Source organism: Nicotiana attenuata, chromosome 8 (assembly GCF_001879085.1).
Source record: "Nicotiana attenuata strain UT chromosome 8, NIATTr2, whole genome shotgun sequence".
Classification (NCBI taxonomy): domain Eukaryota; kingdom Viridiplantae; phylum Streptophyta; class Magnoliopsida; order Solanales; family Solanaceae; genus Nicotiana; species Nicotiana attenuata.
The window spans coordinates 19,588,875-19,657,407 of NC_031996.1; the positions used below are offsets into that span (position 1 = coordinate 19,588,875).

At 38.9% G+C, this 68,533-nt stretch overlaps 1 protein-coding gene across 1 annotated transcript; it reads right to left on the reverse strand.

Annotated features, from left to right (window-relative positions):
* On the reverse strand, positions 28,409 to 45,689 carry LOC109231028 (endonuclease MutS2). Its single transcript, XM_019396553.1, has 20 exons — positions 45,292 to 45,689; positions 44,936 to 45,061; positions 44,623 to 44,790; positions 44,457 to 44,540; positions 44,250 to 44,300; positions 43,357 to 43,413; positions 43,084 to 43,166; positions 41,417 to 41,540; positions 41,279 to 41,338; positions 40,416 to 40,658; positions 39,248 to 39,331; positions 39,009 to 39,156; positions 37,251 to 37,378; positions 33,843 to 33,890; positions 33,571 to 33,701; positions 33,411 to 33,493; positions 32,379 to 32,482; positions 31,845 to 31,915; positions 29,463 to 29,761; positions 28,409 to 29,292 (listed from the first exon to the last, which is right to left on the reverse strand). The coding sequence occupies exons 1-20, from the start codon at positions 45,559 to 45,561 to the stop codon at positions 29,135 to 29,137; spliced, it is 2,520 nt and encodes an 839-aa protein (XP_019252098.1). The 5' UTR covers positions 45,562 to 45,689; the 3' UTR covers positions 28,409 to 29,134.

Sequence of the window (68,533 nt, forward strand, 5' to 3'; positions counted from 1 at the left end):
CAGCATAGGCAAAGCAGATCATTACCAACGATAATGGATATTTGATCCATGTAACATACATGAAATACAATATTTCTATTTGCAATGGTAATAAATAGTATTCCCTCCATTTCAATTTATGTGAACCTGTTTGACTGGGTACGAAGTTTAAGAAAAAATGAAGATTTTTGGAATTTGTGGTCTTAAGCAAGTCAAAAAGGAGTCCAGAGTATTTGTGTGGTTATAAAAGCTTCTCATTAAGGATAAAATTGTAAATTTAAACTAAACTGTTACCAAATTTAAAAAAGGATCATTATTTTTGGAACGGACCAAAAAGGAAATATGTATACACAGAGGGAGTACGCTAGAAAAGGCAGTGATAGAGATGATCACCACAAAGAGGGTAAAAAAGGAGAGAAGTATCATGTTGCCTGAAACACGCAGCCTTAATGTACCGGCGACACAGCAGGAGTTGCCTCGGAAAATTTCATTATTTTCCTCATTAGGTTTATTCTTCATAATTGACGAACAATTTCTGTCGAGCGGCGGATAAATTTTTTTACAAACAACCTAAATACCTGACGGGGTATTATAAGTACTAAAATGGCCTTGTTGTCACGAGCCCTTTATCGGTTCGATTCGTCATAGAAAAAAATGATGTGTCAAATATTTTTTGAGATGATTGACTGGAAAATGCACGATCTGCAGGTCGTGCTCTCTTGTGAATGGAACATTCATTTTATGCTGCTGCTGACGTCCAGTTATTTTTCGTACCTTTCTGTATCTTTGATTAATAATGCTGTGTTCTTTAATTTGCCCTTTTTATACCCTGAATTCGGATCTAGTATTAAAACTCTATCGGTTCAATAAGAATTTTTTATAATTAAACTCATTACATTTTTAAAGTTATGTATTATATTTACTATTTATTATATAATTTTAATAAATTTTACACATAAATTTATGATGTAGATCAAAAGTTATAAGTTTAATTAAACCCGTCACATTAATGCTACATACGCCCCTGCCTAAATGGGTGCGTGACGTTAAAACTTAAAAGAGGAATTTGTTAACGACTGACTGCTAATGTCATGTGTACCGTACGTCAATGACTCCATGAGAGACAAAATGAGGAAAAGCACGATGTTTACATTATTCATCAATAATGTAAATGAATAACGTCAATTGTCTGTCGTTATTCATCAATATTTTCTAATAGAATCGGACAAACTAGTTGATAATTACTACGAGTACCTTTTGTCAGACAAAAAAGTAGTCAAAATCTAACACCACCTATACGAGAAATATTAAACATTCTCGATAGTGGTGTGTAAAAACGAGAGCATTAGAAGACGAAAAAGTGAAGAATACTTACTCACACAAGGTGTTTACACCAAACTATATTAAGTTATTATAGTTAATTAATTTAATTAGATGAGCATGCATGTAATTTACCATGATTAAATGATCGAAGTCCATATGCAAGACACATGTCATATATCTATTGCTTTGATGTAAACACCCAGTACGAATAAGATTTTACCCCTCATTAGTCAACTAATTTTCTTTATTGACTAGTATTTGAGCTCAGAGAAGAGATTACTAGACACAGAATCCAAAAATGATCAGTTTCCCAATTGATCCATGTAAGTGGATGTGCAAAAACTAGAAGATTACTAAGATGAGACTGGTGTCTGCCAAACTTTACACAGTTGAGGAAACGGAGGAAAAAAGATATCTAACGATTAGGTCGAGTTTTATGTCGATGCTAAATTGTAGCAGCCAATAATCAATTAAGAGTGTGTTTGGATTGACTTATTTTAAGTGCTTATTGGTTTTTAAGCATTTTGTAAGTTTGTGTGGTGTTTGGCTATGATAAAAAATGCTTAAAAGCACTTACTTTTAGACATAAAAAGTATAAAATAAGCCAAAAGCCAAAAGCCAAAAGTTGGGTATTACCAACTTATGGCTTTTTGTAGCCTTCATTTTATATCAAAGTTAGAAGTTAGAGTGAGAACCTCCTCCTTCTCGCTAAAATCCCAAACCATGAACAACTCAAAAACCTCTAACTTAATCCCTCCTAAGCCCCCTGATATAATCCATCACAACCTACCACAAGATGTTTTGGAAAATCAAGCATCCTTTAAGGACAAATTGATGGAATCAAACCCAATGGATTTTGCTCCTACAATTGAATAAGAAGACATACTCCACACCACCAACTCAACGGATGAGAAGAGATTGTGCACAATCCAGTAGACAAAACAAATGGTATCATAGAAATTCCCCTTTCAACGAAAGATAGACAACGTATCTATGAACCGTGAAAATTTTCCATCATCATCAAATTAGTAGGAAAACGTATGCTGCATCATTATTTAAAAAAGAAAATTCAAGATCTATGGAATCCAACTGAAGACTTCTTTCTCATTGATCTTGGAGAAGACTATTATATTATCAAATTAAAGAAGAAGGAGAACATGGATAAAGCCATCCACTCATGTCCATGCTTTATAAATGGCCACTTCCTATCCATCTCCAGATGGAAACCAAACTTTGTGGCTAAAAATGAAAAATTAACCACCTCAGCTGTTTGGATTAGGTTTCCTCAATTACCAATAGAGTTTTATGATGGCAAAATCCTGGAAATAATTGGCAATGCAATAGGACGCCTACTAAAAATTGACATATATACATCAGCTACTCTTAGAGGTCGACATGCAAGAATTTGTATTGAAATTCCTCTGGAAATCCCAGTCCAACATAAGCAATATATTCATTATGAAGGGGAAGACTTTCTTTGCAAAAATTATGGTCGTTTTGGTCATACAATGAGGCAGTGCAGTTATATCAAGAAACAATGCACTGATCCTCCCCATGCAGGACAAGCTCATCAACCTATGGCTTCAAAGGAAGGGAAAGAAGAGGAATGGATCACTGTTTCATTCAACAAAAAGAAAAATCAAGGCAGAAAATTTCCTACTCAACCTTCGATCAATCAGGTTAAAGGCAGCCATGGTCCAGGTATTTCGGTTAAATTTTTCAATGCTAATACAGGTAAATACTTGGACACTCAACTGCTTCAGTATAAAACTAAAGATCATCATTCCCCTAATCAACACTAAAAGGTCACTGATCAACCTATCAATTGTAAGGAACAAAACAATTCTCCATCAAAAAACCACTACATAGACAATACGCAAATGGTTTTGCCAAAACCCACCATGGCTACTACTAATTTTCTTAGTAAAAATAATTTTACTCATTTAAATGATGACTTGGCATTAGAAAACATTGACACTTGTATGAGTGATTTACCCGTGGCTCCAAAGGATACTACACAAATAGATAATATCGATGCCATGCAAATTGGCCCTATCATGGACGGTTCTAAACCTCTCTCTAATCCTACCCCTCCTGCCCTAAACCCACCCCTTAATCAAAAATCTACCCAAAATATTTTGTTATCCAAATGATCTCCACAAGATCCTTCCCTAAGATATGGCAAGATTCCCCCCCCCCCCCTACGCATGTTGGCCAAATGGCAACGGTTGTAAAAGAGAGTAGCCAAATGGACACTCCCTTAGAAAACTTAAAAATAGCAATTAACTGTCCTATAAATCAAGACCTAGAGCAACCATAAGACATAAAATTGGAAGAAACAATCATTGGTTCTCCAACCAATCGGCAAACCCCTTCTTCTTTCCAAAATCCCACGCCTACTACCAGTGTATTAAATACTTCTTCCCCTACCCAAAATGCCAAGAGTTCCTTCAGCCCTAAGAAGAAGGAATCGCCTACAGACCTCTCAACATGGAAAATATTTTCCCCTCCATCCTCAAGAACAACCCCAGATAATTTACGCTCAACAACCCCAATCCCAGGACTACCAACCCACAAGTTGGATGGAACTAGGTCTCATGGGCCATGCAATATGGTTTATGGTCCCAATCAATGGCCAAGAGGCTATTGTGATCCTCCACAACACCCAATATCTAGCACAACTCATCACGGAGGGAATGAGGTTGGCCATGAACAATTATCTCAATCAAGTATGGCTCAACAACATTTTCACCCGATGGCTCCATCAATGAACCCTCAAATGGCTCAAGTAATGAGAGAAAAATGGAGCATGCCACCCCGGTTCAACCCCATAAACCCTCAAAATGCCCCGTTGGACCTTCCCTTCTTTCCAACAGAGATGTATACTCAACTCAACCCCATATTTCTCCCTTGGGACATCAACCAGGGGAACCAAGAGATGCCAGCCCCCCTCCACCCCCTCCAGTACCCCCACATCAACAACAAGTCGAACACATACCTGGTCCAGTGGAGGCAGAAATGGAGGAGGATGATGTCCCTCTAAACCTACACTTAGGTCCAACCCTAGAGCTCTCAAACCTAGACGGAATAAAAAAAATTCTCTTCACGGAGAGGCACGAGAAGAGGCATGTGCTCAGCTGCCCGTTGGCCCTTTACAAGTGGTTGATGGATATCCATCCTCCACACGACCCAACAGTGGGCAACAAGGCGATGATTCTAGTTCCTTCAATGAGAAGCAATCCTGTCCAAATAGGAGAGATAAGGGAGAACGGAGAGATGGTCAAACCTGAATCTAATTTAGCCATGAATCATCCTACTAATTTCATAATATGGAATATACGGGGAGGGAATAATGATAATTTCAGGAGAAACTTTAGGGAGATGCTTGACACACATAGGTCGTGTATGGTGACTTTGTTCGAAACAAGGATGGGTAACCATGCAGCCATGCTTAATGAGTTTAGGTTCACTGAGATGATTGAAGTTCCATCGGAGGGGCAGTCTGGTGGTATGGTAATGATGTGGAAGGATGACATAATCAACGTTCAAAATGTTGTTCGTAGGGGTCAAGATATCCATACAACCATAGAGGTAATTCCTATACGTAAACCTTGGCTTTTTACTTCCATATATGCTAGTACTTGTATTCACAATAGAAATATTATGTGGGATCACCTAGAAAGTATTAGCAATTCTTATAAAGGACCTTGGTTAATAGGCGGTGACTTTAATGACATTTTCGCCACTAGTGAGAAATTTGGTGGCAAACCTATTAAGGATAGTAGAGCTCGATACATATAGTCCAAAATCAACAAGTGTAACATGGTCGATCTAGGCTTCAAAGGAAGCAAATATACTTGGACTAATAATAGACATAACAAGAAGGGTCTTATTTTAGAAAGACTTGATAAAGTCTTCGGAGATGAGGAATGGATTGAACTCTTTCCCAAAAGCTCTATTATACACTTGCCTAGAACCCACTCCGACCACAATCCTATCCTAATAGAATTAATTCCAAGGAATAGGTCTTCCCATAAGGTTCCATTTAGACTAGAAACCTTTTGGTGTGAACATCCGGAGTTTCAAACAATTGTTAAAAATAATTGGAATGGTAGTGATTACTTTAAAGCTAGCCTCAATTTTGTAGATAAGTTAAAACCTTGGAAAGATAGTACCTTTGTTAATATCATGGGAAGGAAGAGAAAATTATTAGCTAGAATCCAAGGCATCCAAACTTGTAATAGCTATGCTACCAGCTCTTTCCTTAGGAATTTTGAATTAGATCTTCAAAATGAGTTCAATGACATTCTAAAAATAGAGGAAGATTACTGGAAACTTAGGTCTAGGATTATGTGGCTTAATGACAGAGACTCCAATACCAAATTCTTCCATGACTCAGCCACCAATAGGAAAAGAAGAAACAAAATTAATTACTTCAAGGATGAGGCAGGTGATTGGATAAATGATCATAGCCAAATTATGTCTCATGTTCAAAATTATTTTACCTCTACATTTACTTCTTCTCACTCTCATTCTATCTGGGCTAACCCCCTAAATCCCCAATCCAGATGTAGTAAGATTAACCTAGACAATTTGGATACCCCCCTTCTAGACAATGAAATTAAAAGAGCTGTTTTCTCGTTCAAACCTTTTAAATCCCCTGGTCCAGACGGTTTGCACCCCTTCTTTTTTCAAAAATATTGGAATCACATAGGGCAATCAGTTAGCAATCTTTGTCATGATATTTTTAACAACCAGGAAATCCCTCCGGAAATTAATAAAACTTTTCTCTGCCTCATTCTCAAAATCCATAATGCCAACAACATTAAAAAAAATTAGACCTATTGGCTTATGCAACACTATCTACAAACTAATCACCAAGATTCTAGCCAACCGTCTTAAACTTTTCCTGGATCAATTGATCAGTACATATCAGGCTAGCTTCATGAAGAACAGAAGAGCGTCTGATCATGCTATCATCATCCAGGAAATGATTTCTAAGTTTAACAAGCTGAAAGGCAAGCAGGGCCATATGATTCTTAAAATCGACTTAGAAAAGGCTTTTGATCGTTTGGAATGGTCTTTTGTTCGCCATACCCTGGATTACTTTAATTTCCCTCCAAAATTTTCCAAATTATTACTGAGTTGCATTTCAACCAGTAAAATAGCAATCCTAGTCAACGGATCTGTTACGAATTACTTCCAACCAAGTAGAGGTATTAGACAAGGAGACCCCATCTCCCCCTATATCTTCATCCTCTGCCTAGAAATACTCACTAGATATATAGAACATCATGTGGACATCAAGAATTTGGACCCTATATCCCTAGGTTATAGATGTCCAAAATCTCCCACTTATTATTTGCTGATGACCTTACACTAATGGCTAGAGCTAATGCCAAATCTTGTCAAGCTATTAAAAATGGCCTTGACCAGTTTTGTTCTCTATCAGGTGAATGTATCAACACTACAAATTCAAAATTACTTTTCTCCAAAAATTACAACCATTCTCTTATCACAGGCATCACCACTATGTTAGGAATTAAGAGAAGTAACAGTTTTGGCTCATACCTAGGTTTCCCTATCTTACACCATAGCCCAAAACCTAGGGACTATCAATTCCTAATTGATAAGATGAGAACTAAACTTGCCTCATGGAAAATGAAATTCTTTAGTTTGGCAGGAAGAACTACCTTTGCTGCATCATGCCTTAACTCCATACCAAACCACTACATGCAATACACCCTCCTCCCCAGGAAAACCCTAAAAGAGCTTGATAAAGTCCAAAGGGACTTCATATAGGGTAGCACAAGAGAGAAAAGGAAAATTCACATGGTGAACTGGCCTACCATATGCCAACCCAAACCATATGGTGGCTTATGCATCCACAATGCTCTTAACAAAAATCTATGCACTCTAGCTAGCTTGAGTTGGAGACTTCTCACAAATGCTTTAATTCCTTGGGCAAAGCTTATCATCTCTTACTACTGTAATAGTTCCTCTATGAATAGATCCTCCTTCATTTGAAAAAGCATTTGCAAAGGGTGGGAAATCTGCTCCAAGGGCATCATATGGTCCCCCCACTTTCAATACAATCTTAACCTATAGGAGACCAATTGGATCCCAAATTATGGCAATCTAAGGAATCATGTAATAGGCCCCCCTTCCGCCAAAGATATTTCAACAAAAATTAGAGATATCTTTGATGGTTCCAATTGGAATTTAGACTGCTTAACCCTCTCATTTCCTCCGGACTTACTAGCTAATATCACTAAAATAAAAGTCTGTCTTAAGGGTCCCCCAATTGACTTACCTATTTGGTCTCTCACCACTATGGGGGTTTTTACTACCAAATCTTGTTATACGCTTCTGGAATCTCCTAATAATACTAACTTAGACTTTGACTGGATTTGGAAATTGGACTGTCCCAATAAAATCAGATTCTTCCTATGGCAATGCCTTCACAATCGAATCCCTTGCAGAAAGTACCTTTCACAGATTGGACTAAACATTGACCCTAACTGTCCCATCTGTAAAAGTCCTTATGAAGAATCAATTGAGCATATCTTCCTAGAATGCAAAGCTGTCAACGGATTTTGGGCCGACCTCCAATGGCACCACCATACTAACCAAAATTGGAAACATTGGCTCATCCAAATAAAGGACCTCAACTTTCCTCTTAATCATGATTTCCTAAAATGGAACATTTACTTTCCCTTCATCATTTGGCACATTTGGGTTAATAGAAACAATAACAATCATAATAACACTACCAACCAGATCAGTGGTTCTCAAATCATGCAAAGAGCCATAGAATTTAAATTACTCACAGAAAAAATCTCTATTCACCCTCCCAAATTACCAATAAAAATCAATTGGTTCAGACTGCCTAGGGGTTGGTTCAAACTAAACGTTGATGCCAGTTTTCATAGCTATAACAAAAAATGTGGTTTAGGTGGAGTTTTCAGAAACGCAAATGGTAGCTGGGTAGTTGGCTTTACAAAAACAAACCATGCAAATGGCTAACTAGCAGCAGAATTGAAAGCTCTACGAGAGGGTCTAAGGACAGCAAAGGAGTGGAATCTCTTCCCACTCGAAATAGAGACAGACTGCTCAGAGGTAATCCAGGCCTTACAGGTAGGTAATAAATTATTTAATAAAACTGTTAATGATTGCAGGTCCTTAATGCACCAGCAGAGGGTTACTCTCCAGCACACTTTCAGGCAGGGGAATAGGATTGCTCACCAACTAGCAAAAAGGAGCCTAGAAATGGATAACCAAGTTTTTGGGGCAGCAGGAAGAAGTAATGCTCAGAAGACCAGTAAAAAAGTTTTTGTTGAACCACCAATTGATGTAATAGATTTTGTGAAAAGTGATTTCACTAGAAACTACTACCTATGAAAAGCTGTTATACAATGAAGCTTGCCAACTGTTAGCAAGCTTAGGGAACCAATGCGTCTTTCGTGACGCATCTTATGTTAATCATGTACTAGATGTTCCTTAGTTATTAATATATATATATATCTCCTGTTTGCTCAAAAAAAACTTATGGCTTTTGGCTTTTAGCTTAAAAGCTACTTTTTATAAGCCAATCCAAACACCCTCTAAGGCTGTTCGAGACTTCGAGTACTCTGTATGTACATACCATAACAAATCAGAAGACAAGTAAATAGAAAAAAAGGGAGCCCGCTATATGCGGGGTCCGAGGAAGGGCTGGACCACAAGGGTCTATCGTACACAGCCTTACCCTGCATTTCTACAAAATAAGTAAATAGAGATGCCAGTATATACTGATTTGTTTTTTACCTGAACTTTCTCTTAGGCTTTCTATACCTGACTTTGTCTGTCCAAAACGAACTACTATTAAAAAAATGAGTCCGGAACCGAAATGTGGTCTTTTTGGACTCAAAATACTTTTTTTTTGGTAATTAAAATTTTTATTAATCACCAAAAGTGAAGACATTACATAGCAGAGCTTAGCTACTCCCAGCTAGCTGAAGTTCTCATGAAAAACTACAAAGGGAAAGACTATTCTATCTTAGCATGTACTGAGCTACTATCATTGATCTATGCTAGAAATACAACTTTTGTATCAGTGTCTTTACATTCCCTGTGTCCCTAAAGTTACATATGCAGACTATCTCTCTTGCCAAGCTTGTGTGATCTCTGAATGTTTGTTGAAATATTCTCTGGTTCCTTTCTTTCCACAGTGCATGAGTATATTCAGCATACAACATCTTGAGAAGCTTTGTAGCAGCTGATTTGCCTCCTGTTTGTTTACAGATGACTTGTAGTTGTATCTCCCATGTTGCACCATCATTGTTCTGTATCTGTGCCCATTGTTTCAATCTGTACCACAGCCTTTTAGCATAGTCACATTCAGCAAACAAGTGATTCCTTGTCTCCAAGTTCGTATGGCATAGCACACATAAGTCATTTACTTTGAGGCCCCATTTCTTAAGCCTGTCTACAGTAAGTAATCTTCCTTGACATTGGAGCCACATTGTGATTATAGCCTTAGGTCTGGTAGCATTATTACACATTAGAGATCTCCAGGTAATTTTGGGCAATATTGGAATCAGTTGAAGGTATATCTGCCTAATGATGCTTTTCTTAGCCTCTAATGGCCTTTGTAGCTGCATTATGGTCTTCCTTTCTTCCAAAATTTTCCTTACCACCCAGCTTGCATTCATAGGGATTGGCATAGAGTATATGTTCTGCTCCTTGATGTACACTATATGGGTCCACTTAATCCACAACTTGTCTTTCTTGTGAGATAAGTCCCAGAAAGTTCTGGCAATGGCAGCAGTATTCCAGGTATGTAGGTTGCTTAGGTTAAGTCCACCCACTGTTTTAGGTAGACACACCTTATCCCAAGCAATGAGAGCCCTCTTTGTAATCTCATTCCCCCAGACCACATGTAGCTTCTACAATAAGCAACTATCAACTTGATCACTTTGGCTGGTAATGGAAATATTTATGCCCAATAGGATTGGATGCCAAACAACACAGTTTGTATTAATTGGACCCTTCCAGCATAAGACAACTTTTTTGCAGTCCATGAAGTAATCTTGGCTACAATTTTTGTAATGAGTGGTTGCCATTGTAACATATTCAGCTTCTTTGTGTCCAAAGGCACCCCTAGATATTTGAAAGGTAGTTGCCCTTGAGTATATCCCATATTTTGGCAGATTGTATCTATAGTCCCTCTCTCCATACCTCCACAATATATAGCACTTTTATTCAGGTTTGCTTGCAATCCTAAAGCTCTTGAGAAAGTTGTGAAACACTCCTATAATCTTTGAGTTGAGGATATGTCTCCTCTGGCAAACAACAGCAAGTCATCAGCATAGCTTAGGTGGGTGATATTTAATTTGCTACATCTAGGATGGTATTTGAAACTTTTATCTTGGTGTAGCTCATTAAGAAGTCTGCTCAAATATTCCATAGCTATGGCAAACAGGAAAAGGGAGATTGGGTCTCTTTGCCTAAGTCCTTTAGCAGCATTAAATGGTTCTAGGGATTCTCCATTCAAGAGGATGGTGTAGTTGACTGTTTTCACACAAGCCATTAGCCACTTGATAAACTTTCCTGGGAAATTCAAACCTTCAAGCACCTGTTCTAGGTACACCCATTCAACAGAGTCGTAGGCCTTTTGCAAATCAACTTTGATCATACACCTAGGAGAGATGTGCTTTCTGCCATATGATTTGACCAGCTCATGTGCAAGTATAATATTGTCCACAATCCTTCTACCTAGAATAAAACCTGACTGGGCTTCTGAGATGATATAGCTCATGACTTTTTGCATTTTCCCAGCAAGGATTTTTGCAATCAACTTGTACATCATTGTGCAACAAGCAATGGGTCGATAGTCCTTCACAGTGTTAGGATTTGCATTCTTTGGAATGAGGGTTAGAGTGGTGCAATTAATAGCTTTAAACATGGTTCCGGAGTCAAAGAACTCTCTAACAGCAGCACATACCTCAGGTTTAAAGATTGGCCAAGCTTTTTTTAAGAAGGTGGCATTGAACCCATCTATCCCTGGAGCCTTGTGATCCCCTATTGAACCAAGTGCTTCAGAGATTTCAGCATCAGTAACATTGGCACATAACTCAACTTGCTGGAAGTGGGACAGTTGGGGTCCCCTTTTCATCACCCTCATATTAACTCCAGGTAGAGAAATTGCAGCTGATTTCATCAATGCTTTGTAGAAGTCTTTGAACTCCTCCTTGATTGCTGTAGGGTCTTTCAGTTTCAAACCTGACAAAGAAGTGATCTCCAGGATCTGTTTCTGGTGTTGTTTTTCTTTCATCACAGCTGAAAAGTATCTTGTATTTGCATCCCCTAATTTGATCCATGTAGCTCTGGATTTTTGCTGCACCACACTTCCTTCAATCATAGACCATTTCTCCAATTGTTTTAAGCATAGTTTTTCTTGTTCTGCCAAAGTGTCAGAGTATCCATGTTGCATTTGTTTTTGAGGATCTATCAACTCCATTCTGGCCTTTGTAATTTTCTCAGTAATCCCTTTAAACTCTTCATTGTTAAGTTTCTTGAACACTGCTGTCTCACTTCTTTTCCACCCATCAACAACTATCTGTTTAAAACTTCTATGTTCAGTCCAAACATTGAAGAATCTAAAGGGAATTTTCATGTTCTTATTTGTGGCTCTGAGAGGTATCATTACGGGTATATGATCAGAAATAAGTGGCTCTCCAAATTCTGCTGTCAAATGTCCATATTGCACCATCCATTCATCATTTGCTATAGCTCTGTCAATTCTACTACGAATTCTATCTGCACCTTATTGTTTATTTGTCCAGGTATAGTATTCTCCTCTCCAAGGTATTTCATTCAACAGGAGACTATTGCAGCAATTTGAGAAATCCTGCAACTCTGCCATAGTAATAGGTGAACCTTGTCTGTCTTGTGGGTATAGGACAGCATTGAAGTCCCCACACAATAGCCAAGGTTCATTACTCCTAGGAGCAATCCTTTGAATCCCATCCCAAAGATCTTTCCTCTGTTCGATTGTGCTATACCCATAGATGGCTGTAAGTAGGCATTTGATTCCATTCTGCAGTCCATTGACCTGACAGTGTATGAATTGTGCATCTTCTTGAACTAGCTGTATGTCATACCATTTGGGATCCCATGTGATCCATATTCTGCCATTCCTTGCTTCCTTATAGTTTGATATTCTTTCCCAGTTAGGAGTAACTCTACTAGCAACATGCAATGCCTTATTTTGTTTAACTCTTGTTTCTATGATAGTAGCTAACTTTATATAATTGCTTATGAGATACTGCTTTAGTTCCTTCTGCTTGTACCTCTTATTTATTCCCCTAATATTCCAGAAAAGCCAGGTCATTGAGTAAGCTTATTTCGCTCCAAATCGGAGGAAGCTTTGATATTTCTACTATTCCTCTTCAGTCAACCCTTGGAATCCATTTGTTGTTATAATGTCCACAGGGGCTTGGTAATGTTGTGGTACTGCTGCTTTTACACCTGAACTTGATCTTTTTGCTTTAACCTGTATCCAGCCTCCTTCAGTATTTGATTGAATCACAGCCTTTCCTTTGTTTTTTGGTTGCCTGATATCTTCATTTTGTTCACTCGATTATAGGGTCCTCTGTTATTGTTTAGGAACCCACATTGGAACTACTCTTGAATCTTTTGTACTTCTGATGTTGCACTGGATTCCCTAGTTATTTCTGCTTCACCAAATCATGACAATCTTCAAGCATTCAGAGCAAAATTCTGGTTTCCATTCAACTCAATTGGCTGTTTGAAAGTGCCTACCAGACGGATCTTTAACAGTTATTTCAGTAAAAGCTTCTTTGTCACATTTACCTCAATCAATACTCTAGCATATGATATTCTAGTTTGTTTGGTGGTACATTGATCAGCAAACAGGGGATTACCTAGTACTGGCCATCCTACTCAATGAGTTTATTCCCCAGCAGTTCATCGGAAGCTTAGGGAATTTCACCCATAGTGGAATCTCTGTTAGGAATTCAGCATTGAAGTCAAAATCCGGCGACCATTGCTTGAGAATCACAAGCTTGCTATTAATGGTATAAGGCCCTCCATACAGAATTTCCCTTAGATCATCTAGGTTGAGCAATTTGACGATGTAATAACACTTCATGCAAGTACAGATCTGGTTCAGCTACGTTATTCCAGTATTGGAAATATAACGATACATCTGATTGTAACCTGGTGTTTCTCAATTACATAAACAATTAGAGCCTTCTTCCTTTCTCCGTCTCATTTTCTACTCCTCTTTATCTAAAATTCACCACAAATTGACCATCCACTACTTCAGGAGCAATATATGATAAGGTCATACCAATTTTCGGCAAGATCTATTCCCCGCAAAGAGTTTCACCCAAGACGAACTAAGTTTCTCCTCTGCAATTGATTCAGTTCGGGGCTGATTAATCTCAATTGGGTCAGTGCATGTATTGGTCTCTCTATTGATCGTCTTCTCCCCAGAGTTACTTGAATTTCCTTGAGTAATTGAAGGATTAGCACTTAGTTCCAGCTTTTTCAACAAACCTGTATGAGCACTAATATTCCCCCCTTCTAGAGATTTGGTCGTGAAAGGTTGCCCAGTTGGAGTTGTAATTTGTTGAGTATTGCCGCATTCTATAGTATCAGCGATGGCTATAGCACTTACAGAGCTTTCGATTGTAACAAGCGGTGGGTTTTTGAATGGCCTACCTCTCTTCTTAGCCATGGCTGCCAAGGTCGGTGCAGGTTAGCTTAACCTACGCCGAGAGCATAGCTGAAAAGCTTCGTTCTTGATGATGAAAAGCTTCGATTTCAGAGCATAAAGATCGTCGTCTTCATCAAATCGAATTTTGTTCACTTTCAAAATGCTTTTTTAGGTGGAAAAAAACTTAGTTATCAAAATATGTAAAACGCGGTTATGAACAACGTTTTACCTAAATGGCCGTTTGGGACGTTAAGGTAAAACGCGGTTTTTTACTGCGTTTTATATAAACCGCGCTAATAAACCGCGCTTTACCTGGAAGCTGATAAGACAACTATATGAAGCACGGTTCATTAACGCGTTTTATATAAAACGCAGTAATAAACCGCGCTTTACATATATAAATAATCGTCCCCTTCCCTTTCCCCCACGTTTTGCACAGAATCCCTTCCCCCCATTGTTTAAAAAATTCCAGCGATCCCTCCTTCCATTAACGACCCAAAAAGCTTGCATGGACCCCACCTCTCCCGTAAAAAGTAGATATTGTTGGTCCTACATCTTAGTTAAGGCCTTCTCTCGTTGTGGTTGCTCGTTTCGGAGTCAATTTTTCAATTCTTCAACTTTCCGAAAACATAAATCGAGGTATTCCGATTTAGTTTATGTCGAAACTCGTATAAATAATGCATATTAGTTGTTTTGAATGTGTTCCATGTTGTTTTGTGTTTTTTTTTGCGATTAAATTGGTATGTTAGTTTTATCCGGACTAAGATATTAATGTTCTAAAAAAATATGTAAAAATTGCGAAATCGTTATTATTTGTTAATAAAAATNATTATTTATTTGCTTAAAGACTAGTAATATAGTGCTCTTTTAGGGTAGTAAAATATAATGTCTTTTAGGGTAGTAAAATGTAGTGCCTTTTAGCGTAGTATAATGTAGTGCCTTTTAGCGTAGTTTTCCTGTAGTTTAAGTATCTCTTATACTCAAAAATACGTCAAAATAAATGATAGATCAAACACAAACTCTGTCCAATTATAGTCAACATATAATTGGTGCTACTGGGCCGTAAATATCGGGCCTGGAACTCATATATGAATATTTAATAATTAAATATTATATAATTATAAAAATTAATTATTTAATTTACAAACAAACATGTAAAATTATAAAATTAACATGTAAAATAATAAAACTTACACATGGAAGAATTCGGGACAAATTGGTGCTACTGGGCTCCAAATATCGAGCCTTGAACCCATATGTGATTATTTATTTATAAACTAACATATAAAATTATAATAAAACTAACACATACAAGAATTCAGGATATCTTGGTGATACTGGGCCACAAATATCGAGCCTAGAACCCAAATATGAATATTTAATTATAAAAAATAATTATTTAATTTACAAACTAACATGTAAAATAATAAAACTAACACATAGAAGAATTCAGGATAAATTCGTGCTACAAGGCTCCAAATATCGAGCCTGGACCCATATGTGAATATTTATTTATAAAAATTTTTTTATTTAATTTACAAATTAACATATAAAATTATAAAACTAACACATAGAAGTATTCAGAATAAATTGGTGCTATTGGGCTCCTGTAACGACCCAATCGGTCGTTTTGAGCTTTTGCACTTTGCTCGTCAGTTCTTGGGCATGACTTGCCCCGTGCGATGTATTATGACTTATGTAAATCGTTGGTTTTGGTTTCAGGTTAATCAGAATGAATCTGGAAGAACAGTTCTCAGTTTGAAGCTTGAAATTTGAAAGGTTTGACCAAGTTTTGACTTGTTTGTATATGATCTCGAATAGGAAATTTTATGATTTGGTTAGCTCCGTTAGGTGATTTGGGACTTGGGAGCGTGATCGAAATGCATTTTGGAAGTCCGTGGAAGGTTTAGGCTTGAATTGGCGATAGTGAGATTTTGGCGTTTTCCGGTTGATAGGTGAGATTTTGATATAGGGGTCGGAATGGAATTCGGGAAGTTGCAATAGCTTCGTTGTATCATTTGTGACGTGTGTGCAAAATTTCAGGTCATTCGGACGTGGTTTGGTAGGTTTTTGATCAAAAGCGTATTTCGGAAGGTTTTAGAAAACTTAAGCTTGAATCCGATGTGTTTTAGTTGATTTGATGTTGTTTGAAGTGTTTTGATGATTGGAACAAGTTTGTATAAGGTATTGGGACATGTTGGAGCCTTTGGTTGAGGTCCCGGGGGCCTCCTGGTGATTTCGGATGGTTAACGGAGAGGTTGGAATTTTGTTGCAGCAGCTGATATTGTTGCTTCTGGTATTTTCGCATCTGCGGATTGGGGACCGCAGATGAGGCGCCGCAGATGCGGGTGATTTATCGCAGAAGCGAAAAAGGGCCAGACATGCAGAGACCGCAGAAGCGGTATGGTGACCGCATCTGCGATACCGCAGATGCGGAAGTTTAGTCGCAGAAGCGGTGTGGGCTGAGTAAGTGAATTCCGTAGAAGCGGAGCTTTAGACCGCAAATGCGGTACCGCAGAAGCGGATTTTTGACCGCAGATGCGGGTGTGCCTGGGCAGAATGTTTTAAAAGGGCTATTCCGCGATTTTGAGGCCAAGAACCTCCATTGTTGAGCGATTTTGAAGCTTGGGAGAGCTAATTGAAGAGGGAATTCAAGAAGATTTCTTGGAGGTAAGATTTTTGAACTCAAAAACTCGATTCTTGTGTGAATTTCACCTAATTAATCATGGAATTAAGCCTAAAATTGAGGAATTAGGGCTTGAATTTGGAGAGTGTAAATTTGGGATTTGAGGGGCCATTTGAGGTCCGATTTTGATGTTCTTGGTATGTATAGACTCGTGAGAGGACGAGGATTCCATTGATGTTAATTTTATCGGATTCCGAGACGTGGGCCCGGGGGCCGGGTTTGAGCAATTTCGGGATTTTGGTGTTAAATTGGATATTTTCAAGTGGGCTTCGTTCCCTTAGCATATTTTAATGATTATGTACTGATTGTGGCTAGATTTGGAGCATCCGGAGGTCGATTCGTGCGGGCAAAGGCATCGCGGGCTAGAGTTGGACCGGATCAAGGTGAGTAATGATTTTAAATGATGTTCTGAGGGTTTGAAACCCTGGATTACACATCGTAGTGCTATATTGAGGTGAGGCACACGCTTGATGACGGGCGTGGGGTCGTGCACTATTGGGGACTGTGACTTGGTCCATCCTGATTGATGATTTTGCCGCGTATTTGACTGAAATCTATTTGTTATCATCATTATTTGGGCTGAATGCCATATTTGGGCTTTGTGCCAACTATTTGAACCCTTCGGGGATTTTTGTTGATATTTCCTCACTGTTTTGACTTTATACTTGAATTCAGTCATGTTATTTTCCACTGTTTTCAAAACTCAGCCATGTTCACTCAGTTTTAATACTCAAATGATATTTAAATGATCTTTTGGGCTGAGAAACACTGTTTTACTGTTGCCCAAAAGGCTTATGTGATTTTTGACTGAGTAAAGCCGAGGGCCTGTGTTGTGAGAATATCTTTTTGGTCGGGCTGCACGCCGCAGCGGTGATACACTGATACTAATGTGAGGCCGAGGGCCTGAGATATGTACGCCACGAGGTGGCTTGATTGATATGAGGCCGAGGGCCTAGATTTGATGCCACGAGATGGCTTGTCATTGCGCTTGGGCCGAAAGGGGCCCCTCCAGGAGTCTGCACACCCCTAGTGAGCGCGGGTACCCATTGTGATGTGAGATATAGCCCGAGGGGCTGGTATTATTCTATGTGATTGCCCGAGGGGCTGATATTGTTCTATGTGATTGCCCGAGGGGCTGGTACTATTCCGAGATATTGCCCGATGGGCGGATTTGTTGACATTGTGCCCGAGGGGCGAACCTTATGTGCTTATCTTTCTTATTTGCCTGTCATTTACCTGTTTAATTGTGTATTTGTGCCCGAGGGGCGGATTTTTGTGCTTATCTGCACTAGTTGTTCTGCATTCATTTGCGTAACTGTTGAAAAAGCCATTTTCAAATAAGTTTAAACTGAGCTAAGATGTTTTTAAGGGATTTTACAGCTTTATTGCTTTCTACTGGCTTTGAAACTGCTTCTATACAACATGTTGATGCTCTTTTCGTGATTTCTTACCATTCAGACTTTAGTTATGATTATTACTCACTGAGTTGGCAGTACTCATTTTACTCCCTGCATCTTGTGTGCAGATTCAGGTATTTTCTGAGCTTGGTGGCAGTTGTCATTGGAGTTAGCAAGGTAGCTGCCTGGCGATCGCGGCTCCGCTCTCTCCCTCTTTATTCCTCCTTATGTATTATTGTGATTTTTCCGACCATTTCGGTCTCGATGTGATTAGACAATTGTAGTAGATGCTCATGACTAGTGACACCCCAATTTGGGCTGTGTTTGGGTTGTACTTCCGCATTGTTATGATATTATCCGCTGGTTAGTATTATTAAATCATGTTTTAGCTTGTTTTATTGTTGTTTAGTTGTTTAACTTAGAATTGGAAATGTGTCGGCTTGCCTTGTCTTCACGAGATGCGCCATCACGACCAGGTCTGGATTTAGGGTCGTGACAGCTCCAAATATCGAGCCTGGAACCCATATGTGAATATTTATTTATAAAAATTAATTATTTAATTTATAAACTAACATATAAAATTATAATAAAACTAACAGATACAAGAATTCAGGATATCTTGGTGTTACTTGGCCGCAAATATCGAGCGTGGAACCCATATGTGAATTTTTAATAATTAAATATTGTATAATTATAAAAATTAACAAATTAAGTAACACCTAACTACAAAGCAGATAAAGTTAAAATGAAAAGCTTTAGCTCAAACATATGAAATTGAGGAATAATATCTACTATTATATAAAAATATTAAGGTCTGTCATTCTCCCAACACAAGAAAGTAACTCCATACCGGAGTTAATAATACCAACAAAAATCTTCTTATCCTATCAAGAAAATAGAAAGAAATATTCAGGAAGAATAATTCCCCTATTCAATTAAAAGTAGGAACTAGAATAATTTCCAACATTGAATAACTAATGAAACTAAAGAAGAGAAACTTCTAAAAATGGAAAACAACTGTAATTATGAGCCTCCTCCTCTTCTCTTCCAAACAGCTCAAAAGGGTTATATTTATAGCTTTTCTTTCTCACAAGCCTTGTAAAGATAAACTTAAAATAAAAGATGTTCTTCGTTTCCTTTTTAGCATACGACACTTACGTTCCAATGAACCTATACTTTGGTAATTGTCTTCTTTTCCAACTTGGCAAGTTGGAAAGTCACGATCTTCAACGTGATATTACAAAGGTGGGAAGACTACCATGTGCACTTTAATTCCTTTCAACTTCTTTTTTTTAATTAATTTTTTTTCTTGATACAACACCATGTATCCTTTTTTTTTTGTAATTTTTAATTTGTACTTCTTGTGTGCACATGTCTCTTGACGTGGTAATTTGCTGCATTTTTCTTAAATTTCATATTTCCTGCAAAGAAACACAAGGATTAGCAATAAAATATGAAGATAATAATTTGTTTATTGTATGATATTTTTCTCTTATCACTGCATGACAGAGTTCTCCGTGCCCGTGTAGTCACACGCCTGCGGGAGACGGGTTTCTACAGGATTTTGGAGATCGGGCAGCTGCAACTCGATTGGTCTTTGGTCACGGCCCTGATAGAGCGGTGGCGACCGGAGACGCACACATTCCACCTGCCCATTGGCAAGGCCACCATCACACTGCAGGACGTGGAGGTTTTATATGGGCTGCCCGTTGATGGACACCCTGTTGCTCTGCCGCCCGGCATGAGAGAGATGACACGTGTGCAGTACCCAGACATGCTACAGTGGCTCACTGCTTTCCGGCCAGAGGATGAGAATGTATTGGCTGGGACCAGTCATTTTTCGTTGACGACTATTCGACAATGGTTGGAGGCATTGATCCTGAGATCGATGGCGATACACCGGATTATCATGTTGACCGGTATACGAGGTTGCTGCTACTCCTTATGTTTGGAGGGGTCTTGTTCCCGAACACTTCGAGGAACCTAGTCAGCTTGAGATTTCTTCATCATCTTGAGCTGCTAGATGATTTACCCCAGTACAGCTGGGGTGCTGCTGTTCTCGGCTACTTGTACAGGCAGATGTGCCGGGCGAGCATGGGCACCCAGCGTGACGTTGCTGGATTTTTGTCGCTACTACAGGTGACAACATATTTGAATACTCTATTCATTTTAGCATACCTAGTAAAAATATATCTTAAATTTTACGTCAAATTTTTATGTTAGGTTTGGGCCTGGGAGCGGTTCCTACAGTTGCATCCACCTCTACCACCATTAGATCCGGATGTACCACCTCCGTTGCTCCCTTTAGCTAGGAGGTGGATTCTCCGGCGGGGATATATGTGCGAGTACAAGGCTCGGCATAATCTCTCCTTATTCAGGGATATATTGGATTTGCAGGATGGCGCACATGTAAATGTATATCTAAAATTTTACTTGTCATAGCTTCAAACACAAGTTGCGTATACTGATGTTTTCTGTTCTTACTTAATAGTTCATCTGGATGCCATACAACGACGAGTTGATAGCTGGCTTGCCTTGTTATTGCTCGGCCAGCCGACTTATGTGGGGCTTTTCCGTCCCGTTGTTCTGCCTTGATAGTGTGGAGCATCATGCCACCGAGCGGGTACTTCGCCAGTTTGGCCGTCCGCACCTCGTACCGACGCCGCCCACCTGGGAGACCATACATTACCAGCGGGATGATCGTACCAGGATGGACGACACATTTGTGGCATGGCTACAGGAGCAGATATTTACTTGGGACCGGCAATCTGACCTGATTCCGCCCCCCTTCACCGAGTTGGCTGGATACTAAGCATGATTATATGGGTTGGTACAACGGCGTTACCCGACTTATCGTCGAGAATCCCATTCATCGAGCTAGCGGCCGGTACGTTCCATACCGGGAGGCACGAGGCACTGGTATGTTATTTGATATTCTTACTTATAACTGTGATCTAGCGTTCCGTAATTTATATTTTACATGTTGTGAAGGCTATTGGCCTACATTTAGTCCACCAGTTGGGACTGCAGATGCAGCAGCATGCAGGCGAGGGAGCGGTCACTTTGCACGAGTATGGCCGGCAGGTTACAGAGCTGGCCGCCCGGACACCGCATCGAGCCAGAGAGGACGAGCGCTTAGAGCACGTCCCTACTTATGTGGTGCCAGAGCACTACCATCATTGTAGGCCTGTCCCACGAGCTAAGAGACCACGAGGCAGGGGTGCCCCACGAGGTAGGGCTATCCCACGGGGTCGTGGAGGCCGGTGAGGAAGTGGTCCCTAGCAAGGGGCGTTGAGGCACCTGTTCAGGCACCTGTTGAGGATGTTGGAGCTGATTTGTCGAGTGACCTCCATCAGCCAGACGAGCATCCCAACAGCATGTCGTCGTACAGCCTTCAGCTGGCGTTCACTCCAGCAGCATCGCAGGTGACCCTGTCAGATCCATTATTAATCAAAGGCACGAGCATTACCGGAGATGATTGGGAGCAGATGTTTTCAGGCCCATCGACAGCTGCTGAGGATCAGCCGACCTGAGATGCGGATGGTGGGCTCCGACTGAGTTATGGCTCATCGTCGACGGGTGGTGTGGATCTTTCACAGGCGCAGGTATGTTTGTATTACTATTAAATTTAAATATGTTTTATCTCATTGATTCGCCATAAATAACTTTATAATATTCTTATTAAGGCTTCATCCCAGCCCGTCATGGAGGCCACTTTGTGCGATGCAGAGCAAGATGCGACGGATGCTTATATTCAGGAGCCCGACGAGACCATGGTAAGAAAATTTTTTGACTTAACACGTACATTACTAATATATATTTTCATATATGGAGCTGACTTATTCTTTTGTAGGTTGCTGATGGACCGACGACCCCTTCTACCGATCCTGCCAGCACTACTAACGATCATGCTGCAGCGCATCCTCTGATAAAGAGGCGACGTGATGAGGATGATCCTAATAGCGTAGCCGGGCAGGATGGTATGCGCCTCAGGCCAGCGGCTGCATTGAAGCACACAGGTTGTGGGACACATTAATTTTCTTTTTTTTTGTATTTTTTGTACGCTATGTAAATATTATATTATGTAAATAATAACAACAACTTTTTATGTTTACATAATATGCGCATTATGTTTTTATTTTCCCGTTTCTTCTTTATTTTAACAAAACAACACAAACACAAACATAAAAACTTAACGTAATTTAAATTCAGTACAACTAATGAAAACACATGACACGGGAAACATAAAGATAAACTACTACACTCAACACATATATGTCATTGTTTAGTCACCACCGCCTAGTATTCTCTGCTCCAACCACTTAAATTTCTCTTACAGCTTATTTTTTTTCTTCTTCCACCTCTTTGAGTTTCTCCTTCAACTCCACAATTTCTTGTTTATATTCTCGTTCATATTCCCACTGTTTTTTGGTCAAATCATGAAGATACTGCAAAGATCGTTTGAAGCATTCCTACTGATAGGGTTCATCAATCCATACCTCAAAATTACAAAAATTTCCGTTGTTGCCTCCAAACATGTTCAGACACATCCAGTATTTGCGCCCAACTTGACCATCATCCCAACAGTCTGCCATCATACAACGTTTGCCACATTGGTACATACATGCGGTCAGACATTTGTTAAAGCGAAAAAAAACCCTGCTTTTATGAAATTTTTTGCTATTTGTTATGATTAAGCGCAGAAAATAACTAGAATGCGCCCGTTATTTATAGGCAAGGCAACACACATAACGTAGTATTTAACCGCGCTATATATATTCCCACAAAACATATTTTATAACCGCGCTATACTTCGCGTGTTAAAGATTCTTTCTGATACAAAGTAACTTTTTTGCAGTCGGGCAGCTTTTCAGATCGACAAGACAACACACATAACGTAGTATTTAATCGCGCTATATATATTCACACAAAAAGTAGTATTTAACCGCGCTATGCTTCGCGTGTTAAAGATTCTTCCTGATACAAAATAGCTTTTTCGCAATTGGGTAGCTTTTCAGATCGACAAGACAACACACATAACGTAGTATTTAACCGTGCTATATATATTCATTTATTTATCAAACATCTTCCTCCTCTGACAGTGTAGTTTTCTAATAATTTTAGAGTGAAACTCGAACGTGAACGTAAAAATTTTCTGTTTTTTAATCTAATACTATTTTTGATTACATGAACGGGAGGGAGAAATTCATTAATTTACTCAACTGAAAAATATTAAATATCAATAAGATGTAACAACAATGGAAACATAATTTTATTTGATACATGTTGCAACATAAACAAGTACATACACTTATTACAAAAAATATTACGAAAACAAAATACTACGTGTATCGTTGATAGTTGAGCACAATAGATGAACTTGCACCAGGAGCTGGATTACCACCGCCATCCAAACCAGCTGAAGGACATTTACGACGGTCGTGTCCTGTTTGCGAGCATATGCCACATTTACGCGCATAAACGGTATCACCAACATCCATTTGGTTCCGTATACGTGTTCTCTTTTGCACTTGTAGCTTGCGCAAATAGTCCTTGTTACATAGCATTTTAAATGGTTCCGGCGGCCAATAATGCTCAGCACCCACTGGCTGCAACTGCCCACTATATGTGTTTAAGTATGCAGCAACACTGTATTGCCTATCAACATGGTTGGTTGCCCATAATCTTGTATGTTTAAAGCACTTCATGGCATGTGAGCACGGCATGTGGTAGATGGTCCATTTCCCACATGAACACAACCTGCTGGCTTCATTTATGGTGTGCAAATTATTCCCCCGGTGTTGACGGATAGCGGTGCGAACTTCAAAAACACCCCGATCGTGATCATATTGTAAATATGAATGCCAATTTGCTCGCCTCCTGTATTTCTCAAATCTTCTCATCGGTATTGGCATAAATTCAACACCCTTTTCCATCAATTCCGATGCAGCTTTATGCCTTTCAACAAACCTCTCCGCCATCTGTTTGAATGTCATCCGGACCATGGCAGTGACAAGCAATCCACGTGCAGACTTCAATAACCCGTTGAATGACTCCGACACATTTGTAGTCAGGGTTCCCCATCGTCTGCCACCATCAGCATGCAATGTCCACTTGTGAAGCTCATGTCGCATCAACCAATTATAGGCTCTTTCGTGTAACTACCGGATCGATTCCATGCGCCTCCTGAATTTGCACTGTTGGTGCTCAGTTGCAGCCATCCACATTAAATCATGCAAGTCCTTGTTGGGATATTTCTTCTGGAAATTGGCCTTGAAGTGCCTCACACAGTAACGGTGGTATGCATAGGGTTCCTGCTATTCAGGCAAATGCTGTACAGAACTTAAAACACCACCATGCCGATCAGATATTAGACAAATACCTGAACGTTGTTTGACAACGTGCTGATTCAAGTGGTTCAAAAATAGCGTCCACATCTCTTCGCTTTCATTGGCACAAATGGCAAAAGTTAGTGGAAATATTTGTCATTAGCATCTGCTGCAACGGCGATCAACAGCTTAATATGATACTTTCCATAGACATGAGTACCGTCTATGGAAATTACCGGACTACAATGCACAAAACCATCAATTGCTGGTTTAAATGTCCAGAACACGTATCTGAATATATATTCCGGTATTCCTGGACCCCGCTCATGCTTCCATTCAACAACAGTCCCGGGGTTAAAGTGTTTCAGTGCGGCCATGTACCTGGGTAGAGATGCAAATGACTTATCCCAGTCACCATAAATAATTTCAAAAGCACGTTTGTGCTCAAGATATGCCTTTCTTTTGGTAATAGTACACCCATATTCCTGGTGGACGGATGTAATACACTCTTTGATCTTGTACCTAATGGACACTTCTAAGTGCGGAATCAAGACGAGAAATCAAGTCAACATCCAAGTTGAAGTGATTTTCATTGTATGTGTCCATTTCACAAACGTGGGTGCTAATATATTTACCCACTTTTCACAACCCTGTTTCTTTCTTGCTCGCACGCAGCATCCAGTTACAACCCATAAAGTATCTACGGCATATAACCTTGTATACCTTCGGAGTTGACTCCCATACTATCATCTCACGACAATCTCTTACGCTGTACATTTTACAAGTCCTGGTAGGCGAGCTTTATCGGGAAAATACATGCCCTTTGCCGGCACCGTTGGTCTAGACTCATCCCACATTGCTGACCGTATTTCGTCAAGATCCCTTGTGAGGGCATCCACATACGACATACTTGGCAAATTATCAAGGTAGGGAATATGCCTTGAATGAAACGGCACGTGCGACTCGTACACTCTTGGTCTAACGGGAGGTGGAGGAGCATGCTCCCTTGTCAGCTCAGGTTCGACATTCGCTTCCTCCTCATCATCACCCTCGTCAGAGAAGGGTGTGTTATCTCCAAACTTATCGGCATTGTTGGCATAATCACTATTATCTTCCTAACTCTGCGCATCTGCCAAATCACGAGTAAATACGTCGTCTACGAGCAATTGAGTGAGGTCAGGACTATCAAGTTGCTCGTTTTCACTGTTCAAACAACAAAATGATAAGCTACTCAAATTGATAAATACTTTACGTATAGCTATATCACTTCACTTACAAGTCGTACTGTGTTGACATTCCATGATGGACATTTTCGTGTTGGTGATGACTCTCGGATGGATCACCGTGATCCAACACGCCAAAACTACGCATATTCCAACTGGGCGTGGGATCATAACTTGTAAAATTCATATCCGGACGGTACCCCATGTGGAATATATGAGTGTTAATACAAATTCAATTCAACAAAAAATAAACATCGTAACACAAAGGAAAATTAAAGTTTACCAGTCGTCTTGTGGATTATGTAAAGTAGGAGAGAAATTATTTCGTCGCTCCTCGTTCGCCCGCGAAGATAAGTTTAGATCCGGCCAAACTCTTTCGGCCGGAACCTGTTGGGCTAAAACTGCTCCAGAATAACCACCCGATGATTGAGGGTTATCCCTGCTTTCCGCATCCTCATTATTGCGAACGTCTTCAGCCTTGATGTACATTTCCAACAATTTTATCACAATAAATATTCATCCGGAGTCCCCAAAAAATCTTTCAGAGTTTCATCGCCTTTGATGTTAAACTCAGCATAACAAGTAACCCCTTGCAGAGTCACAGAATACGGATATCTTCCGGTTATTTTAAGATTCACCGAACGTTTGCTCAATCNAAGCTTGAGAATTTAACAACAAGAAAAATTTATCACGAAGTTAGAGTATTTCTGAATGATTTTTTCTCAAAACCCTTAACGCCTTTAAATAAGGCAATGCCCAATCCGGGGAGGGAGGTGGGGGGAGGGGGGGTCAAACTTTTAGAAGTAAAACGCAGTTTAAAAGGGCGTTTTACATATTTGAATTATTGTTATGTCAGTTAAGCGCAGAAGAGTTATTGGTGGGCCCACAAAACATGTAAAACGCGATTTGTTACTGCGTTTTATGTAAAAACGCGTTAATGAACCGCGCTTTACATAGCCGTCTTATCATCTTCCAGGTAAAGCGCGGTATTAAAACGCATTTTATGTAAAATGCAATGTTAAACCGCGTTTTACATATTTTGGTAACTAAATTTTTTTTCTGCCTAAAAAAGTATTTTGAGTCCAAAATACTTGCATTTCGGTTCCGGACTCATTAAAAAATAGGAGGCCTTAAAAGTGGGGGAGAAGTAGAATTTACAGCGGAGTACGTAGGGAGGACAGTTAATAAAGGCAGCTATTTCTGGTCACTCAGGACTGCGTGTTTACTTTTCATTTCCCCTGTTTTTTGTGTCTCTTTGTTCCTATTTCTATGTTCTCACTTCTCTGCTGCTGTGCTGCAATTTCCTGGTTTTCATGTTTTATTTTCTGGACGTCAGTTCTGATTTTGGATGGGTTGCAGCAACTGGTGACAACAACCAGCAGATTGTTTGACACAATGCATTTCTATCTTGCTGCCAGCAGGTTTATATACTGTTGACTTAGGTATCTTCATGTCAAATTGAATTAATCTGTATAATCCTATTATGGGCGGGCGTATTAGCTTGTAGTAGTCGTAGTATATGGAGCAGTTTAGATTCAATCCCAGTTGCATTGAACTGCTCGTGTACCTTGTAATCGCATCCTTCAGTAATATGCTTCAGTTATGTTCTGAACTTTCAAGAATTAAACTTGGGGCGAAGAATAAGACTGAATTCTTTAATACTTCCCAACGACTAATAGGGAATCAAACTTGGTCCATCTCTTCTGTATTCCAGTTAAGAACATCGTCTATGCAATCCAAGTTGCTGTTCTTTTATTTATGTGATGGGAGAAACTTGAATACAAAATGTATGCTCCAAGTCTCATATCATGGAAACGAGATGCAGGCATACACTTTCTGCCTTTTTTTAATTTGTTTTTGCTGGCACAACGGCACCCAAATAGTGATGCTCCTCATCAGGCATTTAGGCTAATGAGTAATTACCTAGTTGAAGTACCGACGGCACTGCATGTGAGGACTTCACACTCTTAGGGGACGTTTGGCAGGGTGCATAAGAATAATGCTGAATGGGATGTATTAGTAATGCTGGTATTAATTATGCTTGCATTAATTATGCTGGCATATTTCTTATCCATTGTTTGGTTTGATGTATTAAAGCATTGCACAATTTCTAAAAGAATTGCTTGTTTAAAAAAATGCCCCCAAAACTAGTCCATCACTAACTTTTTAAAAGAAATATGTTAGAGAAATATTTTTATATGAAAAAGTTTACAAAAAAATATTTGATTTGTCTACCTATATTGTAATATAGAACTAAATATTTATTTATAAAAAAAAAATTATTTATTTACTAGAGATATAATTTTATTTCTCACTATTTGGATTATTTTAAACTTGCATTAATATAATAACTAGCATATTTTAATCAAGCATAAATTTTGAAGGACAATTTTGTCTTTAACTAAGCTAATGCATGCATTAAAACCCAAAGCATAAATTTTGAAGGACAATTTTGTCTTTAACTAAGCTAATGCATGCATTAAAACCCATTGCATTGCTATACCATGGTTTTCTATGCATTAGTTATGCATAGGATAATACCAAATAGGATGTATAACTAATGCTTGTATAACCAATGCATATGTTCAAAATGTCTACCAAACAAGGTATTATTAATACACAAAGCTAATGCATGCATTATTTTATCTAATGCATCCTACCAAACAACCCCTTAATGCATCCTACCAAACAACCCCTTAGTCTGCAGTCAAAATCGAACATTAAAGGTGGAAATAGGGAATAGCGACTAATTAATTAGGCAGACATTAATATCATTTAAGGAAGTAGAAAGTATAAATTATGTACCTTTTTGTGGACAACAGAGTTAATAAGTACACACAACTGCCAAGGCAACTAAGCAACTTCAATACAAAAAATTGATAATATAATGTCACTCAGAATCTAGCAGTTGACTTTACAAGCTCAAACCAATAAGTACTGAACGAGGACCAATCAGAAGTTCCCCACAACATTCGCATAACCCACAGAGCAACCTCAACAAAGTTCCTCGCATGTGACTATATGCATTTGCTAAAAGTGATTGCTTGCTTACTGGGCATGTTCTTTGATGAAACCTTCTCCACCCTTTAAAACGCCAAAACATTGTGAGAATGGCGCAGCTGCAAACATTTAGTACATTTCCTCACGTGCAAAGATCTTAATGGTAGTACCTAGTCAAATAGCATGAGATACATCTCGTGTAACTGGATATAAGCTCCGTCAAGGGATGAATGGATGTTGCTTTAGGACTCAGCCGACACCTTATGAGAAAAAATAAATATACTCGGGCTATGCAAATATGTCCCGAGTCTACTATTCATTTGTAACAGTAAGAAAATATACCCATCAACCATTCTTTATCCACGTCAAGCAAGTTTAACTGTTCCGTCATAGCAATTGCAGGTGGCGAGAAACTGGGTTTTAAGTGCCAGTCCCAAGGACAGTTCTCACTGCAGGAGGGAGTTATGAAAAACCTACCTGGTGAATACATCTGTTACTTTAAGCTTAAGCTTCATGTTACCAGCTTGTACTAATAGTTCTTCTCTAGAAGGATCCACTTTTAGGACTAAACCTTGCTTGTTAAGTGAAGGAACAAGGACTGAATCACCAACACTGGGAAGTTTCCTTCTTTCTGCAGCATAGGTAAAATAGATCATCACCAACAGTAGTGGATATTTGACCCATGTAAATAAAGGAAATATAATATAAGCGCGCAAACCGTTGACATGAATGATCACCAAAAAAAGATATACAGGAGAAAAAAAGATGCAAAAAGCTTTTAAAAAAGGAATATTATGTTACCTGAAACAGGTAACTTGGATGTACTGGCAGAGAACACCGCAGGAGTTGCCTCTGAAATTTCACTTTTTTCCAATTTAGCTTCACTTTTTGTAGCTGATGTGTGTCCATTACTTTCCAGTATTTTCTGGGATGGTTGACTTGAAACTGCACGATATTCTCGTGCTCTCTTGTGAATGGAAGATCGTGCTGCTGCTGCTGCCTCGGATATCTCTTGTACCTTTCTGTATCTTTGATTAATGCGGTGTTCATTCACTTTCTTTCGGGCTATAACCAACTTGTTATGGAGACCTTTAGTGAGTCTAAACCAAATCGACAAGAACAGATACGTGTGAGAAAGTTAATTTTCAATAATCAGTTTACTACAAGAAAAAAGACCAAAAGGCTGCCTAGGAAATACACAATCCCTGAAGAAATGAAATGTCAAATATTCGAAATCATCAAAAACTTCTAAATTTGTAAATGACCAGCAGAGATCCCAATCAAATAAAGCTACTCCCTTTGTTTCAATTTATATGACTCTTTCCATTTTAGTTTCAATTACTAGTATAAAGAGAGTTTTAAAATCTGAACTTTGATATGATGCCTCTCCCATCAAACTAAACTTTCAACCATAATTTAATATTTTTCTTCCACTATCACTAATGCAATGAGTCAAATTAACATCTTAAACACTGGTCAAATCAAATACAGTCACATATAATAAGACGGTGAGAAAGTGCAACGAAGCAGCAGCTCCCTGTTAAAGAAATTTCTTCTTAGAAAATGAGGTTCTCCATTTTCCTCTACATACATGTGAGTCAACTAGAAAGGGAACAAAGAGATCCACTTGGTGCAAGTAAAGGGTCAAGGTACGATCATCATCACGCCCTTCCTTTCCCCTTTTATGCCCCAGCCAAAAGGAAAGGAGAAGGATGAAAAATGGAGGGGTTGATGGATTTTCCCTTCTGGAAGTATTTACCCTCTTTTCGTTGTTTGATATCTCAGATAGAAAGTAGAGGAGATTGTTTTTCAAGTGGACAAAATTAGAAGGGATCCAATAATATTGATAGATGACAAACACCGTCATATTTACTTGCTAATTATATCATGCAAGTCACAGCCTCTTTGTTTCTTTCTAATCCTAATGGTATGAAATAAGGATGCAATGGTACTAACTATTACCCATCCATTGAAGCATTGAAGGATATAAATCTATGATTAATGAAACAAAGGCAACCTAACCTTTGTGCTTATTACAAGAGCCACTGTCACACAAACTGGACAGGAATTCCATACTTTCCAACATTGGAAACAGCTCATTTACTTTCCTTGGCTTTCTATAATTCTCTTTCTTTATTCTTTCTTCCTGATTTCATTTCAAGATGACAAACACCATAATATTTACTTGGTATTTATACCATGCAAGTACACAGCCTCTTCGTTTCTTTCTAATCCTAATGGTATGAAATAAGGATGCAATTGTATTAACTATTACCCATTCATTGAAGCATTGAAGGACATAAATCTATGATTAGTGAAACAAAGGCAACCTAACCTTTGTGCTTATTACAAGAGCCACTGGCACACAAACTGGACAGGAATTCCATACTTTCCAACATTGGAAACAACTCATTTACTTTCCTTGGCTTTCTATGTTTCTCTTTCCTTTATTCTTTCTTCCTGATTTCATTTCAAGATGATGAAACTAATTGAATGTAAAATGCAACAGAGCATTTCTAGTGATAGCATTGATTAGAACTGCTTTCACAAAATTTTCCAGCCACCATCAGCATATCTAACATAGACCATAAATCAAGATTAACCTGAAGCCTTTTCCATCAAACTTCCACCAAATCTGCCACCGGTAAACATTTCACCGACTACTGCCCCCAGAACCGTAACTTTCATGATTTGCACTCTGCTTCTGCAGACCAAGCCAGACTTTTGTCGCTATTTTCCTGCTTTTGCAGGTGGGAGTTACCGTAATTACCATATTTCAATTACCTTCTACTACCCCATATCGTCCCTTTTTTTTCTATATTCACACACACTTCTCTCACTCTAGCATCTTAGGTTCAGGTGGATGCCAACTAGTATTAATCCAGTACCAAGGGACAAGGTAACTGATTGCCATAGAGTGCCATGATTTACTTTAATTTGTTTCTCCTTGATTAGGTTGGAACAGATCCTCATGCTAAACACCTATCAATGCAGAGAAGATTGAGATCCATAACGGAACCAAATCCATCTTGAAACAGTTTCAACGACCAAAACTACTGCATAAGGGAGGATAATTCTATTTTGGTGAATTCTGAGGCTATATGGGATTTAGCATTAAAGTGAAGATTGCTTTTTGGATGAAATTTCATGCCAATTCAGCTAAGGTAAGCAAAGGATCCTCACTTCAGAAGATGTTGTGATTCACGAACTTGCTCGTGAAAGTTCTGCTTAAATCTCTCCATGTCAAGTATAACCTGCAGTACAATGTTAATAAACGTCTGAGAAAAGCACTTGCTAGTCAATACAAATCGAAGTGCTAAAGAAAAAGAGAATTCATGTATATTCAGATGCACAAATATGATGTCACAAGGACTTACCTTCATTGTGTCTGAACTAACTACTTTTCTTGCGCATAATTCTAAAACTAAACGATATGATGAGAAGGTTCTTTTGATTTCCAGTACCAATAGAAAATAACTAATGAAGCAAAAATCAATAGAAGCTAAAGAAAGGTCAGCAAATTTCTTGGTACAAATGCTTCTACAGAGTGGCAATAAATCTAGGATCTCGGTAAGCCATCTATATATGGAACAAAAATTAAAGGATGTATGCACATTAGCAATATAAGGCAGACTACTAACATTCCATGCAAATCTTTAATCAATTACAAGTATCAAAATCCTGAATACAAAAGTTAATGGTATCATATGCAAGTACCTCATTGATTTCTGCACTAGCAGCTCCGTAAAGTTCACGAGCCTTGTGCACAATGATATCAGGTATCCTGAGCCTTTCGGCTATATTGATTGCATTTGACCGTCCTGCAGTTGGAGAAGTCTGAAAATAAGAAATACTACCAAAAAACTCAATGACACAATCACCAAATGATAAGAAGACATCAAAGCATCAAAAACTATCTACTGTAGATTGTTAAAAATTCCACGAATGGAGAGAATATCCTCCGAAATCTGTATATGCAATTATCCTTTATTTCTCTTGTAATCGTACCCCTGCCCCTTTCACCGGTCACATAAAAGGTAACTGGATATGTAGTGCATCAGCTAACCCAGTCCCAATTCAAATGTCTATTAATTTGAATTCTGTAGATACGGAAAGTGCATAAGGAGAAATTTTAAACACATATGTAAGAGTTCAAAATACAAGAAATAATAAAATAATAATGGTGAAACAAGAAAGCTATTGACTCTAAAACTTCTAAGTAAGTCCAGTTTTGGAGACGGAGTGAGTATTTACATATGTGATAGTGCAAAGTATATTTTGAACCAGTAAAAATGATTTATCATTGAATATCTGCATATTTATTTGTGCAGAATGGTGCAATCCCAAAATTCCATGGTGATTCAATAACATAAGAGTACAAATTGATTTGATATAAAGTATTCCATGGTTTTACTTGGTACTATTTCTATGATGAGATGAAAACGATTTATCTGAGGAATATCTATTGATGATTGAAAGTGTACAGGTTTTCAATAACTGGCTTAAGTATAACAGTAGAGAGTATAATAAAAGGAACTGCATTTCAAGAATATTTTGTGACATTGAGATTGTGACCCTGCAAAATTTGATCAGAGACCAATGAGGTATCATGTTTTTCTTTTTAAGCCCAAGTAAGAAGTATTTCTTCTCTTCTTTTCGCCACAAGAAGCAACATGACATCCAATTATCAGTCATCAGGTAAGAAATTCCAAGCTAATCAAGAAACTACCACATGGATACAAGGAAAACCTGGTATTCCCCAAAGAATCCTATAAGTTGGTTTCAGCTTCATTTCGTCAAACTCCATACATGCATTTTCAAAGGCATGATTGCTGTCAATGTAGCACCAAGATGTTAGAGGAGGTGAGTCTTTTGTCACAAATAAAAGTTCCATCTTAGCATTGAGCACCTGTATTTAAGGGTTTTAAGTTCTCCATGATGTGTTGTAGCTATAGTCAACAAACTCCCAGCTTCTGCAAAAGATTCCAGTAGTGACATCCCAAGTGCAGCTCCTTCTAGAGGATTTGTCCCAGCCCCTACCTACAAGATAAAGAATACACATTTTGGTCTTTTTGAAGAAAAATGTCCATTCATTCCATGCATAATTTCACTTGTTCATAGCAACAATATGGCTGTGCCTCTGGAAGAACAATGAATAACTGCTGAAGTCCCAGTACATACTTCATCTAATAGCACAAGTGACATGTCTGTTGAGTGAGACCGGATTTTCTGCATTTGACAAGAAATTATATAAAATTTCTGCATTTGGATCTAAAAGGAACGCTTTAAATTCATAAACATTAACTGTAGCTGGTCAATAATTGCCAATATCATTAGAGACACATTCAAGAGTTCAACTAGTTGATGAATGCACTAAATTGGATTTGTCTTTGATCAAGAATGGTAACAGTAAATTTAAGCTTGTGTTACATTTTGCATCAAAGGTTCGACCTTAAAGTTAGTTTGAATATTGACCTCGTGAAAAAGAACACCTTAGGAAAAGGAAGCCAACAGAGCATTTGAAGAAAACGCATTCCTGAAACTTTTTGCAAAACAATCCAGAATCATGGACAACAAATATCTAATATTGGACAAAGATCTAGCACCTCATAAAACCATTAAAGTGCTAATGAGCCAAATTCCGCTAATCAATCCATCAAGGTAGCTGATAGTCTGGTAAACAGGTGATGGTAGGCTAGAAACATGTGTTTTAGTCATAGTTTGCACTCTAATTACTGCATTTTACATGTGTTTGAGCTCAAATGATAGTGAATTGCACTTATTACGTGTTTTATGCCTTGCAAGAAGTGATTCCGAGTTAAGAAGATAATCTGGAGCTAAATCGAATGATTTGGAGCTTTGAAGTCTGAGTAAAAATCCAAGAAATTAAACCGGGATCACGTTCGGGGGTCAAGAGCCGAGTCTGGATATCAAAAATTGAAGAAAATGAATTACTCTGGAAATTTTACACAGCCACGCTGCGTGGGGCGGCGCATGGGGCAGCGCGGCAGTGTATTGTGCTGTTGTCCGTCAGAAATCGTTCTCTTAACTTCTCCACTGGCACACCGTGCAATTTTTACAGGGTATTCCTGTTTCGGCTAGGAAAGGGTAGATTCACCCCGGCTCATTCCTACATGGTATAAATACACCAAAAATGCAATTTTTAGGGGACTTTTGACCTTGGAAGCTTTTGGAGAGCATTGGAGGCTACAAGACACAAGATTTCATCATCTTTCCATCAATTCAATACGGGAGTTTGGATTGTAACGTTAGCTTGATGTTTTCTTACTCTTTAATTATATTTGTAATGACTTCCTCCATGATTACGGAGTAGTTTCCCTTAGGGTTTGACGGATATGGTGTTTTGATTGATATTTGTGGTTTTTAACTCTAGTTCTTTGCTTGAATTCGTGTATGGAGCTTTGAATAGTTTGCAACTTTATTCATCAGTTTATTTAATCAAAAGAGGAATCGTGTGGTGACTATCGTGCATTATTTTGTTTGGTTTAATTCACTAATTCAATTAAGTAATCGAAAGAGCTTGTTGAATTGTTGATTAAATCAAGTTAGGAGAATTTTCGAGAAAACGTTTCTTGAAGACTAATCCATTAACGCATGTTTGCATATTTTCACTGTGTTTATATTAGTTCACCTCGTAGAGTTAAGATTTAATATAGAGAGAGTCTTGCTTACACGTTTGAACTAATTATCGAGTGAATTCGTGAGAATCATTAGAACATTAGAGTGAATTGAACTAGCGTTAGAACCCGAATAGCGATCTTGCACCTATCCAGTCACGACCCTTATTTCTCCCATTGATATTTCAGTGTTGCTCAACTCTTGTCTTCTAGTGATCAATTGTTAATTGTTTTAGTTTCATAATTAATTTTAGTTATTAATCATCCCAACCAACGTGTTAATAATCCTGAATAGCGTTAAGCTAGAAATTACTTGAACATTGTTTAAATCCAATCCTTGTGGAGATGATATTCATAACTATACTATCTTTGGCTAGCAAGAATTAATTTCGTGTTGTGTTTGCGCTCGTCAACATGCCTCCTGTGCAAGATGCTAAAGAATTCCTAGGAAGCAAAAACATCCTATTATAACATTAAGAGGGTGTTTGGATTGGCTTTTAAGCCGGTCAAATAAGCTTTTTAGCTTTTTGTAGTATTTGGCAAAGTTAAAAACTGCTTAAAATAAGCCAAAAGCAATAAGCTAGGCAACCCCAACTTATTGTTTTTTGGCTTAAAAGCCATTTCTGCTGAAAAACCACTTTTTTTTAAGCCAATCCAAACGGGCTCTAAGCATCTTATAACTATATCAACTGATTCAGTAAGTATACAGAATGCTAGGCCATCTGCATGGTTACAACTTGGATATCACATGCCAGTCAGCTAAGCATTATCATCTCTACATCATCAGCACATAATCTGTTTTTTCTCTCAGCTCCATCCAGGGATGTTCACTATTTAGCCAAAGTTATAAAATAATGTCTTCACCTTCTGTCCCAGTTCATTCAACCTAGTTAGCTTTTGACATACTAACATGCCCCTAAGTTATCAAACACCTTCCAATCCAATATTTTGATCTGATACTGATAAAAAAAAAAAAAAGGGCAACACAGTGTACAAGGCATCCCGCATTCACGCAGAGTCCAGGGAAGGGTCGCACCCTAAGGGATGTGATGTAGACAGCCTACCTAATGTAAACATTAGTGGCTGCTTCCACGGCTCGAACCCGTGACCTATAGGTCACACGGAGACAACTTTACCATTGCTCCAAGGCTGGCCCCCCTTCTGATACTGACAGTTTTATCATTTAGAACTTTCTAAAGTGTTCTTTTTCTTAAAAAAAGAAACAAAAGTCCTTGAATCACCATACTGGAAATGATGACAAGTGCAATCAACTTGAACCTCAAATTGTAGAATTATGTAAGTGAAATTCAGAACAGAGGGAGTACAACTATATCGGTTGTAACTTTGGACCCTCCTCTTTGGCTCTTCCTATTCATTTCCTGTAATATCCCTTTTTTCCAATAGGTGGTCTAATACACCTTCCTTGATTAAGCTCATACCAATTTAAATATGAATCTACCTTCCACAGGTACTATATTGACTACACACTGGATATGCCTCCTCATTTATCCACAAAGGTCGACTGTCTGTAATTAACAATCACCCGAGAGTTCGTACAAACAAAAGGAATCCTTCCTCTCTCCCCCTTTATTTGACAAGAACTTCCATGCAAAAAAGTTAGCAGGTTTAGGTAATGTAATATGTGCGCGTAAGATGATGCTGCTCATTTTCGTCGCATTATTACTATGTGTGTGCTTTACTCCTGGAGAGCTGCAATATAAACCAGATCCAAAGTTCCTACACTAGAGGAGCAGAGCGTATACCAGGATGGTGGTCGATATTTAAATTAAACAAGAGCCTTTATACATGTACAATCTAGATAATTTCTTGATTATATATAGCTTCAAATGTCCATCCTCAAGGAAAAGGGTAAGAAGCGACGACATGGCCACATCATGTCAGGCTAGTAAAGGAAATGCCAAAAATTCCAGAAGGAACTTCATTAACTTACACTAATTTGTTTCAGATGCCCCGAGAAGGTAGACAGTGATTGGGTTAAGGACTGTTCATCACCAATATCAGCAAATACAAAATCAAACCAAGGGATCTTCACTGGTTCTGATGCTAACACATACAGACCTGCAAATCTAGTGCGACTTTAAAAGTTATGCACATCAATATAAGATTACGTAAATACACGTACTTTAGTGCAACACCTAGAGTTTGTGTTTTCAGAAAGCGCTTCTTGCTTAAATGACAACAAAAATCCTAAGGATGACAAAGAAGAAATAATTGTAATAACAAAGTTGAAACAACATAGGAAAAGGTATATAGATAATACTATGAGAAAATAGCCTATTCTCTTCTCACATTTTCTTTGTTCTAAATACATTGATGCTCACCTTAGGTGATTCAACCTGAGAGCAAACTTTCTTACAAAAGAAAAAAAAAGGAAAAAGTTCTGAGTATCTTTTCACGAGTCAACAATCAATTAATCCCAACTCAATAGTATTCAAGTTCAGATGCTTTCAAGCTAAAAGACCAATAAATCACCTCCTTCAAGAGCTACTTTTGAGATGAGGCTCAAGCATTAGTGCTTGAGGTTCCCAAAAGTAATCTCGCATAAGTTATATGACCAGCTATAACAAGCTATTCAAACAGAAATATCTTCTTTCAGATGATTATTATGCATATCAAAAGTTATAATATCAACAACAATTTGTGCACCAGCACTTCCTCTATCACCATAATCTAAGTTTGATTACATAATTCTGCTAAGCAATCGCCTTCTTTATTTCCTTTTCTCGTTATACCTCTAAAATGTACTGAGAAAGCTTGATGCAATTAATGATTTTATTGTTGTCAAAGATGATTTTCATATGGAAATTATGCAGTGCCAATAAAGTGTGATATGAAGAGTCGCTGCAAAGACAGTAGCAATGAAGTTAGGTGTAATGCATCCAACGGTGTGGCCTAACGGTCAATGAAGCTGGAAAAAAGATCATGGGAACCAGGGGTTGAATCCCAATAAGGGCAGAAAAAGTTAGGTGATTTCTTCCCATTTGTCTAAGCCTTTTATGAGCAGAGTTACCCATACTGAAAACCTGTACTGGTGAGAGGATGCATATAACTCGTGGAATAGTCGAGATGCGCTAGTATAAGTAGCATGTGATTTCAGGAGGAACAAGAAACATAGCCAAGAGAAGCTGCCCAAATAATCATTTGGCAGAACTGCAAATTCAATATTAGGATAATATCAAGGCAGAGAAATGCAGATGGACAGGATGTCAGGCATGTATACAATTTTTGTACCCCAATTTACGTTGGCTATACTGATGGTCCTGCCGAAGAGTGAGCAAAATGATATTAATGAATGAAGTATTACTGCAAGAGTAATAACAGAAGAAAACAAACTTAAGATGTTTCAGAGTCGGACAAGGTTGGTCTTGAATGACTGTTTCCCCCACTAAAAGAGATCATATGGGCTGTTAACTAGTCTGAGGGGGTAAAGTTTACCGGCATTGAGTAATAAAAAATGGAAGTTATAACTTGGAAAATTAGCTGTAAATTACCTTGGGAAAGTAACTAAAACTACCTCTCTTTTCTGTTTTTGACAGGTGCTCAATTACCTCTTTGTATAGGATACTGGTAATTATCTTCAGATGTTTCATTATATATTGTCTAGTAAATATATTGATGTATAAGGAATTTTGCATTTTGTGAGTTGTTGACTTGATGAACAAAGTAAATATATAGTATTTGTGCTGACCAGATTTTGCCATCAAAGCAGCCAAACCCACAGTCTTCAAGCAAATGGTTTTACCCCCAGTATTCGGACCAGTTATAACCAAAACTCGGGTGTTCTGAGCAACATATATGTCAACAGGAACAGGGGGTTCCTCTTTCATCTTAGCAACCTGAAGTTAACAGGTAAAAAGTACCTCATTCATCTACAATGGAAATTTTGCATTCACCATCAAATTCAGTGATCATGTTAAAAAACATTACTTTTGCTTCCAAGGACTGCAAATTCATATTGGTTTCTTCTCTCAAAATAATGTTTTCTCCCTGCTGCTTCCTCCTCCTAATTTCCTATACACAAAACACCAACTGAACTCTTAGTGAACTCAAAGTAATTCAACTAAGCGCAAATCAACCCTAGGTTATCACAACGATGAAAACACTTAAAACTGTTATGAGAATACAGCAAACGGAACTGACATATGATAGAATATGAGAAGAAAGGCTATTCAAAACATTGAAAAGCATCTAACTGTTATGATGTATTGCCATGGCATCTCTACATTGACAATTCTAGTAAGGCCTGTATAAATTTATTCGCTGATTTAAACAGCAGCATTAACTGTTTCATCCAAAATAGAGCAGTATAGAGTCTCTAACAGCTTATGTCCCAACAAAACTTTCTCAAGGTTCTCTCTCAAACCTATAACCATTTGAAAGGAATAAAAAGAAAAAGAGGAATACAAAAGAAAATCCCACTGAGATCCACTTTCCCACTTCTAAGACCTCCCACCAGACTCTCACCCTCAGACTTTATCGACTTCACAGGTTGCATTATTTAGTAAGGAAGGTCTACTCCAAGGTGGCCATATAAGATAATAATAATAGAGATGGAATTGAAACAGGCTTACCAAAAGCCATATCCCACCAAAGAATCCACAACCACACCCGAATCATACATAGTAGTAATTCAGCTGCCATGCATATGAGCTGGCCAGGTAAATGAAAACCACAACATCTTTTGCAAAAGGTTTCAAAAGGAAAAAGAGAAAAGACTAAGAGCACCATCTTACTAAAGCTTAACCACTCACACAAGTCGCTAATGCTTAAATCCAAAAGGAGGTCCATCGGCACAAAAGCAATAGTGATAAATTCATGAATTTTGTAATAGCAAATCTTTATATACTTCATGAAACTCGGCTATAATCTCGACACTCTTTTTGCTTCCAACTCAAATCGAAGGAGTTCATGTAGGAAACCTATGGATCTTTGTTCTCTAATAAAATAGAAAACACCATAAAGAGAGATTGCTTGATGCAAGTACCCACCAGATTATGTTGCAATAGAGAGGCTATAAGAGGGAGCCTTTTGAAATGCTTGGAGAATCACACACTTCTCCATGTTCCATATGCATGTGATATGGAGAGTGACTTACCGCATTAGCATTTTTGACATCTTTCATGGCCTTCTGTAGAGCCTGCTGATGTTTTTGAAGTAATAAAGGATGATAAGCTTTCGGCAGATACATTGTCCATTTCCTCCGTGTAGGATGCAATGCCACTGAGGTTCTTGCCACCAATGAAGCATCAGTACATGAAAAGCTATCCTTATCTTGTTGCAAAAATAAGTCTGGACAAGCGCCTCCAAATGCAAGACTATATCGTGCTCTTGCGTTGATCTGTGGATATGAGAATGACAATGGAACATAAACTGCATCAGTAACAACATAAAATAAACACTCGATATACCCGACATCAAATAAAACCGACTAAGTGGGCGAACGATGTTCTACTCGACATAATAGATCAAAGAGCATTAAATTGGCAGGTCTCAGACAGCATTGTCAAACATCTTCGAATTTGTTAAGGATCCGAGGACCAATAAATATTTCTAGGAACTTTAGATTATTCAAGTGTTATCAGTCATATTATGACATTTTATAAAGAAATGGAAACAGTCACAATTGGCATAGTTTATCTGCTCAAAAAATTAGTACTCAATCAGCAAGGTATAATAGGATCATTGTTGGACGCCCCAACCCCAGCCAACTAGATCTCATTCTCACTTAACTCAAAATCTTAAGCTGAAGTTGTTAATAGAATAGGATCCAGAGCCTTATAAAACCAATTCAAAATCTATCTCCAACCAATGTGAAGCTCTTTTTGGGTATCATATATAGTATCAAATAAACATATAGATCCAGTCTTTTAAATAAAATACAGATATCAGAAGAAAACATAATTAAAAACGAAATAATTAGAGGTACAAGAAAGTTTAATTTAAACTAGTAGAACCTACCACATCAAGCCTAACCATAATGCTGAAAATGTTTTCTATGTTATCAATTTCTTCTTGCATCTGTGTAGAAATAAGAAACCACTGGTTAATATCCATATAAGACAGCACAAGGGGGGAAAGGCATAAGTTAAGCAAAACCTTTTGTGTTATCTTCAGGAGCACATCAGCTTCAGCCTTTGCTACAGATGCCTTGGCTTGCTGGAGTGCATCATTCATTGGAACTGCTGAGAGAGGTTCTACAACACTTCCAGTACCTGAAGCACTGAAATTGACTATCACCGCTCAGAGAATATGGGTTATACAATACAGGTGAGGCATTTATGACATGAATAATGTCAAACTTATCCCTGGATCTAGCAGCAGTTCTTTTTTTCCTACAAAACTTGTAAAACCAAGAAAGCACTATCTGAATATGATAAGTACGACTTTTGGGCTTAACTGAGGGGAATAATAGCTTATTTTGTTTTAAATGAGTGAATAAATGAATTTACATAGATGCAATAATGTATAACCAACTTGCTAAGAGAATCAGGGGGAGAAGAAAGGGCTGCTGGAAATGGAAAACTCCCCATTGAACTGCCTCATGAATCTTTTTGTAAAAGGAAATGCTGCACTTCCCAGAGGAGGCTCTTTCGGAGTCTACAGCACCCAAGTATCAACCTTCTTGGAGCAAACAAGAGCATTGCAATCTATTCTTACATATTCTTACAGCATACAATTTGAGAAAAAGAAGTCTCAACACACTAATTGGTGCTTGCCGAGTACCCAAGCAGGGGAAGATGTGGTAGTCTGAAATTGCATCAAGACAGTGGAAAATGATGCTTAATTCAAGGGGAATTCACTTGGATATGCCAGGCAATGTGAATAACCCTCTCTGAAGCAGGACAAGAAACATTAGCAAAAAGAGAGATGAGGCTTGGAAAGTAATCCCGCAACAATTTTGGATGTAATCACAGCATTTGCCTAGCGCTTTTCGTTTTTTTGTTAACATCAAAGAAAACGTGTTACAGTTCATAGAAACTCTTGTATAGAAAGAAAGGACAGACATTTTTTTTTTTGCAACTTTTGGATGTAGTTACTGCACTTTATAGTAATCCCACAACAATTTGGAGTGAAAGAAATAGATCTTGAAAGAGTAAAGCATCTCATCCCCTACTGAAAACATCATGCCATTTTTTATGCACTTTCTGGAGTACCTAAACCAATCGAATTTGAAACTTTATTTAACAGGATCAAATTTTATATAGCTGATTAGATGTAATTCCAAGAGTTTCCTAATAGCTCGTCTACAGCTTGTAAAAGGGATTTATCCAGCTTTTGTGCAACGAATCTTACAAGCTGTCAAACAGTTGTTCAGAGAATTAGAACTGTTTTTGAATTGGTCATTAGATAATGCCATATCAGAGGGTTTTGAGAAGCTTGTTTTTCTCATCCTTTTTATAAGCACCTGTTTTTATTTTTCAAAATATCAAGCACAGTATAATGCAACAGTAGAATTACGACGCCATAAAACCGTGGAATTCCTGTAGGAAGGAAATGAAACAAATGAATAATTCAAACTCATTTTCAGCAACAGAGCTTCGGACAAGTTCCTCATGAATTGTGGAATTTAGTCAAAGCAGTAATTCTTTGCTTATGTCATTTACTAATTTATGATGTCAGCAACTTCTGCTTAGCATGTTCTACCAATATAGAGCTTTCAAGATAGGGACAGAAAAGACAAGAAAATGTACAAACATTATACATAGTTATTTACATAAGCCCCAATACGGGAGGATTGAGGAAACTTTAAGATATTAACACACCTGGACAACAACAGCCCCTCAAAGCTCATTCGCTGATTAAATCCTGATCTAATGCACCATCTCCCATCAATTTCACTCACTTCCTGAGTAAATATATCAGGTTCACAAGGTGCTATGACAAATCCAGAAAGGTACACCCTCATCCAACTGTTAAGGTCACACTCTCAGGTAGAGAAACTCTTTTATTTCATCACCACATTAAAAGCTTAAGTTTCTAAATTATATGTGGAAAGCCAGTTTGGAACTGAATGAATAGGACAAAGGCCGGATTACCATAGAAGACGCTTCTTCCACTCCGTTCCTGATTATGCTCTCCATCAACTGGTATAACTGAAGATACAAAAGAATGCAATAGGTTAGTGTCCAAGCAGAGAATTTAGGGCCAGGAAACAGCAAAAGAACAGACAATCTCACACCCAATCAGCAATGTGGGTACTCCCCTAACAGAAGTACAACAAAGAGACAAATGGTTCCTGACATGTGTAAGAATTGCTGCTTTTATTAAAGATAATAATTCCTGCAATCCCTCTATCGCTTTCTAGATGTTCTCATCCCAAAGGACATCCAAACTTTATTATTATGCCTACTCCATACCCAGAGACAATAGATCAAGCTTGCATCAGCCGCACTGCATGGTAGGGAGTATTAATTTCCTCCATATAGAGATGAATTTGGAAACAATTAAAAACTGGGATGGGATTTTAGTTATGAAAAGGTATATGCCTTGGCAACAACCTAGAGGCTGTTCGTAGAATGGATTTATCACCTCCACTATCCCCATCTTCTGTCAAATGTTAAGGCTGTCAGTTCAGATATGCAACCACGAGATTTACTGACTTTCCTTTGTAAACAGTTAAAGAATTAACGACATAACAACGTACAACATTAGCCCATCACCTTAAGAGTATGCATGCCACATGATAATATAGTTATATACTAGTCTTTGATTTTAACATTTACTCCAACTAAAGAGATTATGCTTATGACTAGACACATAAACTGATGACAGCCAAGAGGATAAATATGCACTGGCTCACAAAAACCAAATTTTGTAGAAAAAATATTCCTAAAGCAAATATTTTCAAGCGGGAAGAAGTTTCAGAAAAGTAATAACCACCAATTTTGCTGAAGTAGAGTCAATTAGAAGAGGGAAGAATAAACTCTACCTTTCTTTCGAGAAGGCGAACTTGATCACGAGATTGTTTCAAGGAAGAGCTCTAAAACCATAAAGTAATTCAAATAAGACTAGTAATAGTCAAATATAACTACGGTAAATAACAGAGTCAATGCATTGCATGATAGAAGATGTAGAACACACTAAAAAAGATAGCTAAACTGAAATATCAATGCAGTTCACTAAAATGAGGACAGACCGCAGAATCCTTGACGAAACCATCATCATCAACTAATTGTTGTATGAACCTCACTAGTGATCTGCTGATGGATAGTTCCATAATCTGCAGTAAATATAGAAATAATTGGAGACAAACGCGCCATATGTAATTGCAGACAAGTTCATTGCTACCGAAATTATATTACCATTTCTGTGAGAGGCATAAAGCGCTGATACCATTCTGCGTCTTGCTTGATTGCAGCTTTGGCATTTGACTGCAACATTTCCACAAACTGCAGTAGCGCTACAATGTTCATTGCTTCAGTCCCACTGACAGGAAAACCTCTGCGTGCAACTTGTACGGCAGTTTTGACCTTCAACAACAGTAGAGAAACAGATAACATGATTCTGCAATATTCGCAATTTAAGCAGGAAATTCAACTACAAGGAGTTTCCCCAGATTAAGTTTTGAATAAAACCAGTACACCACAGGGTCAATAAACGAAGGTGAGAACCTACCAGCTCGATATCAATGCCATTAAAGTCCATCATGGCGCCGTACTTATTCATCTCTACAGCAGCATTCGTTTCCTCTAAGAGTCTGAGACTATCTTCAAATGTTTGATTCAAGTACCCTAGTTGTTCCTGCACCACTATTCCTTTCAGAATCATATTATTACTATGTATTTCCATATAAATATATACACAAACACATACATATTCGTACACATATACAATGTACATATGTATATATAGACACACATTCACATATATACATACAACCAAACTACATATACATTTGTGTGTGTGCAGGAATGAGCTACATCGAGAAGAATTAGTTAATTCATCATGCAAAAACTACACGGGAAGTTAACCTTGAGAGCTATTTTGCCTAAGGAAGTGCCGGCGAAGGAAGCGACGGAATCGCATAATTTGTCCCATTCGAGGACTCTGAGACTGTCGACAAGTATGGATGGTTGATTAGAGGCCGGTGCAGAGCTCGAGTCCAGTGGTTTATTTAGGAAGGCATGGACCTTAAATCGAATGGACTGCCTGAAAACACTGTGAATTTTTGGGACAGAAAATGCTACGGTGGCGAATGAGGCTGATGAATTGGGAAGCAGTGAGATTGAAAGGAGCATCATGCATTTGAAAATGGATAATTCGGACAGAGATGATTTGCAGAGGAAGTGACACAAGCAGTTCCAGTGGCGGGGAGAGAGTGCGCGAAACGGGATAAACTTCAGTATGACTGATGGCTACACTCGAAGACCACACCAATTGGGCCTTGAGGATTAAGATTTAAGCCCACGACCCCTTTCAATTTACAAAAATTACGAGGGAGGGACCTTTTTAGGATCACCATTTAAATTTTGTTTTTGTTAAAAAAAGTCTTTTTACAAACTTATTTTTAGTTTTATGATCCCGTCTCTTTTTTACACATGTGAGATTTACTTTTATATATAAGAGATTTATCTTATACACATGAGAGATCTAAAAAGACACTTTCTTAATTTCAACATTGTAAAAAGCCATAAAATCCCATTTTCTATGTAAAAATAGCCTTCGACCGTAATTTTAAAGTACGCTTGTCAAAATTTTAGAAAGTGATTTTGGCAATCGCTAGATTTTGAGCACCAAAAATTTAGCCACAATGCTGAAAATTTTTAGTCATCTGTCATGATGTATGACAAAATCATAACGGGGATAAGATTTTTTTCTGTATTGTGTCAGAAAATTCTATTGATCAATTACGACCAGGCATCCATTCTTCCATTTGATTAAAGATATTTGAGCCGCAGTAATTCAATTCACTCGAAAGGAGAATAGCGTCAAGCAGCCCCAACCCACCTGACAGGGGTGCGGAAATAGCAAATAATTAATGGTAGAGACTAGAGCGAAAATTAATTTTGATTTGATTTCACCGGTCCGTAAGCTATTCGATTCTTTTCTTCCCTGCTTTGGATTCTATTATAGATGCTACTTACTTACATATGATATGATGGTTTATTTCAGGGTAGCTAATCTATATAACACAGTTGATTTGTGGCAAAATCATAATGATCACCAGATTTTTCAGTATTTCTCACAAACGTGCTTTAAAATTTAGCACGGGCTATTTACCCAACACTTATATTACCCGGGATAAAAAATTAGTAGTTGCACAAGAAAGTATCATATTTTTGTCACTCTCCGTTCATTTTAAATCCATCCAGTGTAAATGTTGAACATGTATGTACCTTAGAATTTGTGAGAGGCACAATGCTGGAAATGGTATCTCTTCAGCTCTACCTAAAAAGAGATAAGATTTCACTCGGTAAATACTTACTCGAATCGAATGCCTTTATTTAAACCAATGAATACAAGAAATATTTTTTTTTATAAATATTAAGTGATGTGTATTTTTACTTTAACTTTTAAATAACCATGATTAAATGATGCGTATTCTTAGAGGCGGAGTAAGGATTTAAAATGTACGGGTTCGAAATTTTAGTCATTTTTAAGTTATTGAGTTCTAGATTAATATGTTTACCCTAAAAATGGATAACAATGAATTTATACGCTGGTTTTAAGGACACGTGATTTTACTTGGCACAAACTGAGAAAATGCAATATTGTTATTGAAATTAACTGCAAATAGAAATAAAGCAAACCAAAAGAGATGTATAGCTTTGATCCTTGAGCTAGGTCGCATTCGAATCAAACAAGTATTTTACTGGAAAGTATAAACAGAATAACAGAGTATTAAGAGCTTAAGAAGAAGATGGTATATCGCTTTATGTAACGTGAATATCCCCCTTTTACAAATGATCAGGNATTGGGGGCAAAAGGAGGTACCCGTATAACCTCTGGAATCTGATCAACCTGAACCAGCTGCTTTGGAGTGCGGGCAACAGGAGTCTATGCTCCTTCCTTGGCCTGAGATGTGACTGCAGCAAGGGGAATCAACCCTGCCTTAGCTAAAGTGGTGCACATGCTCATGAATTGTGCAAGGATCTCCTAGAGAGCTGGAGTAGTAGTAGCAATACGCGTATTGGGCGCCTAGGCTCCAGTTGGAGCTACTGGTTGCTCCTCTGTGGCAGCTCGCGCGGGTTCTCTGGCTGCACCACGTGTGCGTCCTCGGCCTCTACCCCGGCCCCGACCTCTAGCGACTCTAGCAGGGGGCGCAGGTGCCTAGTCATCTATATCTCTTCAGCTCTACCTAAAAAGAGATAAGATTTCACTCGGTAAATACTTACTCGAATCGAATGCCTTTATTTAAACCAATGAATACAAGAAATATTTTTTTTTATAAATATTAAGTGATGTGTATTTTTACTTTAACTTTTAAATAACCATGATTAAATGATGCGTATTCTTAGAGGCGGAGTAAGGATTTAAAATGTACGGGTTCGAAATTTTAGTCATTTTTAAGTTATTGAGTTCTAGATTAATATGTTTACCCTAAAAATGGATAACAATGAATTTATACGCTGGTTTTAAGGACACGTGATTTTACTTGGCACAAACTGAGAAAATGCAATATTGTTATTGAAATTAACTGCAAATAGAAATAAAGCAAACCAAAAGAGATGTATAGCTTTGATCCTTGAGCTAGGTCGCATTCGAATCAAACAAGTATTTTACTGGAAAGTATAAACAGAATAACAGAGTATTAAGAGCTTAAGAAGAAGATGGTATATCGCTTTATGTAACGTGAATATCCCCCTTTTACAAATGATCAGGCCCCCTTTATATATTAGGGGAATCCTACTCTTGGTACAATTCTAAATACAGTAAGAAATCTCATGATTGGCTAATTAATTGGCCTCTTCTTGATACGTGCCGGGATTTCCGCCGTGATCCTCGCCCGATCGCGGATATCTCGGCCTTCCGTTATTTAGCTCGACAGACTTCCCTCGATCTTGCTCGATCTCTATCTTGCTCGGTCTCGATCTTGGCTGATCTCGATCTCGATCAGTCCCTGAGTCACGGCTTGGCAATCTAACTTCATGTCATGGTCTGGTATGACATGTGGTCGAATCTTGGCATGTCACCCCTCGATCTTGATTAATCATAAAAAGGTCAGCCCGATTTTGACCGCATACACATAATCCCCTCATTTTCTTGAGAGTAATGACAAGAAACGATTTGACCAATCGAACTTCACCTCGAAACGTCATGACGTAAGCATTATGATGTAAGCAATAAAAGTAATCGAAACGTCTCGTCGGTACAATTCCCCAGGCATTTAATGCGCGTCAGTCGACGGTCGGCCATTACCAGCTTTGAACCGTCACTGAGAAATTATAAATACCCTCCTTCTTGACTTTTCAAACTTTACATTCAAATATTCTTCACTCTAATCTTCAAAATCTTTTGCCTTCCTCAAAGCTTTGTATTCTCAGATCTCTGAGTTTCTTCACTCGTTTCTTCACAAAATACCAAGCGCTCCTCCACAGTTTCATCCCGCTTCACTCATAAAAGTACAAATGGCTAAGACTTCAAAAACTGTTTCACAAAAGGAGATTGCTTCATCGTCACGGTCCGCCGGTGAAGAACCGACAGCGGAGCCATGCCATGAAGAGTTTTTGCCCCCGAGGGTGTGTCCTCGATTCTAATTTCAAGGTTGAAAAGACTTCCTCGGTGCCGGGCCGATGCGAGCCGGTATCGAGGTATATATGCTCGATAACCGAAAAACTCATCTCCTAGGTTAAAAAAGATTGCAACTGGGGTAAAAAGAATGTGGTGGTGCATGCTCCAGAAGAATCAATCACCACCCACGTGAAAGGGTTCTTAAGTGTTTATACTTACCCCTTCACGTTGGGTCCCTTGGATCCGATCATCATAGATTTCTGCAAGAAATACGAGGTGACCCTCGGTCAGGTTCATCCCTCTTTCTAGAGGATAGTGATACTACTTCGTTTCTTCGCAAGCAAAGTCGATGGGCTTCCCTTCACCTTCGACCACCTCATACGCCTATATAGCCCCCGACTCCATTGAAGAGGACTAATAAAGCTTCAACGTCGAGCCATCAGGGCACCTTCCTCGAGCATAGATGAGGACAAAGCCCGGGGCTGGATGGGCCGATTTGTTCGAGTTAAGACCTCGGACTTAATTCCGGCCGAGAGTATTGTTTACCTTGAAAAAGGTAAGTACAATTAGATTCAATTTTGTGGTTCTAAAAATACGTGATTTATTTCCATGCTAGTTGTTAGGGAATAGATTCTAGGTGAGATATTGGAAAATAAGATAAGAATTTGAAGATAGTATAATAATCAAACCGAATGGCAAGAAATCGGGGCCTCGAGCTGGCGTATACTGGGCCTCGAGGTCGAGTTGGATGCTTAGCTAGGGGTAGTCGATGAAGGGTTAACAACTTTGAGAGCTTTGATGAAGGCTCTTTATAATCAATAATGACCAATGAATGAAGAACAATTAATAGAACACAATAATTGTAAGCAATAAATGTAAACAATAGAATCAAGGGAGAATGTGTTTAAGTTAGAGAGCAGAGAATGTTCTTCTATTCAATATTGTGCGTTGTATCTTGTATTGAATGTTGTGTCTCCCTTACGAAAAGACAAGGATCCCCTTTATATAAGAAGGAAAATCCCAACATAGTACATGAGTAATATTACAAAGAAATATAGCTGGCACAGCTATTTACTAGTCTGGTACAGACTGGTGTTTCTCTTGCAGGTATTGTTAGTTCTGGTCACGTGCCTTGGGAACTTTCTGCTCTCTCATGATAATCATCGATTTGCACTGTCTCGAGGTCGAACTTTAGGAGCCTTCGGGGTTGAACCTCGAGCCATGCCTCGAGCCTTTGGAGACGCGCTTGCGAAGCGCTCAACGGCCATAAAATCGGGCCTTCTGATTTTTACCGTATACAAGTATGCCATTTCCTGAGAAATTAAATATAAAACTTAAGTATAATTCCATTCTTAACTTCTGTTTATTGTCTTCGTTTTTTCACCCTTTCTTTCAGTATTTTACTTGATGCAGCCATTCCCTGGATGTCGGGTGCGGTTCCCTAACTCGAGGACTGGGTCAGGAGCCTAATATCGCAATCGACACATGCTGAGCGCGCATGGCGCGATTTGGCGAAGGGTCGATGGGCGGCTAGTAGTCATGGTAAACTTTTCTTCCTGACTTAATGATTTTACTGTTCGAATACTTTCCCGGACTTACTCATTTCTTTTCTTTTGTAGGTCTCGAGAAGGATGTGATGATGAGGCCCCCGTCTGGTGATGAAGAAGTCCAACCATCTGTTCCGAAGCCGGAGAAAAAGAGGAAAAGAGCTTCGAATTCCACGGACTCTGAGGGGAGGAAACCCAAAAAGAAAGCATCCCGTAAGCCCAAGGGGAAAATCATACCTTTATCTATGGAGTCAGTCCAGTGGCTAAGGGATAAGGCCAAGGAAGAAGAAGAAGAAGAAGAAGAAGAAGAAGAAGATTCCTGGCTGGTGGCCCGTGTGCGAGCTGGCACCGAGATTTGAGGAACTACTGAGCCGGTGGGAGTTGAAACTGCTCTACCTCGAATTGATGAGATTGAGGGGGAAGCCTCGGCCAAAGTCCCTGAGCCAGAAAGAGCTGAAGACGTTTCGCCTCGAGGTGATAAGGTCATCGAGGAGGCGGTTGATGCTGGTGTAGAGATCGGGCCTGAGGATTGCCGAGATGAAGGCGCCAAAAGATTCACTCGGGGTGATAAATATCGAGGATTCCCCTTCGTTTCCTTCGTTTACTGAGTCAATGATCAAGGAAGCTCAAGCGGAGGGGACTAGCCACGGTGAAGGGGTCCATGAAGCAGAGGACCCTTTCCGTGGTTACTTCGTCGAAGTCGAGGATGTCAACGGACTGGGTGATTTGGAAGTGCCGAGGAAGATCTCGAGCGAGGTTTCCTCGAGCCTTAAACCGACCAATCGGTTTTCGTCTCCAAGTGTTGATCCCGGGCGTAAGCGATCAATTGTTATCTCGATTCCAGAGGATGCTCGGGTCCTTTCCGCCTCCGCAGGGGTGGCTAGCTACCTTCGAGGTTTGGTAACCAAAGAGGACTGGGCTAAGACAGACGAAGCGGAGATGCCCTACATGTTCAATGAAGCTCAACAGGCATTGAGTCGGGTACCCTTATATATCTTTGACAATTTCAAGTTCTGCACTTATGCTTTTTTATATAATTTCCTTTTCCATATTTTGCTGGCTTCGGTGCTTCGTCATGAGGCCTTCTTCCGATCCCGAGAGGAGTTGAGCCGGTATGAGGCTGAAATTTGGGGGCTCACTGAGAAGAAGGATGCCTTCAAACTTCTTAGTTAGCAAAGAGAAGTGGAGGTTAAGAGCCTTCGAGCTGATTTAGAGGTGGCCCAAAAAGAGCACGCCAATCTGGTCGATCAGGTAAACAGAATCTTTGAAGTTACTGAAGACGAATCGGGCACAGTGACTAACGATTTGAACCCGCAGGTCCAACAAAAGAGTTACATAATCAGGCAGCTCTATGAAGAGGTAGAAACTGTAAAGACTGAGGCCGAAGAATAGAAATAGAATATGGATCGCTTGGCCTTAGAAAAGGAGACTGCCCGAGCCCAGCTAGCCTTGACTGAAGTTCAGCTCCGGAATATAAAGGAAAAAACCTTGGCGCAAGCCAAGAAAATGGAGGAGATCCAATCTCAGTTGGGTTCTACAATTTTCGATCAGGAGAAGCTGGTCATAAAGCTCGAAGTGGCCAAATCGGAGGCCGGAGCGACCAAGGCCAATGCTGATGTAGTGGTGGCTGTCTACCAGGGTGACGCCGAAGCTGCTCAGGTCCGAGCAAAGGAGGTTTCCGAGGCCGCTCAGATTAGAGCGGAGAGGATCGCTGATCATGCCAAATGTCAATCTCGAAGGGAGACCCTTGAGGAATTCCATGCTCGGGGCTTTGATCTTTCAACCGAGATCGAGAACGCTAAGAAGCTTGAAGCTAAAGCTAGAAACTATCCTATCCCGATGATGATGAAGAATCTAAAAGCTTGAGCAAATCCGAAAGTGCAGAAGACCCCGAGGACGGAGATGCCACTCCCGGAGATGACCAGGCCTTTAGGCTTTTAACTAGTTTTTGTGTTTCTGTCGAGGCTGCTTTGGCCTTTTGTAAAGAGCTTTCATCGGGCCGTGTTGCCGTTGTAAACAGTTTTTGATGAATATATAAAACTTTTGTCCCTTCCATGGCTTCTGAATCTGTTGTCTTTTAATTAATTTATGTAACGATCAAAGCGCCTTAGTATAAAATTATGAAGTTGTATTCGAAGGTCCACGGTTTGAGATGGTAAGGACCGATAATAAATATTGCCCACGATCGTTTCTGATCGATGGACCCCGAATGATCATTCGAACTTGAGCTGAGGTAGCCCTTAAGTTTAATGATCGAGTGAGGACCTGCTCGAACTCGAAATAAAGTAGCCCTTAGGCTTTCTAATCGAGTGAGAATGGTCTTTCAAACTCGAAGTAAAAGTAGCCCTTAGGCCTTTGTATTTTTGTTTTCTTGTGTATCTCTTTCGCGGCCATTTTGTCTGTCATAAGTTTTGTATTTGGCCAATCTAGCCTTTGAAAAAGATAGTTTATATATATATATACATATATATATATATATATATATATATATATATATATATATATATATATATATGTGTGTGTGTGTGTGTGTGTGTGTGTATGTGTGTGAGCACCTAATTTTTGCCCCGCATGGAAATAACTCCCAAAAATAGACCAAAAATAATTTTTAAGGGATTTTAGAAGTTTTTCTTTATTTAGTTGCATTTCATGCATTTTTAATATTTTAAAATCATAGAAAAATCATAAAAAATTATCACGTTTTAATTTCATGCCACCTTAGGTTCAATTTGCATGTAGGAATTAATTTTATTAAGCAAAAAATCACAAAAATGGTCATTTTTTACATATTTAGATTTTAGCCTTTAAAATTAGCATTTTTTCTTCATTTTTAAGTTAATTAGTTGTTTTAATGTTAAAAATATGATAAAGAATTTTAATTTCTACAAAAGTAGATTGATTTAGGATTTTAATTAATTTAAAAAAAGAAAAAAAAAGAAAAGGAAAAAACAAAGAAAATGAAAATAGGAAGAATATATTTTTGGTCTTGCTACTTTTAAAATTGGGCCAATTCCTAAAATGGCCCAAATTAACTTTTAAACCCAAGCCCATCCCCCTTACCCTCATCTGATAAAAAAGTTAGACCTAGAAAAGAGACATGAAGAGACCTAGAGAACATCAGAAGATTTCCTTCCTAGAAAAGGAGGAGAAACGGCGCATTTGAGGGGGTCTTCTTCTCGATTCTTTCTTCTTCTCCATTTTCACTCTTACTCTCACGCTTTCAGTCTCCAGTTTCCTCACCCCATTTCGTCACCAACAGTCTGTTGACAGCCATGGTCGAGTAATATCGACAAACCTCCATTGAAACCAGCTAAAAATAGAAAGCAAAAACTTGGAAGTCCAAGAGGAGATTTGAAGAAAAACTGATTTCAAACCTCAACCTCTTCTCTTGCTGGGTTTATATAAGCTATAGAAGCTCAGCTTTTGTGATTGTTGTTGTTGTTCCTGCTGAAATTTCTGCCGAGCTTCATCCGAAATTGGATTTGCCTTCATTTGGTTCATCTTGGTTTTCATGGTTTGATTAGCCAAAAAAGGCAATGTAAATTCATGGAACTGGAAGATACCCGATTAAGCTTTTTTTTGCACAAGCCGAATAAATCAGCATTTACTTGGCGTCTTACTTCTTTTTTTTTCTGGTTTTAGTCTCCAGCGCAGCTTAGTAATGGTGCAGCAGGAGTTGCATTTTGCGATGCTGGCACGAGATTTTCTGGAGATTATATTTCTAGCATACCGAGTGAATCAATAATTAACTTTCAGTATGAGTCGTTGAAGCACAGTACCAAACAATACAACATTGAGTTAAAACCTTTATTCTTAGCATTTATGTGGACGAATCTTGCACTGACTTCCTTGAGATCTTTCCTACTATTTTATTTACCTCTTCTGAAGCCCCGTGCTAACATGGAGGATGAGGATGATGTTGATTTCCTACAGGATACTGAGGAAGATCGCCGTGTCGATTTGCCGACTCCTTTCAAGAAATTAGTGAAACAGATTGGTCGTGAGGTAACCTTGCAGAACTGCTCCCCAACCCCTCATTTCTCCATGCTATGCTCTTGGCACTTAACCAACTGCCTAATTTTTCTTCAATATCTTTTGTTGAAAGTGTTAAATGATACATCTCTAGTGATATTTCATTTGTACAATATTCACTTTGGTTTGCTTTTGGTATTTTTATTTACCTTCAGTACTTCTTTACATGAAATCACAAGTTTTGTTTGTCGCCTCCTTCTAGAAGGAATCAAACTTTGGAAATCCTTAGAGATCTCCTGGATTTTGGGTGAAGCGGGTGTTCTTATGCTTTGAAAATTTCTCCGGAACTTGTTCCCCTTCTTTAGTGGACCCAATCTTTCAAACACGGAGGTCCTCACAGGTGATCTTCCAAGTCGATCAAAGATAGAAGGCTTGTTAGAAGCAACTGATTCATCTTCTACAGTGATATAGTTGTTGCTCACCCTTCTTATTAAGATGCGCACTGGTGACGGTTGCTTGTATCCCAAACCTTCACGTGGTTGCCTCGTTGCAGCTTCCGATGGGAGCTTCCCTAACTTTGACGGCTCATTGGGATTGTATCCACCTTTTGCAAATAGCTTGTAAGTGTTAGGGTCAAAACCTTCATTTGTTCGCTTTGTAGGGAGTGCCATATTCTGCAAACGATTTTGGGCTACAAACCCTGCAAGTGGCATTGAGGACGACTTTACTGCCTCAATTCGTTTGACCGAAAGAGTTAACTCCTTTAGCATGTTGGCTTGGTGATTAGATGATTCACTTTCATCTTTCTTCCTTTTAGGGACATATTGGAGCGCCGGACTTACTTTCTTGCCATAAGACGTAATATTCCCTCTATAAGATTTATTCGCGTTGGGTTGTACCTCCTTACTAGCAACTTTGGCTTCACCAGTAGTCACCTCTTCTATTTTAGTTGAGGGCTCTTTATTCTTGCTTTTCATGCCATCATCAGCTTTTAGCTCCTTCACAATGCGGTTCTTCAAGTAGAACTTTGCATCGGCGAAGTATGACTCAGCCTCGGTGAATGGCTCATCATCAGAAACTACCGTCTTCTCGACTTCACCTTCGTAGTATTTTAAACATTGATGGTAGGTAGATGGAACTACTTTATTCTCATGTGTCCAAGGCCTCCCAAGCAAAACATTGTATGAAGTCTTCGCGTCGATCACATGCAGTCATGCACTTGATTGCATATCTTCAATAGTGATTCCCAGCATGATCGCCCCTAGGGCTCTTTGTCCCCCTTGGTTGAATCCTTGGATCATCACACGACTTTCTGAGAGTTCGTTCATGGGAATACCAAGTTCTTTCACAGTGTGGATTGGCAAAATGTTCACTGAGGATCCTCCATCAACCAAAATTTGATTTACCCTTTCATCACGCATATAGCCAACCAGGTACAATGGGCAGTTATGAGGAGTGTCACCTAGCAAAAGATCGTCATTTGTGAACGTGACTTTTTCCTCACAAGCATTAACTTCTTGAGGAGTGGACTCGATGGGCTTTTCCGAAGATGGTACCAACGGTAGGTCATCACTCTTTTCTTCCCCTTTGTCAGCATGGCAACAAGAGGCATCAATGACTTCATGGGAAATCTTCGTGCGGAACCAACTTGGTAAAAACTCCTCCAAGGTCACTGCATTTCGTGGCTTTTGAGAATGGTGCATCTCCACTTTTGCTTTCTTCAAATGCCTAACTGGATTCTTTTTCATTGGTCTTTTTACCATTATCTTCCTTGTTGGTTGTTCTATTGATTCTTTTCGTGGGCTCCTTTTGTGGTGCCTACGACGAGTCACCAATGTCCAACCTTCATCATCATAAGGTTGATTGACTTCAACTTTGTCGCTCTCCAGTAATTCTCCGTCCTTACTTTCTTTAAAACCACATAAGTCATCCGGACTGAATGAGCCAAAGGTGCTAGAGACTTGGTTTGCGCTTACTTTCTCATCTTCAAGCACGATCTTCTTTTTGCGAGCCAAGTCCATGACTTTATCCTTGAAAACAAAGCACTTCTCCAGAGGGTGGCTTACAAGTCGGTGATATTTGCAGTAATTTGGGTCATTTGTTTTCCCATCTTAATTTGGTCGCTTCATCTCCGGAAGCTAAATGAGATTTAACTCGAGGAGTTCTTCGAAAATGGCTGGCACATCAGAATCCAAGAATGTGTACTCTTTCTCCTGCATTTCTTTTAGAGTCAACTTTCCACTTGGCTTGTCTTGAAAAGAAGTGGATTTCATACTCTGCTTCTTGCTCACCTTCGTCGTGAACTTCATAGGTGATGTATTGACATTCATAGCTTCTTTGCTTTCAGACTTAGGTACGAACTTGCCCCACTTCCTGACTTCTTGCTTGTCATTCGCTTTGCGAGGTTCATAGATGGACAGCCTTTCATTTCCAGTGGAGGCCATGCTCAATTCCATGTCATGGGCACGAGTTGCAAGTTCTTCAAATGTGCTAGGCTTGATACCTTGCAAGATGTAGCGCAATCCCCAATGCATGCCTTGGATGCACATCTCTATGCCTAAAGCTTCACTAAGCTTGTCTTTACAGTTGAGGCTTGCATTCCTCCAACGATTGATAAATTCGATAACTGGTTCCCCCTTTCATTGACGAGTATTTGTAAGCTCTATCATACTCACAGTGCGTCTTGTGCTATAAAAGCGATTGAGGAATTCTTGCTCTAGTTGATCTCAGCTATCAACAGATCCAGCCTCGAGGTCCGTGTACCAATTAAAAGCATTTCCTTTTAATGAGCTGACAAATTGCTTGACGAGGTAATCTCCATAAGTCCCAGCATTGTTGCATGTCTCAACAAAGTGCGCCATATGTTGCTTTGGGTTACCTTTTACCATCAAACTGTTGAAACTTTGGAGGTTGATAGCCAGCAAGCATCTTCAACATACCGACCTTCGCAGTGTACGGCTTTGCATATGTAAGGGAGGATTTGGCAGCAACTTCATATTTGTTCTTAATGGTTCCTTCAATGAACTCCTTCAATTGATCGATTGGAATCATTCCTTCAGATGAGACAGGGATAGCCTTAGTGGATGCATCTTGTCTCGGGGGAGAGTCACTCTCTAGAACCTCTGGGAGCTTGCCGGGTGCATGGGTGGATTCTTCTTCCATCAAGATTCCCACCCTGTCTATTAGCTTGTCAATTCTAGCCTCTTCATTTTGCATGCACTTGGTCAAGCTAGCGATTGCTTCCGTCAAGTTTGCCAACTTCTCCTCCATAGATGAAGTGTTTGTCACCATGGCTTGCATGATTGTCGTGGACGACAGAGAGTAGCATGGATTTTCACACAGATTTATCCTTGATTGGTTCACGCTATGCGGTGTAAGTGGGGAGGATCCATCACTTGAAGCATCATCATCTTCCTTCACAGCAGAGTGCTTGGATCCGGAGAGGTCAAGCAGAGCAAGAGTTTTCTTGATCTTCTCAGCAATGTCACTTCCTCCTTCAGATGCGTTTGTGGAAGATCTTGCTCCTTTTGAGGATGAAGATCCGAAAATAGGGGTTGATGCGGAAGACACTTGTCGCGCCCCCTCTTTCACGCGAAATCGGGTTCATGACATTTGGAGGGACAACTCGTTCCTTTTGGGAACTGGGTTTTGAAGAGTCGCCACCTAATGATTTATGGTGCATTAGGACACCTTACAGGGTTCAATTATAACTAAACTTGGATAACTAGAGATAGGGTAAGGGCTTTGAAATTATCCTAAGGAGAAGGTGTTAGGCACCCCTCAGATCCACTAGTGTGGTTCCCGGCCAAATAGTTATTGTGAATTTGGGGTACAATTAACATGTAAGCAGATAAGGCTCAAGTAAGAGGGGATTTCAATTCATAATGGTTTGAAAGTAAACAAATTTGAAAGAACAATCAAAGAGCTGATTTTAAAATAAGGAGTTACAATGCTAAAAAAAGTAAAGAATGAAGAAAGGGGGGGTCCTAGGTTTATTAAAAATATGGATCACCCCACACAATGTCCGGTAATCACTCCTCAATGAGGGGCTACACGTGACATTACCGCGTGGTCATCATATCCATATCTACCCTCCCCATCCCGTTAAGGTATTAAAGCACGGAGTGGTCTCGATTACTTATTGCATGCTATTACCCGTCCCATTCTTATCAGTCCCGGAGGTACTTAGGGCTACTAATCCTAAAGGGAGGGATATTAGGCTTATTTGAGGTTTCAAAGGTAAAAATTCTAAGGCGACATACAAAACATATAAAGAATGCACATTAAAGGGGGAAACACATAACCATATAAGGCTCAAGTATACCTCCTCAAACAAAAGCACCTAAATAGCATGACTTGCACATACTTTTTAGGTCTGATTTAAAGCACATAAAGACGAGGGAAGTTAACTGTTGAGGCAGCTTAATTTATTACATAACTCAGATAAGAAGTCCGAATAAGGCCTGTCTGCTGGTTGTAGCAATTAATGAAGCGGATTTAGTTTTACAATTATTATCCTAAGGCTTGCCTGAGTGCTTGGAAGGAGTCCTATAGGCATGATGTCTATTCAATTCAGAAGGGGATGAGACAGTAAAACTCAAAATAGATTGTTTGAAATCCTATAGGCATGCTTGCTAAACCTTGTTAAGTAAGGGAATTAGATTAATAAAAGAAGTTCAGAAGAGATAAAATTAAGTTAGACTAGTTACAGGTTCTGCAGATGATAGTATCTACTATTACTGATTTTTAATCCCTATGAACAGGATATCTAATATTGAATGGGAATGAAACGAATCAGATTTTATTTAAGAATCCATGCAGGCATGATTTCTATATGTTACTGATTTCAAAGTTACGAACGTGATACTTATTTAACCATTTAGAACCTAAAGCATGATATCTAAGTGGCATGCAGAATTCGAATACGACCAATAGACAGGTTATTTAGGTGTGAAACTGAACTAACGGGATTTAGTATAATCCTATAGACATGATTTCTAATGCAGTTTGCAAATGCAGAATTAAAAGAAATCCTATAGGCATATTTTCTAATGCAGTTTGCAAGTGTAGAATTAGAAGAAGTCCTATAGACATGATTTCTAATGCAGTTTGAAAGTGCGGAATTAAAAGAAGTTCTATAGACATATTTTCTAATGCAGTTTGCAAGTGCAGAATTAAAAGAAATCCTATAGGCATATTTTCTACTCTTGCATGCATAATTACCCAACCCTTTTTCACTAGCCAGCCCCAAACGTTCATTACAAATTATTACAAACCAGGAATAATAAATTACATCAGAAAAGTACAAAGAAAATTACAACCAGAGGAAGCCTGATTCTTGACTTCCTCTCTGAGTTATGAGATAAACCAACTCAAAGACCACTGATTCAAAGCCTTTCTCAGACTTGAGTGTGTCATAGTTCCCTAAGGGCCTTAATAGGACCCCGGGCAGTGCTCACACCCAAGTTTCATTACCAGAATAGGGACAAGTGCAGTGTGGAAGTGCCAACCCTCATGTGTCCAAGTTCAGAGGGAGCTCATGGGTCCAAAGGCAAGGCTCACACGAGGGTGGCAGAACTTAAGTCTAAGAAGATAGTGCAAGTGCGGAAACAGAAGAATAAAGGAGAGGGGTAAAGGGGCAGGGAAACAGTTACAGAGTTGACAACTTCATACAAAAAGGGTTCAGGGGTTGGAAATTGCAAAGAGCCTATGCATTTAGGCATGAGTCAATTCTAGGCATGCACAGCAACAGGGGTGCTGTCATGCCTGTAAATCAACTAGAACATACACATATAATGGTAACATAGAGGTAATGATCCTAGGAGGACCAAGTTTGAGTCATGTTCTGCAATATTCGATGCCGTCATGCCCCAAACAACCCATAAGCATCAAACAGATTGGGGTAGGGATTTAGGATTCATACTGCACTGATTCAGAACAAGGGAAAAGAATTTACAGCATGCTAAATAAAGATACTGAAATAGATACAAGCAGCAGGCAAACTAGATTGCAACAAAACATTAAGTAACCAAGTTGTTGTTGATGCTGAAAACTTAATTAGAACATACCAGTTTAAAGAAGCAAAATGTAGTAAAGAAAAGCTGTAGGACTTGAAATATAGCTTTGGCTTTCAAACAGGTCACAGTGCAAGTAGTAAAGTAAGAGAGAGTGTTTTTAGTGTAAGTGTGAGTTTTTGAATCAAAAGTGTTCGTGTCTGTGTTAATGAGAGAGCAAGGTACTTATAGTTTGAAAACAGGTCGAAAATAAGGCTAGAATCATAGTTTAGCAGTAATTATGGAATTATGTGCTAATTGAAATCAAATCAGTATAAGTAACTCCTTTAATTAAGGAGTTAAATTTAAACGGTAACATGCAAATACTAAGTAAGGAAAGAAATCACACAAGGCTGAATATAACAAATAAGGAAATATTTTCAGCATAGTACAAGTATACAATATGTAATAGAGACTAGGTTCATCAGATTCTAAACAAGGAAAGGTCGGTAAGAATCAAATACCAATGTAACCAAGGTAAGGGAATTAATCAAATTAAGTAGAAAAGTAGGGATCGAAGGTTCACAGGAAAGTGTTCAAATTAGACCAAGAAACAGGGAAATAAGTAAGGCGAAACAAGGAAAGAATCAATTACTTAACATACAAGTGCAATCAGAATTTCACAAGGGATGGTTTGAAATCAGTCCAAAATTGAAGGTCATTTAAGAGGGAAATTCAGCATATAAATAGAGTGCATAAATATTAGGCATGCGAGGCCAAACTATGGCAAAGAGAAGCAGCACACAATAACAATCACATAGTCAGTAGACAGTGAACTATCGAAGCATGGTAGTCACATAGGTCAATTTCATTAACTTAGTAACAGAGAGAAGAGAGAGTATCAGAAGCATGCAAAGGGTTAAGTAAAAAGGCCCTTCTAAAAAAGTATAGTCGAGTTTCAATGATAGCAGGAAATCAAAATCACATAAAGAAACAAATGCTGAAACAAAAAGGTTTCAAATCCAGTCAAGCAACCTCAAACAGATGAGTTGCACAAGCAGCTTCAGAAGTTCGGATAGGCCCCCAAGGAAATTAGGGTTTTTGAAACCAATCGAACTCAAAGACGACGAACAAGTAAATCACACAAAAAATAGTCTCAGAAACTCGAATGAACCCAAACTTAGGGTTTTCAACACCAATCAAGTCTAGGGATGAAGAACAGATAAATCAAACAAATATTAACCAAAATAGATTCAGAAACCTCAAAAGAAATTAATGCTTTTAACATGCAAACTCCAGTAGGAGAACGACATAAGGAAACACAGTAGAACATATCAAAAATCAGAGAAAATTTCGAAATAACTTAGCAAAAACCCTAATCGGAAAAGACAAGGGGTTTTGAAGGTAGAGTTTTAGGAGAAACTTTTTAAAAACGTTTAGAAGTTTAGAGCAAACACAGATCTAAAAGAAATCGGAAGAACCTTGAAGGTTAGGGTTTCAAAAGAAACCCAAATGGTGAGAAAGGCTTTGAAAAACCATCGATCTAAGCAGGAGAGTCAAGAATCAGACTCGAATAGCCATGGCTGACCGGAGAAAGGTCAGAGACGACCGGAGAATAGTCATAAACTGAAAACGGCCAAGGTCTGGACCAAACTTTCCAGGATCTAGCCTTGAAACCAGGATAACCGGACATGTAGAAGCTATAGGAGGTGGATACAGGCCTCTAATGACCTTGGAAGCCATGGATTTGGATGGTTTCAGGGTTGGGGTTTGATGGCGGCGGCTAGGGTTTGATGGAGTCTCAAAGAGAATTGAGGGAGGAGGGAATTCAAGGGCGGCTGAAATGGGAGAATGGGTAGGGTTTGGGGGGTTGTTGAATTAAAAAAGGCAAGGAATTATGAGGACTGTTGATCTTTTAGATCAACGTCCGGGATTTAGTGGGTCTTTGGGTCGAGTAGGCGGATTTAGGATTTGGGTCGGGGTAATTGGGCCTCAGATTGGGTTTAATTGGGGTGCCAAGTCAGGCTAAAATTGAAATGAAAATGGGCTAACATTTAAATAGCCACGTTTCCCTATTTGATTTATAAAAAATAGTAAAATAATTTCTGGAAATAAATTAAAGGTACTAAAATGACTAATAGTACATAATTATCAAATTAAAAATACTGGACTTAATTTTTATAGACATAAACGCAATTAAATCTAAAAGAGACTAATATTGCAATTATACGCAATTTAGCTTTAAAAATACTAAATAAATTTGTAAAAATTATATTAGCCACATTTTAATATAAATATGAAAATCCAATAAATGAATCATAAAAATGATAATTTTGGGAATAATTATTGGGTTTTTTCTGGATAAAATAGGGCAATAAATTGATTTAGAAATCCTTAAAAATTAAGAAAAAATAGTAAAACATTTGGGCATACTTATATAGGCATGCTCATGCTATTTTGAAAGTAGTTTTCATGTTTAAAAATATATAGGGAAAAATTGAGTATCAACAACACTTGGGGTGCTTGTTGTCCTAAAGAGCTTGCTTTGCTCCTCGTAACTAGTCCGAAGCTTCCAAAGGTAACATCGAGGATCTTTCCACATCAGCATAGAACCTGGAGTTAGCAGCCTTGGTGGATGTTGATCTGGAGTTGATTTTCTTTGAAGCCATTTCAATGTTCTTGAACTTTGGTGATTGAAAAGTTGAGATGAGAGGTAGAGATTGTCCCACTGGGCGTGCCAGAATTTGTAGACAATAAATTTGGGTCGAGAAAATAAAATCAAGACCGAAAATATCGTAACAATCGTAGTATTTTATTTCGAATAATATGAGTGTACAATCTCTATGAATCCTCTGATTCTTCTTTTCAATGGTAAATAAATTCAAGGGCCTTTGAGCTTGATCTTGAATCTATGTTTGTTGCCACGAACGATGATCTTGTTCTTGAGCTTGAGCTTGATTGCTTGGACTTGAACTTGATTTGGTCTTCGTTCTTGAGCTTGAACTTAATTTGTTCTTCGTTCTTGAGCTTGAACTTGATTTGTTCTTCGTTCTTGAGCTTGAACTTGATTTCTTGAAATTGAACTTGAGGCTTGAAACTTGTAAAGGAATTTGCAGCGTTTGATCCACGAGCTCTTTCTTGCTTCTTGTTATAACTTCTGGTGTCTTTTCTGAATTATGAAGACCCCTATTTATAGTTGTGGAAGGGAAGAGTTACGCTAAGAACAAACTCTTTCCGACCAATTAAATTGAAGTGTGACATGGACGCATTTGATTGGCCAGAACATGTCACTTGCACACATGGCGCGATTTCATTGGCCTTTTAGTGTGACTTGGCATGCCTTGTCATTGTGCCACGTGACATGATCCTATTGATTCTTCCGTTTGACTTGGCACCTCATTTAACACGTGGCACCAAACTGGGCCTCTAGGAAGATGGCATATTGGGCTTAATGAAGTGGGCTCATTACTTTAGCCCAATTAAATGAGCTAGCCCAATAATATTGGTCTTATATAATTAACCCAATTATATTAGCCCAAAATATTTATTTGGACTAATATATCTAAGATATAATCCAAATTATTTATTGAATTTGAAATCAATAAATTTTGTATGCCATGGGATGACCTGTCCCGGGATTTTGTCAGACAGTTCCAGTACAATGTGGACATAGCTCCGGACAGAAATTCTTTGTCCAACTTTAAAAAGAAATCTTCGGAAAGCTTCTGCGAATATGCTGTCAAATGGCGTGAGCTAGATGCCATGGTAATGCCTCCAATGGACGAAATTGAAATGGTCACGGCCTTTCTACAGGCCCAAGAGGCGGACTACTTCCAGAACATGATGTCTGCTATGGGAAAGCCGTTTGACGAGGCTATCAAAATTGGGGAGATGGTAAAGAGTAGGCTAAAAACGGGTCGAATCTTGAGTCATGCTGCTTTTAAAGCCACATCACCAGATATTTAAAACGGTTCAGAGGGTTTGATAAATGGAAACGGGAGAGAAAAGGAGCCATGATGGCTTCCAGCTCCAGGGGGCCCGCAGGTCATTCAGCCAATCATATATGCTTCTTGAGGTCCCTCAACATTATTATCCCCTTCAAGATGTTGTTTATGCCATGGCACCACCTCCTTATGCGGTGATGAATGCGCAACCTTACACGCGGCCACAACATTATCCACAAAACCGAGCTCCACCTCCCAGAAATTCCCATCCTTACCAAGCTCCATATAATCCTCAACCAAATGATTCCCAATACAATCCTCACCCAAGAGAGCCTTTCAGAAAGAATCAGTTCACCCCTATTGGTGAATCGTATTCAAGCTTGTTCCAAAAGCTAATCAGGCTAGATCTATTGCAGCCAATGGCCCCGAACCGGCCGAACCCCGAGTCCCCCTCGCACCGAGCTGATGCTAGATGTGAATACCACTCTGGAGCAGTAGGACACAGTACAGAGGACTGTTGGACCCTCAAAAGTGCAGTTGAAGATCTGATTGAAGATGAAAGAATTATTTTTCAGGATGAAGAAGCTTTTGATGTGATGAACAATCTGTTGCCTGCCCAAAACATCGGACCAATAGCCGGAATAATTTGTAAAGATGAGTAATTTGATCCGACACTGAAGGCCATTGCAGTCATTGCCGAGACAGAAGAAAAGCCAAAAAACGGTCGCCAAGCATGAAAGTTCCCTATCAGACGGGAATCTCAATAGCCAGTCTTGCTACCCTTTCTGCGTCCGGATTATCTCAGGTTGTGATTTGGATGTTTTACTTTATTGTCTTACTTTCCAATGTAAACCCTTCTTTCTTCAAAAATTAAAAAAAAATCAAAAAAAAATCAAAAATCAAATAAAATTAATATTTCATTGTCCAGGAATGTCTCTTTTCTTATTCTCTTTTTAGTTCTGTTAAAAGATTTCAATAACATGACATGCTTGCGGACTTCATGCCCAGATCCTAAAATGCTATCAGACCTCGAAATAATGAATCAAGAATTAGATTGCAATGAAGATAAGTTTAAGGAAATAAAACAAAGAGTTGGAACAACTGAAGGAAAATTGGTTCCAGATGGGAAAGGTCCATACATGATGACGAGAGTACTGCCAAAAGAGAGCGTTGTACTTAGGACACATCGAAGAAATGTCCCTGAAACAACTGTCAATATAAATGCAGACAAAGGTACTATGTTGGATCTTCTATACAACATTAATGTTCTCCGGTTGGGATGAAGAAGGCTTTCTTTCTCACTATCCAAACACTATCAACCCTTTGCAAACCCTTTGAGCCGATTACTTTTCTTTGATTACCCTCTTTGGAACCTGAAAGTATTATTAAAAAATAAAAATAGAAAAAATGAAATGAAGAAAAAATGATGAAAAAGGAGAAGAAAAAGAAAGATACGGAAAAAAAGGGAAGAAAAGACAAAGAAAATGAAAAAAAATGAATGAAAAAAAAAGAGAAATGGAAAAGGAAAGGAAAAAGGAAGAGAAAAGAAAACAAAACAAAACAGAAAAACAAAAGAAAATCAAAAACAAAGTTTTCCTGAATTACGTTCGACTTGATTCCGGAAGGATACGTAGGCAGCCTCTCTCTGGGGTTCAGTCACACCAAAACAAAAATCCAAATTCCCCCAAAAGTGAAACTGGGGCAGATGTTATAATGGTTCGGCGATGATCCAGCCTGAATTGTTCCAAAGTTGTAATTCAGTCCAAATCATTTTTACCCAAATACTTTCAATTCCTTCCGATCAATAGGTGAGAATGTTCAAGAATCAGAGAATACAACTACTTGGATCCGATGCAATCAAAATGAGAGAAATAAAATGAGAGACTCTTATTGGTGAAAACCCACACGGGCACCGTGAGGCGACAGTAAGTAGAGAAACTAAATTGAGAGAGTCTTGTTAGTAAAAAACTTGCAAGAGCGCTACAAGGCGATGGTGAAAAGAGAAATGAGAGAGGTCAGATCGTGAAAACCCGCAAAGGGCACCACTGATCGAAAAAGAGGATCTTCAGTCACTGACATTGACGCATTCCTGGGCAAGGTTTCTCGGTTTTGAGGCAAAAGTTGTGATGAATTTCTGAGAGTCAGACGGTTTACACGGATCAGGCATCCAATCCAAAAGGCATGTCATGTTCATTGAAGTCCGCATGTACTCCAAATAAGTCCTTCTCTCCTTTCCCCGAAAGGGATACCTCTTGTCTAAATTCATTTATCCATTCCATAGGTTGTTTTTCCTTTGAATCCCTTTCGGTCAAACTCTATTCCGAAATTGAGACAAAGGAGGGCACCCAGCCTCGTCAGGGGCATCAAGTCGACTTCGACCGGCCATGGTGGCTGATGTTTTGAAATTAAAAACTCTTGGAAGGAGAAAATCAAATTGAAGCGCCTATAAAGGCAAATGAAGTTGAAAAGGTTGAGTCCCACGTGGCTAACCGTCTCAGCAAAGATTTGAAAAAAGCCAAGGTACCCCAAATGCTCTAAAATTGAAGTTGGAAGAAAGAAGCTAGAAACGAAAGGCCTACGAAGGCGGAAAAAAAAAGATTTGGAAAAGGTTAAGTCCCACGCGACTAGTCGTTGTAGCAAGTTTGAGGAGCCAAAAAGTTCCGAAGTTAAAAATTGAAAAAAAAAAGAGTCTGAACTGAAAGGCTTACAAAGGCAAATAAAGTCGAAAAGGTTGAGTTCCACGTGACCAACCGTCATGGCAAAGTATGGAAAAGCTAGAGGTTCTCCAGGGTCAGAAATGAAATCGAACCTAAGGGAACAAGCAGTTGCAGTGAAATCTTCATCAAAGAAGCCAGACCGAGATCAAGTGACTGAAACGCTCAGGCCACAAAACCAACCACCGCTTCAAACTAACAAATTATTCTTTGTTCGAAAAAATAGGAAACAGGTGCAATCCAAAAGCAACCTTGCAAGAAGCAGGTGCAACCAAAAAGAAAGGGTGCAAGGGCTAAAATACAGCTTTGCAGCAACAACTCCAAAAAGGGAAGTCTCTTCCAAAATTCTTTCCCGCATTTACTCATTCTCTGAAATAAAATTAAAAAAAATGATGTTGAAATGAAATGAAGAGAAAGAAAAGAAGAAAAATTCAAAATCATGGTAGTATAGGGTCTCACTCCCTAGCTGATGCCAGCATAACCTGGTAATCTTTTCCAACATACGGTCTCATTCCCTAGCTGATGCCAGCATAACCTAGTAATCTTTTCCAACATAGGGTCCCACTCCCTAGCTGATGCCAGCATAACCTGGTAATCTTTTCCAACATAGGGTCCCACTCCCTAAGTTATCCCCGGAGTCGATGCCCCATTTTTCTCGCAAAATCGGGTTTATGACATTTGGGCGAACAACTCGTTTCCTTTTGGGAATTGGGCTTGAATTGAAGAGTCGCCACCTAATGATTAAGTGCATTAGGACACTGGGAAGAATTTTGATTTAGAAAACTAGAGATTGGGTAAGGGCTTGAAATTATCCCGAGGGGAAGGTGTTAGTCACCCCTCAAGATCCACTAGTGTAGTTCCCGGCCATGCTATAATTGTGACTTTAAGTGCAAATAACAAGCGAGAATTACAAATACGAGGAAGTTTTCACATAATGGTTGCGAGCAATTGAAATTAAAAGAAATTAAAGAAGCTGAAGTTTGGGAAGAAAGTAGTCTTTGAAATTCTGAAAATAAACAAGTAAAGGGAGGGGGTTTTCACATAATTACTGCAAGTAATTGAAGTAAAAAAAAAAGATTAAAGAAGCCGAAATTTGGGAAAAAGCAGTCTTTTTTAAAGATAAACAAGTAAAGGGAGGGGGGGTCCTAGGTTTATAAATAATATGGATCACCCCACACAACACCCGGTAACCGTTTATACACATGGTGTTATCGCGTGGTCATCATATCCATATCTACCCTTTCCCACCCCGTTAAGGTATTAAAACGCGGAATAGTCTTGTTTTCTTATTGCATGCTACTACCCGCCCCAATCCTATCAGTCCCGGAGGTATTTGGGACTACTAATCCTAAAGGGAAGGGATGTGAGGTTT

What these genes read in the sequence shown, in the direction of transcription:
- LOC109231028 (XM_019396553.1), bottom strand. Translation starts at nt 45,561, where the DNA reads ATGATGCTCCTTTCAATCTCACTGCTTCCCAATTCATCAGCCTCATTC. An exon ending in ATGTCAAAAATGCTAATGCG is followed by an intron (nt 39,332 to 40,415) that starts GTAAGTCACTCT and finishes TTTTGTGTATAG; the next exon opens with GAAATTAGGAGGAGGAAGCA. An exon ending in ATCCAAGTTACCTGTTTCAG is followed by an intron (nt 29,293 to 29,462) that starts GTAACATAATAT and finishes CCTATGCTGCAG; the next exon opens with AAAGAAGGAAACTTCCCAGT.